Source organism: Centropristis striata, chromosome 4 (genome assembly GCF_030273125.1).
Source record: "Centropristis striata isolate RG_2023a ecotype Rhode Island chromosome 4, C.striata_1.0, whole genome shotgun sequence".
Taxonomy (NCBI): Eukaryota; Metazoa; Chordata; class Actinopteri; order Perciformes; family Serranidae; genus Centropristis; species Centropristis striata.
In genome coordinates, this window is record NC_081520.1 from 20,720,828 (window position 1) to 20,782,298 (window position 61,471).

General features: G+C 42.5%; 5 protein-coding genes across 5 annotated transcripts; all 5 read left to right on the forward strand.

Annotated features, from left to right (window-relative positions):
- The first annotated feature begins 29,490 nt into the window (after positions 1–29,490).
- Positions 29,491–33,578, forward strand: LOC131970655 (complement C1q and tumor necrosis factor-related protein 9A-like). Its single transcript, XM_059332090.1, has 4 exons — positions 29,491–29,864; positions 30,940–31,036; positions 31,679–31,733; positions 33,184–33,578. The coding sequence occupies exons 3-4, from the start codon at positions 31,691–31,693 to the stop codon at positions 33,576–33,578; spliced, it is 438 nt and encodes a 145-aa protein (XP_059188073.1). The 5' UTR covers positions 29,491–29,864; positions 30,940–31,036; positions 31,679–31,690.
- A 1,405-nt stretch (positions 33,579–34,983) lies between these two features.
- Positions 34,984–39,498, forward strand: polr2i (RNA polymerase II subunit I). The gene is made up of 6 exons (XM_059331304.1): positions 34,984–35,143; positions 35,269–35,323; positions 36,853–36,926; positions 37,604–37,678; positions 38,560–38,611; positions 39,189–39,498. The coding sequence occupies exons 1-6, from the start codon at positions 35,082–35,084 to the stop codon at positions 39,249–39,251; spliced, it is 381 nt and encodes a 126-aa protein (XP_059187287.1). The 5' UTR covers positions 34,984–35,081; the 3' UTR covers positions 39,252–39,498.
- Positions 39,499–40,643: 1,145 nt separating this feature from the next.
- pglyrp5 (peptidoglycan recognition protein 5) lies at positions 40,644–44,034 on the forward strand. Its single transcript, XM_059331305.1, has 3 exons — positions 40,644–41,107; positions 42,620–42,738; positions 43,785–44,034. Exons 1-3 carry the CDS (start codon positions 41,040–41,042, stop codon positions 43,949–43,951), a joined length of 354 nt encoding a protein of 117 aa, XP_059187288.1. The 5' UTR covers positions 40,644–41,039; the 3' UTR covers positions 43,952–44,034.
- Positions 44,035–48,873: 4,839 nt separating this feature from the next.
- Positions 48,874–50,168, forward strand: foxg1c (forkhead box G1c). Its single transcript, XM_059331958.1, has one exon. It carries the CDS (start codon positions 48,978–48,980, stop codon positions 50,166–50,168), a length of 1,191 nt encoding a protein of 396 aa, XP_059187941.1. The 5' UTR covers positions 48,874–48,977.
- Positions 50,169–55,847: 5,679 nt separating this feature from the next.
- On the forward strand, positions 55,848–60,029 carry snrpd2 (small nuclear ribonucleoprotein D2 polypeptide). Its single transcript, XM_059330451.1, has 3 exons — positions 55,848–55,985; positions 57,838–58,017; positions 59,658–60,029. Coding segments are annotated over exons 1-3 (357 nt in total). The 5' UTR covers positions 55,848–55,983; the 3' UTR covers positions 59,833–60,029.
- The last annotated feature ends 1,442 nt before the right edge of the window (positions 60,030–61,471 follow it).

Here is a 61,471-nt window from a genome sequence, read left to right on the forward strand (position 1 = left end):
GTCTCAGCGACAGAGTCACCGGTTCACATGGTCTCTCAGCGACACAGTCGCCGGTTCGCATGGTCTCGGTGGCAGTCGCCGGTTCACATGGTCTCAGTAGCAGTCGCCGGTTCGCATGGTCTCAGTGGCAGTCGCCGGTTCGCATGGTCTTAGCGGGAGAGTTACTGGTTTGCATGGTTTCAGAGGCAGAGTTACTGGTTCACATGGTCTCAGCGACAAAGTTACTGCTTCACATGGTCTCAGTGGCAGAGTTACTGGTTCACATGGTCTCAGCGACAGAGTCACCGGTTCACATGGTCTCTCAGCGACACAGTCGCCGGTTCGCATGGTCTCGGTGGCAGTCGCCGGTTCACATGGTCTCAGTAGCAGTCGCCGGTTCGCATGGTCTCAGTGGCAGTCGCTGGTTCGCATGGTCTTAGCGGGAGAGTTACTGGTTTGCATGGTCTCAGAGGCAGAGTTACTGGTTCACATGGTCTCAGCGACAGAGTTACTGGTTCACATGGTCTCAGCGACAGAGTCACCGGTTCACATGGTCTCTCAGCGACACAGTCGCCGGTTCGCATGGTCTCGGTGGCAGTCGCCGGTTCACATGGTCTCAGTAGCAGTCGCCGGTTCGCATGGTCTCAGTGGCAGTCGCTGGTTCGCATGGTCTTAGCGGGAGAGTTACTGGTTCACATGGTCTCAGCGACAGAGTTACTGGTTCACATGGTCTCAGCGACAGAGTTACTGGTTCACATGGTCTCAGCGACAGAGTCACCGGTTCACATGGTCTCTCAGCGACACAGTCGCCGGTTCGCATGGTCTCGGTGGCAGTCGCCGGTTCACATGGTCTCAGTGGCAGTCGCTGGTTCGCATGGTCTTAGCGGGAGAGTTACTGGTTTGCATGGTCTCAGAGGCAGAGTTACTGGTTCACATGGTCTCAGCGACAGAGTTACTGGTTCACATGGTCTCAGCGACAGAGTTACTGGTTCACATGGTCTCAGCGGCAGAGTTACTGGTTCACATGGTCTCAGCGACAGAGTCACCGGTTCACATGGTCTCTCAGCGACACAGTCGCCGGTTCGCATGGTCTCGGTGGCAGTCGCCGGTTCACATGGTCTCAGTAGCAGTCGCCGGTTCGCATGGTCTCAGTGGCAGTCGCCGGTTCGCATGGTCTTAGCGGGAGAGTTACTGGTTTGCATGGTTTCAGAGGCAGAGTTACTGGTTCACATGGTCTCAGCGACAAAGTTACTGCTTCACATGGTCTCAGTGGCAGAGTTACTGGTTCACATGGTCTCAGCGACAGAGTCACCGGTTCACATGGTCTCTCAGCGACACAGTCGCCGGTTCGCATGGTCTCGGTGGCAGTCGCCGGTTCACATGGTCTCAGTAGCAGTCGCCGGTTCGCATGGTCTCAGTGGCAGTCGCTGGTTCGCATGGTCTTAGCGGGAGAGTTACTGGTTTGCATGGTCTCAGAGGCAGAGTTACTGGTTCACATGGTCTCAGCGACAGAGTTACTGGTTCACATGGTCTCAGCGACAGAGTCACCGGTTCACATGGTCTCTCAGCGACACAGTCGCCGGTTCGCATGGTCTCGGTGGCAGTCGCCGGTTCACATGGTCTCAGTAGCAGTCGCCGGTTCGCATGGTCTCAGTGGCAGTCGCTGGTTCGCATGGTCTTAGCGGGAGAGTTACTGGTTTGCATGGTCTCAGAGGCAGAGTTACTGGTTCACATGGTCTCAGCGACAGAGTTACTGGTTCACATGGTCTCAGCGACAGAGTTACTGGTTCACATGGTCTCAGCGACAGAGTCACCGGTTCACATGGTCTCTCAGCGACACAGTCGCCGGTTCGCATGGTCTCGGTGGCAGTCGCCGGTTCACATGGTCTCAGTGGCAGTCGCTGGTTCGCATGGTCTTAGCGGGAGAGTTACTGGTTTGCATGGTCTCAGAGGCAGAGTTACTGGTTCACATGGTCTCAGCGACAGAGTTACTGGTTCACATGGTCTCAGCGACAGAGTTACTGGTTCACATGGTCTCAGCGACAGAGTTACTGGTTCACATGGTCTCAGCGACAGAGTTACTGGTTCACATGGTCTCAGCGACAGAGTCACCGGTTCACATGGTCTCTCAGCGACACAGTCGCCGGTTCGCATGGTCTCGGTGGCAGTCGCCGGTTCACATGGTCTCAGTAGCAGTCGCCGGTTCACATGGTCTCAGTAGCAGTCGCCGGTTCGCATGGTCTCAGTGGCAGTCGCCGGTTCGCATGGTCTTAGCGGGAGAGTTACTGGTTTGCATGGTTTCAGAGGCAGAGTTACTGGTTCACATGGTCTCAGCGACAAAGTTACTGCTTCACATGGTCTCAGCGGCAGAGTTACTGGTTCACATGGTCTCAGCGACAGAGTCACCGGTTCACATGGTCTCTCAGCGACACAGTCGCCGGTTCGCATGGTCTCGGTGGCAGTCGCCGGTTCACATGGTCTCAGTAGCAGTCGCCGGTTCGCGTGGTCTCAGTGGCAGTCGCTGGTTCGCATGGTCTTAGCGGGAGAGTTACTGGTTCGCATGGTCTCAGAGGCAGAGTTACTGGTTCACATGGTCTCAGCGACAGAGTTACTGGTTCACATGGTCTCAGCGACAGAGTTACTGGTTCACATGGTCTCAGCGACAGAGTCACCGGTTCACATGGTCTCTCAGCGACACAGTCGCCGGTTCGCATGGTCTCGGTGGCAGTCGCCGGTTCACATGGTCTCAGTAGCAGTCGCCGGTTCGCATGGTCTCAGTGGCAGTCGCCGGTTCGCATGGTCTTAGCGGGAGAGTTACTGGTTTGCATGGTCTCAGAGGCAGAGTTACTGATTCACATGGTCTCAGCGACAAAGTTACTGCTTCACATGGTCTCAGCGGCAGAGTCACCGGTTCACATGGTCTCTCAGCGACACAGTCGCCGGTTCGCATGGTCTCGGTGGCAGTCGCCGGTTCGCATGGTCTCAGTAGCAGTCGCCGGTTCGCATGGTCTCAGTGGCAGTCGCTGGTTCGCATGGTCTTAGCGGGAGAGTTACTGGTTTGCATGGTCTCAGAGGCAGAGTTACTGGTTCACATGGTCTCAGCGACAAAGTTACTGGTTCACATGGTCTCAGCGACAGAGTCACCGGTTCACATGGTCTCTCAGCGACACAGTCGCCGGTTCGCATGGTCTCGGTGGCAGTCGCCGGTTCACATGGTCTCAGTGGCAGTCGCCGGTTCGCATGGTCTTAGCGGGAGAGTTACTGGTTTGCATGGTTTCACAGGCAGAGTTACTGGTTCACATGGCCTCAGCGACAAAGTTACTGCTTCACATGGTCTCAGCGGCAGAGTTACTGGTTCACATGGTCTCAGCGACAGAGTCACCGGTTCACATGGTCTCTCAGCGACACAGTCGCCGGTTCGCATGGTCTCGGTGGCAGTCGCCGGTTCACATGGTCTCAGTAGCAGTCGCCGGTTCGCATGGTCTCAGTGGCAGTCGCCGGTTCGCATGGTCTTAGCGGGAGAGTTACTGGTTTGCATGGTTTCAGAGGCAGAGTTACTGGTTCACATGGTCTCAGCGACAAAGTTACTGCTTCACATGGTCTCAGCGGCAGAGTTACTGGTTCACATGGTCTCAGCGACAGAGTCACCGGTTCACATGGTCTCTCAGCGACACAGTCGCCGGTTCGCATGGTCTCGGTGGCAGTCGCCGGTTCACATGGTCTCAGTAGCAGTCGCCGGTTCGCATGGTCTCAGTGGCAGTCGCTGGTTCGCATGGTCTTAGCGGGAGAGTTACTGGTTTGCATGGTCTCAGAGGCAGAGTTACTGGTTCACATGGTCTCAGCGACAGAGTTACTGGTTCACATGGTCTCAGCGACAGAGTCACCGGTTCACATGGTCTCTCAGCGACACAGTCGCCGGTTCGCATGGTCTCGGTGGCAGTCGCCGGTTCACATGGTCTCAGTAGCAGTCGCCGGTTCGCATGGTCTCAGTGGCAGTCGCTGGTTCGCATGGTCTTAGCGGGAGAGTTACTGGTTTGCATGGTCTCAGAGGCAGAGTTACTGGTTCACATGGTCTCAGCGACAGAGTTACTGGTTCACATGGTCTCAGCGACAGAGTTACTGGTTCACATGGTCTCAGCGACAGAGTCACCGGTTCACATGGTCTCTCAGCGACACAGTCGCCGGTTCGCATGGTCTCGGTGGCAGTCGCCGGTTCACATGGTCTCAGTGGCAGTCGCTGGTTCGCATGGTCTTAGCGGGAGAGTTACTGGTTCGCATGGTCTCAGAGGCAGAGTTACTGGTTCACATGGTCTCAGCGACAGAGTTACTGGTTCACATGGTCTCAGCGACAGAGTTACTGGTTCACATGGTCTCAGCGACAGAGTTACTGGTTCACATGGTCTCAGCGACAGAGTTACTGGTTCACATGGTCTCAGCGACAGAGTCACCGGTTCACATGGTCTCTCAGCGACACAGTCGCCGGTTCGCATGGTCTCGGTGGCAGTCGCCGGTTCACATGGTCTCAGTAGCAGTCGCCGGTTCGCATGGTCTCAGTGGCAGTCGCCGGTTCGCATGGTCTTAGCGGGAGAGTTACTGGTTTGCATGGTCTGAGAGGCAGAGTTACTGATTCACATGGTCTCAGCGACAAAGTTACTGCTTCACGTGGTCTCAGCGGCAGAGTCACCGGTTCACATGGTCTCTCAGCGACACAGTCGCCGGTTCGCATGGTCTCGGTGGCAGTCACCGGTTCACATGGTCTCAGTAGCAGTCGCCGGTTCACATGGTCTCAGTAGCAGTCGCCGGTTCGCGTGGTCTCAGTGGCAGTCACCAGTTCGCATGGTCTTAGCGGGAGAGTTACTGGTTTGCATGGTCTCAGAGGCAGAGTTACTGGTTCACATGGCCTCAGCGACAAAGTTACTGCTTCACATGGTCTCAGCGGCAGAGTTACTGGTTCACATGGTCTCAGCGACAGAGTCACCGGTTCACATGGTCTCTCAGCGACACAGTCGCCGGTTCGCATGGTCTCGGTGGCAGTCGCCGGTTCACATGGTCTCAGTAGCAGTCGCCGGTTCGCATGGTCTCAGTGGCAGTCGCCGGTTCGCATGGTCTTAGCGGGAGAGTTACTGGTTTGCATGGTTTCAGAGGCAGAGTTACTGGTTCACATGGTCTCAGCGACAAAGTTACTGCTTCACATGGTCTCAGCGGCAGAGTTACTGGTTCACATGGTCTCAGCGACAGAGTCACCGGTTCACATGGTCTCTCAGCGACACAGTCGCCGGTTCGCATGGTCTCGGTGGCAGTCGCCGGTTCACATGGTCTCAGTAGCAGTCGCCGGTTCGCATGGTCTCAGTGGCAGTCGCTGGTTCGCATGGTCTTAGCGGGAGAGTTACTGGTTTGCATGGTCTCAGAGGCAGAGTTACTGGTTCACATGGTCTCAGCGACAAAGTTACTGGTTCACATGGTCTCAGCGACAGAGTCACCGGTTCACATGGTCTCTCAGCGACACAGTCGCCGGTTCGCATGGTCTCGGTGGCAGTCGCCGGTTCACATGGTCTCAGTGGCAGTCGCCGGTTCGCATGGTCTTAGCGGGAGAGTTACTGGTTTGCATGGTTTCACAGGCAGAGTTACTGGTTCACATGGCCTCAGCGACAAAGTTACTGCTTCACATTTTCTCAGCGGCAGAGTTACTGGTTCACATGGTCTCAGCGACAGAGTCACCGGTTCACATGGTCTCTCAGCGACACAGTCGCCGGTTCGCATGGTCTCGGTGGCAGTCGCCGGTTCACATGGTCTCAGTAGCAGTCGCCGGTTCGCATGGTCTCAGTGGCAGTCGCCGGTTCGCATGGTCTTAGCGGGAGAGTTACTGGTTTGCATGGTTTCAGAGGCAGAGTTACTGGTTCACATGGTCTCAGCGACAAAGTTACTGCTTCACATGGTCTCAGCGGCAGAGTTACTGGTTCACATGGTCTCAGCGACAGAGTCACCGGTTCACATGGTCTCTCAGCGACACAGTCGCCGGTTCGCATGGTCTCGGTGGCAGTCGCCGGTTCACATGGTCTCAGTAGCAGTCGCCGGTTCGCATGGTCTCAGTGGCAGTCGCTGGTTCGCATGGTCTTAGCGGGAGAGTTACTGGTTTGCATGGTCTCAGAGGCAGAGTTACTGGTTCACATGGTCTCAGCGACAGAGTTACTGGTTCACATGGTCTCTCAGCGACACAGTCGCCGGTTCGCATGGTCTCGGTGGCAGTCGCCGGTTCACATGGTCTCAGTAGCAGTCGCCGGTTCGCATGGTCTCAGTGGCAGTCGCTGGTTCGCATGGTCTTAGCGGGAGAGTTACTGGTTTGCATGGTCTCAGAGGCAGAGTTACTGGTTCACATGGTCTCAGCGACAGAGTTACTGGTTCACATGGTCTCAGCGACAGAGTTACTGGTTCACATGGTCTCAGCGACAGAGTCACCGGTTCACATGGTCTCTCAGCGACACAGTCGCCGGTTCGCATGGTCTCGGTGGCAGTCGCCGGTTCACATGGTCTCAGTGGCAGTCGCTGGTTCGCATGGTCTTAGCGGGAGAGTTACTGGTTCGCATGGTCTCAGAGGCAGAGTTACTGGTTCACATGGTCTCAGCGACAGAGTTACTGGTTCACATGGTCTCAGCGACAGAGTTACTGGTTCACATGGTCTCAGCGACAGAGTTACTGGTTCACATGGTCTCAGCGACAGAGTTACTGGTTCACATGGTCTCAGCGACAGAGTCACCGGTTCACATGGTCTCTCAGCGACACAGTCGCCGGTTCGCATGGTCTCGGTGGCAGTCGCCGGTTCACATGGTCTCAGTAGCAGTCGCCGGTTCGCATGGTCTCAGTGGCAGTCGCTGGTTCGCATGGTCTTAGCGGGAGAGTTACTGGTTTGCATGGTCTCAGAGGCAGAGTTACTGGTTCACATGGTCTCAGCGACAGAGTTACTGGTTCACATGGTCTCAGCGACAGAGTCACCGGTTCACATGGTCTCTCAGCGACACAGTCGCCGGTTCGCATGGTCTCGGTGGCAGTCGCCGGTTCACATGGTCTCAGTAGCAGTCGCCGGTTCGCATGGTCTCAGTGGCAGTCGCTGGTTCGCATGGTCTTAGCGGGAGAGTTACTGGTTTGCATGGTCTCAGAGGCAGAGTTACTGGTTCACATGGTCTCAGCGACAGAGTTACTGGTTCACATGGTCTCAGCGACAGAGTTACTGGTTCACATGGTCTCAGCGACAGAGTCACCGGTTCACATGGTCTCTCAGCGACACAGTCGCCGGTTCGCATGGTCTCGGTGGCAGTCGCCGGTTCACATGGTCTCAGTAGCAGTCGCCGGTTCACATGGTCTCAGTAGCAGTCGCCGGTTCGCGTGGTCTCAGTGGCAGTCACCAGTTCGCATGGTCTTAGCGGGAGAGTTACTGGTTTGCATGGTCTCAGAGGCAGAGTTACTGGTTCACATGGCCTCAGCGACAAAGTTACTGCTTCACATGGTCTCAGCGGCAGAGTTACTGGTTCACATGGTCTCAGCGACAGAGTCACCGGTTCACATGGTCTCTCAGCGACACAGTCGCCGGTTCGCATGGTCTCGGTGGCAGTCGCCGGTTCACATGGTCTCAGTAGCAGTCGCCGGTTCGCATGGTCTCAGTGGCAGTCGCCGGTTCGCATGGTCTTAGCGGGAGAGTTACTGGTTTGCATGGTTTCAGAGGCAGAGTTACTGGTTCACATGGTCTCAGCGACAAAGTTACTGCTTCACATGGTCTCAGCGGCAGAGTTACTGGTTCACATGGTCTCAGCGACAGAGTCACCGGTTCACATGGTCTCTCAGCGACACAGTCGCCGGTTCGCATGGTCTCGGTGGCAGTCGCCGGTTCACATGGTCTCAGTAGCAGTCGCCGGTTCGCATGGTCTCAGTGGCAGTCGCTGGTTCGCATGGTCTTAGCGGGAGAGTTACTGGTTTGCATGGTCTCAGAGGCAGAGTTACTGGTTCACATGGTCTCAGCGACAGAGTTACTGGTTCACATGGTCTCAGCGACAGAGTTACTGGTTCACATGGTCTCAGCGACAGAGTTACTGGTTCACATGGTCTCAGCGACAGAGTCACCGGTTCACATGGTCTCTCAGCGACACAGTCGCCGGTTCGCATGGTCTCGGTGGCAGTCGCCGGTTCACATGGTCTCAGTAGCAGTCGCCGGTTCGCATGGTCTCAGTGGCAGTCGCTGGTTCGCATGGTCTTAGCGGGAGAGTTACTGGTTTGCATGGTCTCAGAGGCAGAGTTACTGGTTCACATGGTCTCAGCGACAGAGTTACTGGTTCACATGGTCTCAGCGACAGAGTCACCGGTTCACATGGTCTCTCAGCGACACAGTCGCCGGTTCGCATGGTCTCGGTGGCAGTCGCCGGTTCACATGGTCTCAGTAGCAGTCGCCGGTTCGCATGGTCTCAGTGGCAGTCGCTGGTTCGCATGGTCTTAGCGGGAGAGTTACTGGTTTGCATGGTCTCAGAGGCAGAGTTACTGGTTCACATGGTCTCAGCGACAGAGTTACTGGTTCACATGGTCTCAGCGACAGAGTTACTGGTTCACATGGTCTCAGCGACAGAGTCACCGGTTCACATGGTCTCTCAGCGACACAGTCGCCGGTTCGCATGGTCTCGGTGGCAGTCGCCGGTTCACATGGTCTCAGTAGCAGTCGCCGGTTCACATGGTCTCAGTAGCAGTCGCCGGTTCGCGTGGTCTCAGTGGCAGTCACCAGTTCGCATGGTCTTAGCGGGAGAGTTACTGGTTTGCATGGTCTCAGAGGCAGAGTTACTGGTTCACATGGCCTCAGCGACAAAGTTACTGCTTCACATGGTCTCAGCGGCAGAGTTACTGGTTCACATGGTCTCAGCGACAGAGTCACCGGTTCACATGGTCTCTCAGCGACACAGTCGCCGGTTCGCATGGTCTCGGTGGCAGTCGCCGGTTCACATGGTCTCAGTAGCAGTCGCCGGTTCGCATGGTCTCAGTGGCAGTCGCCGGTTCGCATGGTCTTAGCGGGAGAGTTACTGGTTTGCATGGTTTCAGAGGCAGAGTTACTGGTTCACATGGTCTCAGCGACAAAGTTACTGCTTCACATGGTCTCAGCGGCAGAGTTACTGGTTCACATGGTCTCAGCGACAGAGTCACCGGTTCACATGGTCTCTCAGCGACACAGTCGCCGGTTCGCATGGTCTCGGTGGCAGTCGCCGGTTCACATGGTCTCAGTAGCAGTCGCCGGTTCGCATGGTCTCAGTGGCAGTCGCTGGTTCGCATGGTCTTAGCGGGAGAGTTACTGGTTTGCATGGTCTCAGAGGCAGAGTTACTGGTTCACATGGTCTCAGCGACAAAGTTACTGGTTCACATGGTCTCAGCGACAGAGTCACCGGTTCACATGGTCTCTCAGCGACACAGTCGCCGGTTCGCATGGTCTCGGTGGCAGTCGCCGGTTCACATGGTCTCAGTGGCAGTCGCCGGTTCGCATGGTCTTAGCGGGAGAGTTACTGGTTTGCATGGTTTCACAGGCAGAGTTACTGGTTCACATGGCCTCAGCGACAAAGTTACTGCTTCACATGGTCTCAGCGGCAGAGTTACTGGTTCACATGGTCTCAGCGACAGAGTCACCGGTTCACATGGTCTCTCAGCGACACAGTCGCCGGTTCGCATGGTCTCGGTGGCAGTCGCCGGTTCACATGGTCTCAGTAGCAGTCGCCGGTTCGCATGGTCTCAGTGGCAGTCGCCGGTTCGCATGGTCTTAGCGGGAGAGTTACTGGTTTGCATGGTTTCAGAGGCAGAGTTACTGGTTCACATGGTCTCAGCGACAAAGTTACTGCTTCACATGGTCTCAGCGGCAGAGTTACTGGTTCACATGGTCTCAGCGACAGAGTCACCGGTTCACATGGTCTCTCAGCGACACAGTCGCCGGTTCGCATGGTCTCGGTGGCAGTCGCCGGTTCACATGGTCTCAGTAGCAGTCGCCGGTTCGCATGGTCTCAGTGGCAGTCGCTGGTTCGCATGGTCTTAGCGGGAGAGTTACTGGTTTGCATGGTCTCAGAGGCAGAGTTACTGGTTCACATGGTCTCAGCGACAGAGTTACTGGTTCACATGGTCTCTCAGCGACACAGTCGCCGGTTCGCATGGTCTCGGTGGCAGTCGCCGGTTCACATGGTCTCAGTAGCAGTCGCCGGTTCGCATGGTCTCAGTGGCAGTCGCTGGTTCGCATGGTCTTAGCGGGAGAGTTACTGGTTTGCATGGTCTCAGAGGCAGAGTTACTGGTTCACATGGTCTCAGCGACAGAGTTACTGGTTCACATGGTCTCAGCGACAGAGTTACTGGTTCACATGGTCTCAGCGACAGAGTCACCGGTTCACATGGTCTCTCAGCGACACAGTCGCCGGTTCGCATGGTCTCGGTGGCAGTCGCCGGTTCACATGGTCTCAGTGGCAGTCGCTGGTTCGCATGGTCTTAGCGGGAGAGTTACTGGTTCGCATGGTCTCAGAGGCAGAGTTACTGGTTCACATGGTCTCAGCGACAGAGTTACTGGTTCACATGGTCTCAGCGACAGAGTTACTGGTTCACATGGTCTCAGCGACAGAGTTACTGGTTCACATGGTCTCAGCGACAGAGTTACTGGTTCACATGGTCTCAGCGACAGAGTCACCGGTTCACATGGTCTCTCAGCGACACAGTCGCCGGTTCGCATGGTCTCGGTGGCAGTCGCCGGTTCACATGGTCTCAGTAGCAGTCGCCGGTTCGCATGGTCTCAGTGGCAGTCGCTGGTTCGCATGGTCTTAGCGGGAGAGTTACTGGTTTGCATGGTCTCAGAGGCAGAGTTACTGGTTCACATGGTCTCAGCGACAGAGTTACTGGTTCACATGGTCTCAGCGACAGAGTCACCGGTTCACATGGTCTCTCAGCGACACAGTCGCCGGTTCGCATGGTCTCGGTGGCAGTCGCCGGTTCACATGGTCTCAGTAGCAGTCGCCGGTTCGCATGGTCTCAGTGGCAGTCGCTGGTTCGCATGGTCTTAGCGGGAGAGTTACTGGTTTGCATGGTCTCAGAGGCAGAGTTACTGGTTCACATGGTCTCAGCGACAGAGTTACTGGTTCACATGGTCTCAGCGACAGAGTTACTGGTTCACATGGTCTCAGCGACAGAGTCACCGGTTCACATGGTCTCTCAGCGACACAGTCGCCGGTTCGCATGGTCTCGGTGGCAGTCGCCGGTTCACATGGTCTCAGTGGCAGTCGCTGGTTCGCATGGTCTTAGCGGGAGAGTTACTGGTTTGCATGGTCTCAGAGGCAGAGTTACTGGTTCACATGGTCTCAGCGACAGAGTTACTGGTTCACATGGTCTCAGCGACAGAGTTACTGGTTCACATGGTCTCAGCGACAGAGTTACTGGTTCACATGGTCTCAGCGACAGAGTTACTGGTTCACATGGTCTCAGCGACAGAGTCACCGGTTCACATGGTCTCTCAGCGACACAGTCGCCGGTTCGCATGGTCTCGGTGGCAGTCGCCGGTTCACATGGTCTCAGTAGCAGTCGCCGGTTCACATGGTCTCAGTAGCAGTCGCCGGTTCGCATGGTCTCAGTGGCAGTCGCCGGTTCGCATGGTCTTAGCGGGAGAGTTACTGGTTTGCATGGTTTCAGAGGCAGAGTTACTGGTTCACATGGTCTCAGCGACAAAGTTACTGCTTCACATGGTCTCAGCGGCAGAGTTACTGGTTCACATGGTCTCAGCGACAGAGTCACCGGTTCACATGGTCTCTCAGCGACACAGTCGCCGGTTCGCATGGTCTCGGTGGCAGTCGCCGGTTCACATGGTCTCAGTAGCAGTCGCCGGTTCGCGTGGTCTCAGTGGCAGTCGCTGGTTCGCATGGTCTTAGCGGGAGAGTTACTGGTTCGCATGGTCTCAGAGGCAGAGTTACTGGTTCACATGGTCTCAGCGACAGAGTTACTGGTTCACATGGTCTCAGCGACAGAGTTACTGGTTCACATGGTCTCAGCGACAGAGTCACCGGTTCACATGGTCTCTCAGCGACACAGTCGCCCGTTCGCATGGTCTCGGTGGCAGTCGCCGGTTCACATGGTCTCAGTAGCAGTCGCCGGTTCGCATGGTCTCAGTGGCAGTCGCCGGTTCGCATGGTCTTAGCGGGAGAGTTACTGGTTTGCATGGTCTCAGAGGCAGAGTTACTGATTCACATGGTCTCAGCGACAAAGTTACTGCTTCACATGGTCTCAGCGGCAGAGTCACCGGTTCACATGGTCTCTCAGCGACACAGTCGCCGGTTCGCATGGTCTCGGTGGCAGTCGCCGGTTCGCATGGTCTCAGTAGCAGTCGCCGGTTCGCATGGTCTCAGTGGCAGTCGCTGGTTCGCATGGTCTTAGCGGGAGAGTTACTGGTTTGCATGGTCTCGGAGGCAGAGTTACTGGTTCACATGGTCTCAGCGACAAAGTTACTGGTTCACATGGTCTCAGCGACAGAGTCACCGGTTCACATGGTCTCTCAGCGACACAGTCGCCGGTTCGCATGGTCTCGGTGGCAGTCGCCGGTTCACATGGTCTCAGTGGCAGTCGCCGGTTCGCATGGTCTTAGCGGGAGAGTTACTGGTTTGCATGGTTTCACAGGCAGAGTTACTGGTTCACATGGCCTCAGCGACAAAGTTACTGCTTCACATGGTCTCAGCGGCAGAGTTACTGGTTCACATGGTCTCAGCGACAGAGTCACCGGTTCACATGGTCTCTCAGCGACACAGTCACCGGTTCACATGGTCTCTCAGCGACACAGTCGCCGGTTCGCATGGTCTTAGCGGGAGAGTTACTGGTTTGCATGGTCTCAGAGGCAGAGTTACTGATTCACATGGTCTCAGCGACAAAGTTACTGCTTCACATGGTCTCAGCGGCAGAGTCACCGGTTCACATGGTCTCTCAGCGACACAGTCGCCGGTTCGCATGGTCTCGGTGGCAGTCGCCGGTTCGCATGGTCTCAGTAGCAGTCGCCGGTTCGCATGGTCTCAGTGGCAGTCGCTGGTTCGCATGGTCTTAGCGGGAGAGTTACTGGTTTGCATGGTCTCGGAGGCAGAGTTACTGGTTCACATGGTCTCAGCGACAAAGTTACTGGTTCACATGGTCTCAGCGACAGAGTCACCGGTTCACATGGTCTCTCAGCGACACAGTCGCCGGTTCGCATGGTCTCGGTGGCAGTCGCCGGTTCACATGGTCTCAGTGGCAGTCGCCGGTTCGCATGGTCTTAGCGGGAGAGTTACTGGTTTGCATGGTTTCACAGGCAGAGTTACTGGTTCACATGGCCTCAGCGACAAAGTTACTGCTTCACATGGTCTCAGCGGCAGAGTTACTGGTTCACATGGTCTCAGCGACAGAGTCACCGGTTCACATGGTCTCTCAGCGACACAGTCGCCGGTTCGCATGGTCTCGGTGGCAGTCGCCGGTTCACATGGTCTCAGTAGCAGTCGCCGGTTCGCATGGTCTCAGTGGCAGTCGCCGGTTCGCATGGTCTTAGCGGGAGAGTTACTGGTTTGCATGGTTTCAGAGGCAGAGTTACTGGTTCACATGGTCTCAGCGACAAAGTTACTGCTTCACATGGTCTCAGCGGCAGAGTTACTGGTTCACATGGTCTCAGCGACAGAGTCACCGGTTCACATGGTCTCTCAGCGACACAGTCGCCGGTTCGCATGGTCTCGGTGGCAGTCGCCGGTTCACATGGTCTCAGTAGCAGTCACCGGTTCGCATGGTCTCAGTGGCAGTCGCTGGTTCGCATGGTCTTAGCGGGAGAGTTACTGGTTTGCATGGTCTCAGAGGCAGAGTTACTGGTTCACATGGTCTCAGCGACAGAGTTACTGGTTCACATGGTCTCAGCGACAGAGTCACCGGTTCACATGGTCTCTCAGCGACACAGTCGCCGGTTCGCATGGTCTCGGTGGCAGTCGCCGGTTCACATGGTCTCAGTAGCAGTCGCCGGTTCGCATGGTCTCAGTGGCAGTCGCTGGTTCGCATGGTCTTAGCGGGAGAGTTACTGGTTTGCATGGTCTCAGAGGCAGAGTTACTGGTTCACATGGTCTCAGCGACAGAGTTACTGGTTCACATGGTCTCAGCGACAGAGTTACTGGTTCACATGGTCTCAGCGACAGAGTCACCGGTTCACATGGTCTCTCAGCGACACAGTCGCCGGTTCGCATGGTCTCGGTGGCAGTCGCCGGTTCACATGGTCTCAGTGGCAGTCGCTGGTTCGCATGGTCTTAGCGGGAGAGTTACTGGTTCGCATGGTCTCAGAGGCAGAGTTACTGGTTCACATGGTCTCAGCGACAGAGTTACTGGTTCACATGGTCTCAGCGACAGAGTTACTGGTTCACATGGTCTCAGCGACAGAGTTACTGGTTCACATGGTCTCAGCGACAGAGTTACTGGTTCACATGGTCTCAGCGACAGAGTCACCGGTTCACATGGTCTCTCAGCGACACAGTCGCCGGTTCGCATGGTCTCGGTGGCAGTCGCCGGTTCACATGGTCTCAGTAGCAGTCGCCGGTTCGCATGGTCTCAGTGGCAGTCGCCGGTTCGCATGGTCTTAGCGGGAGAGTTACTGGTTTGCATGGTCTGAGAGGCAGAGTTACTGATTCACATGGTCTCAGCGACAAAGTTACTGCTTCACGTGGTCTCAGCGGCAGAGTCACCGGTTCACATGGTCTCTCAGCGACACAGTCGCCGGTTCGCATGGTCTCGGTGGCAGTCGCCGGTTCACATGGTCTCAGTAGCAGTCGCCGGTTCTCATGGTCTCAGTAGCAGTCGCCGGTTCGCGTGGTCTCAGTGGCAGTCACCAGTTCGCATGGTCTTAGCGGGAGAGTTACTGGTTTGCATGGTCTCAGAGGCAGAGTTACTGGTTCACATGGCCTCAGCGACAAAGTTACTGCTTCACATGGTCTCAGCGGCAGAGTTACTGGTTCACATGGTCTCAGCGACAGAGTCACCGGTTCACATGGTCTCTCAGCGACACAGTCGCCGGTTCGCATGGTCTCGGTGGCAGTCGCCGGTTCACATGGTCTCAGTAGCAGTCGCCGGTTCGCATGGTCTCAGTGGCAGTCGCCGGTTCGCATGGTCTTAGCGGGAGAGTTACTGGTTTGCATGGTTTCAGAGGCAGAGTTACTGGTTCACATGGTCTCAGCGACAAAGTTACTGCTTCACATGGTCTCAGCGGCAGAGTTACTGGTTCACATGGTCTCAGCGACAGAGTCACCGGTTCACATGGTCTCTCAGCGACACAGTCGCCGGTTCGCATGGTCTCGGTGGCAGTCGCCGGTTCACATGGTCTCAGTAGCAGTCGCCGGTTCGCATGGTCTCAGTGGCAGTCGCTGGTTCGCATGGTCTTAGCGGGAGAGTTACTGGTTTGCATGGTCTCAGAGGCAGAGTTACTGGTTCACATGGTCTCAGCGACAAAGTTACTGGTTCACATGGTCTCAGCGACAGAGTCACCGGTTCACATGGTCTCTCAGCGACACAGTCGCCGGTTCGCATGGTCTCGGTGGCAGTCGCCGGTTCACATGGTCTCAGTGGCAGTCGCCGGTTCGCATGGTCTTAGCGGGAGAGTTACTGGTTTGCATGGTTTCACAGGCAGAGTTACTGGTTCACATGGCCTCAGCGACAAAGTTACTGCTTCACATGGTCTCAGCGGCAGAGTTACTGGTTCACATGGTCTCAGCGACAGAGTCACCGGTTCACATGGTCTCTCAGCGACACAGTCGCCGGTTCGCATGGTCTCGGTGGCAGTCGCCGGTTCACATGGTCTCAGTAGCAGTCGCCGGTTCGCATGGTCTCAGTGGCAGTCGCCGGTTCGCATGGTCTTAGCGGGAGAGTTACTGGTTTGCATGGTTTCAGAGGCAGAGTTACTGGTTCACATGGTCTCAGCGACAAAGTTACTGCTTCACATGGTCTCAGCGGCAGAGTTACTGGTTCACATGGTCTCAGCGACAGAGTCACCGGTTCACATGGTCTCTCAGCGACACAGTCGCCGGTTCGCATGGTCTCGGTGGCAGTCGCCGGTTCACATGGTCTCAGTAGCAGTCGCCGGTTCGCATGGTCTCAGTGGCAGTCGCTGGTTCGCATGGTCTTAGCGGGAGAGTTACTGGTTTGCATGGTCTCAGAGGCAGAGTTACTGGTTCACATGGTCTCAGCGACAGAGTTACTGGTTCACATGGTCTCAGCGACAGAGTCACCGGTTCACATGGTCTCTCAGCGACACAGTCGCCGGTTCGCATGGTCTCGGTGGCAGTCGCCGGTTCACATGGTCTCAGTAGCAGTCGCCGGTTCGCATGGTCTCAGTGGCAGTCGCTGGTTCGCATGGTCTTAGCGGGAGAATTACTGGTTTGCATGGTCTCAGAGGCAGAGTTACTGGTTCACATGGTCTCAGCGACAGAGTTACTGGTTCACATGGTCTCAGCGACAGAGTTACTGGTTCACATGGTCTCAGCGACAGAGTCACCGGTTCACATGGTCTCTCAGCGACACAGTCGCCGGTTCGCATGGTCTCGGTGGCAGTCGCCGGTTCACATGGTCTCAGTGGCAGTCGCTGGTTCGCATGGTCTTAGCGGGAGAGTTACTGGTTCGCATGGTCTCAGAGGCAGAGTTACTGGTTCACATGGTCTCAGCGACAGAGTTACTGGTTCACATGGTCTCAGCGACAGAGTTACTGGTTCACATGGTCTCAGCGACAGAGTTACTGGTTCACATGGTCTCAGCGACAGAGTTACTGGTTCACATGGTCTCAGCGACAGAGTCACCGGTTCACATGGTCTCTCAGCGACACAGTCGCCGGTTCGCATGGTCTCGGTGGCAGTCGCCGGTTCACATGGTCTCAGTAGCAGTCGCCGGTTCGCATGGTCTCAGTGGCAGTCACCGGTTCGCATGGTCTTAGCGGGAGAGTTACTGGTTTGCATGGTCTGAGAGGCAGAGTTACTGATTCACATGGTCTCAGCGACAAAGTTACTGCTTCACGTGGTCTCAGCGGCAGAGTCACCGGTTCACATGGTCTCTCAGCGACACAGTCGCCGGTTCGCATGGTCTCGGTGGCAGTCGCCGGTTCACATGGTCTCAGTAGCAGTCGCCGGTTCACATGGTCTCAGTAGCAGTCGCCGGTTCGCGTGGTCTCAGTGGCAGTCACCAGTTCGCATGGTCTTAGCGGGAGAGTTACTGGTTCACATGGTCTCAGCGACAGATTTACTGGTTCACATGGTCTCAGCGACAAAGTTACTGCTTCACATGGTCTCAGCGGCAGAGTTACTGGTTCACATGGTCTCAGCGACAGAGTCACCGGTTCACATGGTCTCTCAGCGACACAGTCGCCGGTTCGCATGGTCTCAGTGGCAGTCGCCGGTTCGCATGGTCTTAGCGGGAGAGTTACTGGTTTGCATGGTCTCAGAGGCAGAGTTACTGGTTCACATGGTCTCAGCGACAAAGTTACTGGTTCACATGGTCTCAGCGACAGAGTCACCGGTTCACATGGTCTCTCAGCGACACAGTCGCCGGTTCGCATGGTCTCGGTGGCAGTCGCCGGTTCACATGGTCTCAGTGGCAGTCGCCGGTTCGCATGGTCTTAGCGGGAGAGTTACTGGTTTGCATGGTTTCACAGGCAGAGTTACTGGTTCACATGGTCTCAGCGACAAAGTTACTGCTTCACATGGTCTCAGCGGCAGAGTTACCGGTTCACATGGTCTCAGCGACAGAGTCACCGGTTCACATGGTCTCTCAGCGACACAGTCGCCGGTTCGCATGGTCTCGGTGGCAGTCACCGGTTCACATGGTCTCAGTAGCAGTCGCCGGTTCGCATGGTCTCAGTGGCAGTCGCTGGTTCGCATGGTCTTAGCGGGAGAGTTACTGGTTTGCATGGTCTCAGAGGCAGAGTTACTGGTTCACATGGTCTCAGCGACAGAGTTACTGGTTCACATGGTCTCAGCGACAGAGTTACTGGTTCACATGGTCTCAGCGACAGAGTTACTGGTTCACATGGTCTCAGCGACAGAGTTACTGGTTTGCATGGTCTCAGAGGCAGAGTTACTGGTTCACATGGTCTCAGTGACAGAGTCACCGGTTCACATGGTCTCAGCGACAGAGTCACCGGTTCACATGGTCTCTCAGCGACACAGTCGCCGGTTCGCATGGTCTCGGTGGCAGTCGCCGGTTCACATGGTCTCAGTAGCAGTCACCGGTTCGCATGGTCTCAGTGGCAGTCGCCGGTTCGCATGGTCTTAGCGGGAGAGTTACTGGTTTGCATGGTCTCAGAGGCAGAGTTACTGGTTCACATGGTCTCAGCGACAAAGTTACTGGTTCATATGGTCTCAGCGACAGAGTTACTGGTTCACATGGTCTCAGCGACAGAGTCACCGGTTCACATGGTCTCTCAGCGACACAGTCGCCGGTTCGAATGGTCTCGGTGGCAGTCGCCGGTTCACATGGTTTCAGTGGCAGTCGCCGGTTTGCATGGTCTTAGCGGGAGAGTTACTGGTTTGCATGGTTTCAGAGGCAGAGTTACTGGTTCACATGGTCTCAGCGACAAAGTTACTGCTTCACATGGTCTCAACGGCAGAGTTACTGGTTCACATGGCCTCAGCGGCAGAGTCACCGGTTCACATGGTCTCTCAGCGACACAGTCGCCGGTTCGCATGGTCTCGGTGGCAGTCGCCGGTTCGCATGGTCTCAGTAGCAGTCTCCGGTTCGCATGGTCTCAGTGGCAGTCTCTGGTTCGCATGGTCTTAGCGGGAGAGTTACTGGTTTGCATGGTCTCAGAGGCAGAGTTACTGGTTCACATGGTCTCAGCGACAAAGTTACTGCTTCACATGGTCTCAGCGGCAGAGTTACCGGTTCACATGGTCTCAGCGACAGAGTCACCGGTTCACATGGTCTCTCAGCGACACAGTCGCCGGTTCGCATGGTCTCGGTGGCAGTCGCCGGTTCACATGGTCTCAGTAGCAGTCGCCGGTTCGCGTGGTCTCAGTGGCAGTCACCGGTTCGCATGGTCTTAGCGGGAGAGTTACTGGTTTGCATGGTCTCAGAGGCAGAGTTACTGGTTCACATGGTCTCAGCGACAAAGTTACTGCTTCACATGGTCTCAGCGGCAGAGTTACTGGTTCACATGGTCTCAGCGACAGAGTCACCGGTTCACATGGTCTCTCAGCGACACAGTCGCCGGTTCGTATGGTCTCGGTGGCAGTCGCCGGTTCGCACGGTCTCTGTAGCAGTCGCAGATTCGCATGGTCTCAGTGGCAGTCACCGGTTAGCATGGTCTTAGCGGCAGAGTTACTGGTTTGCATGGTCTCAGCGACAGAGTTACTGGTTCACATGGTCTCAGCGACAGAGTTACTGGTTCACATGGTCTCAGCGACAGAGTTACTGGTTCACATGGTCTCAGCGACAGAGTTACTGGTTCACATGGTCTCAGCGACAGAGTCACCGGTTCACATGGTCTCTCAGCGACACAGTCGCCGGTTCGTATGGTCTCGGTGGCAGTCGCCGGTTCGCACGGTCTCTGTAGCAGTCGCAGATTCGCATGGTCTCAGTGGCAGTCACCGGTTAGCATGGTCTTAGCGGCAGAGTTACTGGTTCGCATGGTCTCAGTGGCAGTCACCGGTTAGCATGGTCTTAGCGGCAGAGTTACTGGTTCGCATGGTCTAAGAGGCAGAGTTACTGGTTCACATGGTCTCAGCGACAAAATTACTGGTTCACATGGTCTCAGCGGCAGAGTTACTGGTTCACATGGTCTCATCGACAGATTCACCGGTTCACATGGTCTCTCAGCGACAGAGTCGCCGGTTCGCATGGTCTCGGTGGCAGTCACCGGTTCGCATGTTCTCGGTGGCAGTCGCCGGTTCGCATGGTCTCAGTGGCAGTCGCAGGTTCGCATGGAGTTACTGGTTCACATGGTATCAGCGGCAGAGTTACTTGTTCACATGATCTCAGCGGCAGAGTTACTGGTTCACATGGTCTCAGCGACAGAGTCACCGGTTCACATGGTCTCTCAGCGACACAGTCGCCGGTTCGTATGGTCTCGGTGGCAGTCGCCGGTTCGCACGGTCTCTGTAGCAGTCGCAGATTCGCATGGTCTCAGTGGCAGTCACCGGTTAGCATGGTCTTAGCGGCAGAGTTACTGGTTCGCATGGTCTAAGAGGCAGAGTTACTGGTTCACATGGTCTCAGCAACAAAATTACTTGTTCACATGGGCCCAGCGGCAGAGTTACTGGTTCACATGGTCTCATCGACAGATTCACCAGTTCACATGGTCTCTCAGCGACAGAGTCGCCGGTTCGCATGGTCTCGGTGGCAGTCACCGGTTCGCATGTTCTTGGTGGCAGTCGCCGGTTCGCATGGTCTCAGTAGCAGTCGCAGGTTCGCATGGAGTTACTGGTTCACATGGTATCAGCGGCAGAGTTACTTGTTCACATGATCTCAGCTCTGTGCTGAATTGATGCACTGTGCTCCTTCGTCCGTCAAAAATAGAAGCTCTGCTCAAGTTTTTTTCCAGGGCTGATGGATGGCGGTGCGACGACGGACTCACTACGCAGCGGATCTGGAGTCGGTGGAACCTCACACAGTGATTATAATTAATGCGTATTGGCTCCGCCGACGGATCTGCAGCCATTATGCATGCAGTGGACTTTAGGGGTAACAGGATACATAATTTTGTTGGTGAGTGACTTGGACACCCTCTCTTCTGTAAAGTTCAACCGAATGGGTGTAATACTCCATTAATGCAACAGAGTTCACATTACCTTTGGAAGTCTATGGGAAAGAGCCCATGAAATCCAGGGTCTTTCTGAAGCTGCAATTTCCCTGCTTTTTTTAATTTGTATTATTAGCAGAGCTGAGCCCAATCAACAGCTATATACCAAAGCACTGTATTATAGGTCTTTTATTTTTCGAAGATATCCTGATATTGAATTCTCATTAAACATTCCCGGAAGGAGTTTTCAGAGACGTCCTGGTATGTAGACTTGCTAGAATGTTTCATCTGAAGAAGTTCCAAGATGGCACAGTGGATGGCAGCTTCAAAACATGGATCACCTCGTTCCACGGCGCTGGACTGCACTATGAGAGGGCACGAATATCAAGCCTTTGTGGGATCACTATGAACGCCCTAAGGCGAAAAGCTGGGACAGATCTTTCCGGCAATATATAACGGGACATTTGCAGGACGGCACTATGAAAGAGGCTTCTTTGCCTTCTGTGATATCTGACTTCCAGCACCGACAAAGTGACCGATATCTGTAAGTAAATACCCCAATCCTCATGTCTTTGCACTGGCTCCCTGTTAATTTTCGTATTGATCTTAAGATTTTGTCGTTTGTTTTTAAAGCTTTGAATGGACTGACCCCATAGTACATCAAGGACCTCATTCAAATCTATACTCCATCGCTCAAATTGAGGTCCGAGGGCCAGCTCCAGCCCGTGGTGCCTAGAGCGAGATTTAAAACCAGGGGGGACAGGGCTTTCTTTGTGGTGGGCCCCAGACTTTGGAATGCCCTCCCCCTCCATGTCCCAACAGCCCCCATGGTGGAGTGCTTTAAGTCTCGTCTTAAGACCCATTTTTATTCCCTGGCTTTTTAACTTTGCGTGAGTTTTGTGGTCCTCTGTTACTACTTCAAACTATGTCTTTTATTTATTTTACTATCTGTTTGATTTTATTGTTTTATTTATAGCATAATTTTAGAGTAATGCACTTATTATTTATTACTGATTGTTATATGGAAATGTTTGTTTTATTGTTGATTCTATGTACAGCGCTTTGGAGATGTTTTTGTTGTTTAAATGTGCTAAACAAATAAAGTGGATTGGATTGAAGTAAAATCATGTAGAGTGGTTGTCTTACTGCAGTAACCTCGTCATAGACACTGTGTAGCTTAAGGCTACAAGAAGTTATTTCTTCCTGCAGCCGGCGGATTATCTAAACCATGGGGGACAGAACCCAATGTATATCTTTAAGAGTTTTGAGTGATGCTGTTGTAGACATTTCATAGTGTCTCTGAGCTGATCTCTAAGGTACTCTGTATTTTGGACCAAAAACTCCTTTGTATTCCGGTATCCATGTTCCCGACTGTCATTAATGTCATGTCTGATTTCCATCAGAGGTTGATTTAACTATGGTATATGTTCCTTTTCAATTTTCATGTCCCACACCATTGGAAGTCAGTTCTGTCTCCACTGTGTTAAAGTGTTCATGTGTTTTAGTCTTTTTGGTAATTTTGTGTTTTTTTTAGTCATTTTGTGTGTTTTTTTGGGGTAATTTTGTGTCTTTTTTGGTAGTTTTGTGTATTTTTTAGGTAATTTTGTGTCTTTTCTGGTCATTTTGTGTCTATTTGTGGTCATTTTTTGTCATTTTGTAGTCAATTTCAGTCCCTTTTTGCTTAATTTTATGTAATTTTTTGGTCATTTTATGTCTTTTTTATGTCCTTTTTTTTATCATTTTGTGTCATTTTGAGGTCAATTTGATTCTTTTTTGGGTAATTTTGTGACAAATCCCAAAGTAGCAAGTTATTACTTTCCAAGGAGTCTCTGGCTTGAAGCTGACTGTTGCACACTCAGGAGGTCAGAATGGACCTTTAAACTTATAGCAAAGGACTTTGATTAAAACTAACAATAAAATATAAAAAAAATATATAAATGCACAGACAGAGAGATGTTTTAGTTGTTCTCTGCTTCATTATTTGTCCAAAATTTGTAGCATCAACTGAGTTTGTATGATCTGAACTGTGAGATTCTGTTCAGTGAGGGGGTCACAGACAACATGCATGTTAAATTTGGGGTCGCGACTCAAAAAGGTTGAGAACTACTGGTCCAGGGTATGGTAAATTACACAGCTATCTTTTTTTGCCGAGTATTTAAAGAAGAAAGTCAATGAATGCCAGATTCCTATTGGCTTAACAAGGAAGAGTTGACTGGGGTGTGGATTTTGAACATTAAAATATAGACTCAAATAAAGCAGACAATTTTTATGGCAGATTGCCACACACATGGGCTACTGCAAGCAAAAGTGGCCCAAATCAGTTTTTTTTTTTTTTTTGCTTATATGTATCTGTTTTTGTTTTGTTTTGTACAGTATGCAGCACAGATCACATGGAATCAAATTTTTTTTCAAATCAGAACCGGGTCTCTTTGTGATCCTAAATCGGATATATTTCTGATGTTTTCCAATGCGACCTCAGGCTGAACAGTCATGTAGCATTTCACAGTGGTCACAATTCAGGACTGTAAGTTCACAAGCAGTCTGATATGAACCACATTTATAAAGCAATGTGAACACGGCTGTGAACGGCTGGCAGCTCAATCTTTAACAGTACAAGTTAACACTGGCGTGAGACAACAGAAAGTCTAAAGGCCGGTGTTGTGTCCTTACTGGCATTTTCTGTTACGCATGAGATGTCCGTGGTACTGAAACCACTTGCTGTTAATGTGAGAATTCTGTCTGATGCAGGCCTATGTTATGCTGTGCGTTGACACCTTATCTACCGTTTAATACTATAAGAAATAAAGCATGAAAATCATAAAAATCTAAGTGCAATCAGCACTTGTAGGAAGGTGGGTGGCACGGCATTTCTGTGTCATGTGCTATAGTTGAGCCGAAAATATAATGACCACCCATGTCCGACTGGTCCCTCCAAATACAATTATACATTTATTTCCTTTGTTACATACATGTTTATATTTTTTTGTAACAAAATATGTTTTTATCATACTTGGCTGGGTGGGCCAGTGAGTAAAATGGGCGGGCCCTTTGCTGGCTACGTGTCTGGACTACAGATCTCCAGAAAATTATCTCATTATCTCGAGAAAACAAATGAAATTAACTTGTTATCATGAGAAAAAAATATATGAATGCATGGCCGTTCACCTAATAAGATAAGATATCTATCTACCCACCCTAGAAGAAGCAGCAAAAACTATGAAAGACAACCTGTTATTGTCTAGGGCAGGGATTCCCAAAGTGTGGTGCATGCACCCCTGGGGGTGCGCTAGCTGCCGCTAGGGGGTGCGCGAGATGAAAAATGTAATGGCGGTCTGATAATAACACAATTAAATTTTTCCCCCCCACACAATAACGAAGTGAAAATTAACATTTCCTTTGTAAAATGTAAAATCAAAAACTAATATAAATTAATAAATAAATGCAGGCTATTCTAAATGCACTTCATCTTCAAATGAAGTGTAGAAGAAGTTATCATCTTCCATTTTTCCAACCTGTGTTATGATTGATGATTATGATGATGATACGATTATGACGGGTTGTTCAGCTCCACGCTCATTTAAACTTGCTGCAATTTTTGTTCAACGCGGCTCAAAATATTATAACATTTTCCCCAACTTATGTGCTTTCTGCCTCTGATCCTGAGCCTGTCATCATCCTCTTTGCTCTTAAAAGTGTAAGCTTGCGCATAACTTTGTTGCATTATATTGAAACTGTGTTCAGGTTAATTCAAATGCGAGACCGCATTGTTGTGATAGTGATTATTTTATTATATGTGTTCTCATTTAAGCATGATTAAACATGCCGCCTTTAATATGGCTATGAAAAAGCTTATTGCATTTTGTTTTTTTTGAAGGTGTGGGGGATTGGGGGTGCGTCAACACGGTTGGGACATAGAAGGGGGTGCGCAGCTAAAAACGTTTGGGAACCGCTGAGTTAGAGTAAAGATGTCTGTGTTGGGGGGGGGGGGGGGGCTTTGGTAGTTAAGCAACCAGGTGGCCAGGTGGAGTCGACCAATCAGAGCAGAGCAATCAACTGAAATTAACTGACGGTGGAGACAGTTCCGCCACACTGAGCAGCCAGAGGTCGACAAACTGGAAATTCTGGCCTCGAACAGAAAGCATTTTTGGCAAATCATAATACCTATCATTGATCCGACTTCACTTTGAGCGTCTTGAGTTCTTCCTGAACATCTACATATGTTGTTTTTTTTTTTTATGAAAGATGAAAAAATAGCTTTGTTAGAGCGATCTAAAAAAAACTGTTAGATCTCCTTTTTCAGAAATCTTCCTGCGTTTTTAATATGGAAGCCAATGAGGCAGTTGGTGCGTGTTGGTGGCGCTTTTGTGTGTCCTACGCCCAAACTACAACTCTGACAGCTTTACCAGAGGATTGTGAGTGAGAGGACAAATTTTCCGACGTTTCTATGTATAAATTATTTCTGTAGAGTGAAATTTGCGGCCTGGAGCGCAGTTTTAAAATTTATTTTTTGACAAATCTTCCTCTCCCTCTACACTCTGCTTGATGACATCACCACTCTTGACTCTCCATAGGGCAGCTGTTCTCAACCTTGGGGTCCCGACCCCAATTGGGGTCGCGAGATGGTTTCTGGGGGTTGCCAAATCATTTTGGAAGTCAGCTGTCTCCACTGTGTTAAAGTGTTCATGTGTTAATGTGTTTTAGTCTTTTTGGTCAATTTGTGTCTTTTTTGGTAATTGTGTGTCTTTCTTTGGTGATTTTGTGTCTTTTTTGATCATTTGGTGGTCAATTTGTGTCTTTTTTTGGTCATTTTGTTTCCTTTTTTTGGTCATTTTGTGTCTTTTTTGGTCATTTTGTGTCTTTTTGGTCAATATGTGTCTTTTTTGGTCATTTTGTTTCCTTTTTTTGGTCAGTTTGTCTTTTTTTGGTCATTTTGTGTCTTGTTTAGTCATTTTGTTTCCTTTTTTGGTCATTTTGTGTCTTTTTTTGGTAATTGTGTGTCTTTTTTGGTAATTGTGTGTCTTTTTTGGTCATTTTGTGTCTTTTTGGTCATTTTGTGTCTTTAGTCATTTTGTGTCTTTTTGGTCAATATGTGTCTTTTTTGGTCATTTTGTGTCTTGTTTAGTCATTTTGTGTCTTTTTTTGGTTATTTTGTTTTCTTTTTTTGGTCATTTTGTGTCTTGTTTAGTCGTTTTGTTTCCTTTTTTTGGTCATTTTGTGTCTTTTGGTCATTTTGTTTCTTTTTTTGGTCATTTTGTGTCTTTTTGTCATTTTGTGTCTTTTTTTGGTCATTTTGTGTCTTTTGGTCATTTTGTTTCTTTTTTTTGGTCATTTTGTTTCTTTTTTTGGTCATTTTGTTTCCTTTTTTGGTCATTTTGTGTCTTTTTTGGTAATTTTGTTTCTCTTTTTGGTCATTTTGTTTCCTTTTTTAGTCATTTTGTTTATTTTTTTTGGTCATTTTGTGTCTTTTTGGTCATTTTGTGTCTTTTTGGTCAATATGTGTCTTTTTTGGTCATTTTGTGTCTTGTTTAGTCATTTTGTGTCTTTTTTGGTCATTTTGTTTCTTTTTTTGGTCATTTTGTGTCTTTTTTGGTCATTTTGTTTCTCTTTTTGGTCATTTTGTGTCTTTTTTGTCATTTTGTGTCTTTTTGGTCATTTTGTTTCCTTTTTTAGTCATTTTGTTTCTTTTTTTGGTCATTTGGTGTCTTTTTTTGGTCATTTTGTGTCTTTTTTTTTGGTCATTTTGTGTCTTTTTGGTCATTTTGTTTACTGTTTTTAGTCATTTTGTTTCTTTTTTTGGTCATTTTGTCTCTTTTTGGTCAATATGTGTCTTTTTTGGTCATTTTGCGTCTTGTTTAGTCATTTTGTGTCTTTTTGGTCAATTTGTGTCTTTTTTGGTCATTGTGTTTTCTTTTTTGGTCATTTTGTGTCTTTTTGGTCATTTTGTGTCTTTTTGGTCAATATGTGTCTTTTTTGGTCATTTTGTGTCTTGTTTTGTCATTTTGTGTCTTTTTTTGGTCAATTTGTGTCTTTTTTGGTCATTGTGTTTTCTTTTTTGGTCATTGTGTTTTCTTTTTTTGGTCATTTTGTGTCTTTTTGGTCAATATGTGTCTTTTTTGGTCATTTTGTGTCTTGTTTTGTCATTTTGTGTCTTTTTTTGGTCAATTTGTGTCTTTTTTGGTCATTGTGTTTTCTTTTTTGGTCATTTTGTGTCTTTTTGGTCATTTTGTGTCTTTTTGGTCAATATGTGTCTTTTTTGGTCATTTTGTGTCTTGTTTTGTCATTTTGTGTCTTTTTTTGGTCAATTTGTGTCTTTTTTGGTCATTGTGTTTTCTTTTTTGGTCATTGTGTTTTCTTTTTTTGGTCATTTTGTGTCTTTTTGGTCAATATGTGTCTTTTTTGGTCATTTTGTGTCTTGTTTTGTCATTTTGTGTCTTTTTTTGGTCAATTTGTGTCTTTGTTGGTCATTTTGTTTTCTTTTTTTGGTCATTTTGTGTATTTTTTGGTCATTTTGTTTTCTTTTTTTGGTCATTTTGTGTCTTTTTGTGGTAATTTTGTTTCTTTTTTGGGTCATTTTGGGTCTTTTTTTCATCATTTTGTGTCTTTTTTTGGTCAATTTGTGTCTTTGGTCATTTTGTTTTCTTTTTTTGGTCATTTTGTGTCTTTTTTGGTCATTTTGTGTCTTTTTGGTCATTTTGTGTCTTTTTGGTCAATATGTGTCTTTTTTGGTCATTTTGTGTCTTGTTTTGTCATTTTGTGTCTTTTTTTGGTCAATTTGTGTCTTTGTTGGTCATTTTGTTTTCTTTTTTTGGTCATTTTGTGTCTTTTTTTGTCATTTTGTGTCTTTTTGGTCATTTTGTTTCTTTTTTTGTCATTTTGTGTCTTTTTGGTCATTTTGTTTCTTTTTTTGGTCATTTTGTCTCTTTGGTCAATATGTGTCTTTTTTGGTCATTTTGTGTCTTGTTTAGTCATTTTGTGTCTTTTTGGTCAATTTGTGTCTTTTTTGGTCATTGTGTTTTCTTTTTTGGTCATTGTGTTTTCTTTTTTTGGTCATTTTGTGTCTTTTTTTGGTCATTTTGTGTCTTTTTGGTCAATATGTGTCTTTTTGGTCAATTTGTTTCTCTTTTTGGTCATTTTGTGTCTTTTTTTTGTCATTTTGTGTCTTTTTTTGGTCATTTTGTGTCTTTTTGGTCATTTTGTTTCCTTTTTTGGTCATTTTGTGTCTTTTTTTGTCATTTTGTTTCTCTTTTTGGTCATTTTGTGTCTTTTTTTGTCATTTTGTGTCTTTTTTTGTCATTTTGTTTCTCTTTTTGGTCATTTTGTGTCTTTTTTTGGTCATTTTGTGTCTTTTTGGTCATTTTGTTTCCTTTTTTGGTCATTTTGTTTCTTTTTTTTGGTCATTTTGTGTCTTTTTTTGGTCATTTTGTGTCTTTTTGGTCAATATGTGTCTTTTTTGGTCATTTTGTGTCTTTTTGGTCATTTTGTTTCCTTTTTTAGTCATTTGGTTTTTTTTCTTGGTCATTTTGTCTCTTTTTGGTCAATATGTGTCTTTTGGTCATTTTGTGTCTTTTTTGTCATTTTGTGTCTTTTTGGTCATTTTGTTTCCTTTTTTAGTCATTTTGTTTCTTTTTTTGGTCATTTGGTGTCTTTTTTTTGGTCATTTTGTGTCTTTTTTTGTCATTTTGTGTCTTTTTGGTCATTTTGTTTCTTTTTTTGGTCATTTTGTCTCTTTTTGGTCAATATGTGTCTTTTTTGGTCATTTTGTGTCTTGTTTAGTCATTTTGTGTCTTTTTGGTCAATTTGTGTCTTTTTTGGTCATTTTGTGTCTTTTTTGGTCATTTTGTGTCTTTTTGGTCAATTTGTGTCTTTTTTGGTCATTTTGTTTTCTTTTTTTGGTCATTTTGTATCTTTTTTGGTCATTTTGTGTCTTTTTTGGGTGATCTGAACTGTGCGTGTGAGATTGTGTTCAGTGAGCGGGGGTCGCTGACAACATGCATGTTAAATTGGGGGTCGCGACTCAAAAAGGCTGAGAATAGCTGCCATAGGGTTACATTGGGGGAATTTTTTGACGTGTTTTTGCCCAATAATTTGCAAACCGTTTGTCAAAACCCTTAGAAAAGCCATAGCACACTTGTCATGGGTGAGCCGGTCGTTTTGATACCTTTTTTGTGTATGTGCGGCCAAAACTCTGGGAGGAGTAGTCGACCGACAAATGACACGGAAGAAACGGAAGAATAACAAGAAAATTTCTAAAGAAATTTTGATTGTGTGCTTGCCTCTGGACCGTGACTCTCGTGGCTTATCAAAAGGGGCAGGGATTAAACAGGGACTTTCTGCTGAGTACACTGACACCTCATACAAGTCTCTAGGACAAACGGTTAACTAGTTATTAGGGGGCGTGGCTAATAAAAAGGGGCGGGGTTATCAATCACCAGTTAAACAGGGACTCTATGCCGAGTAATCTGACACTTTATACAAGTTTCTAGGACAAACGGTTCATTAGTTATGAAAGGGGGCATGGCTAATCAAAAAGGGCGAGAATTTATGAAACATTGTTATGTAGAACTGGTAAATGATGAACCATCATCATGCATGACAAGTTTGAGGCAGATTGGACAATGTATGGTCAAGTTATAAGGTAATAACGCCATGTCTGTGACAGTTAGAGTTAACTGACAGTTATCAGTTAGAATGTCTGTGTTGGAGGAGGAAGGGGGGAGGGGGGAGGCTTTGGTAGCTAAGCAACCAGGTGGCCAGGTGGATTCGACCAATCAGAGCAGAGCAATCAACTGAAATTAACTGAAGGTGGAGACAGTTCTGCCACACTGAGCAGCCAGAGTTCGACAAACTGAAAATTCTGGCCTCGAACAGAAAGCATTTTTGGCAAAACCATAATACCTATCATTGATCCGACTTCACTTTGAGCGTCCTGAGTTCTTCCTCAACGTCTGCATTTTTTTTTTTTAAGAACAGTGAAAAAATAGCTTTGTTAGAGCGATTTAAAAAAACTCTTACATCTCATTTTTTCCGAAATCTTCATGCGTTTTTAATATGGGAGCCAATGAGGCTGTTGTTGGGTGTTGGTGCCGCATCTCTGCGTCTTACGCCCAAACTATAACTCTGACAGCTTTACCAGAGGATTGTGAGTGAGAGGACAAATTTTCCTATGTTTCTATGTAAAAATTATTTCTGTAGAGGGAAATTTGCGGCCTGGAGCACAGTTTTCAAATGTATTTTTTGACAAATCTTTCTCTCCCTCTACACTCTACGTGATGACATCACCACTCTAGACTCTCCATAGGGTTACATTGAGGGAATTTTTTGACGTGTTTTACCCAATAATCTGAAAACCGTTTGTCGAAACTTAGAAAAGTCATAGCACACTTGTCATGGCCGAGCCGGTCGATTTGATACCTTTTTTTTGTATGTGTGGCCAAAACTCTGGGAGGAGTAGTCAACCGAAAAATGACACGGAAGAAACGGAAGAATAAAAAAAAGAATAGTCCCGGTGAATAGTAGTTAGTGTGCTTTTGCAAGCAATCACACAAAATAATAATAATAATAATAATAATAATGATAATGATAATAATAATAATAATAGTAATAATAATAATAATGATAATGATAATAATATACAGTTATGCTGAGTTGTTGCTGTTGGCTTGATACCTTGATATGTTTGTTTTGATGCTAATACTTTGTACTTTTAAGTAACATTTTTAATTCTTGACGAAGTCGAGGATTTATTCACTGTGGTATTAGTATGTTTATTTGGCTTTAAATTAGTTTAAACTGAATTATGAGTTACTTTTCTTGTTTTCTCTGTAGCAGCATCTATGATGAGAACAATGTATAATTCTTCATCCAAATGCAAAAACAGTCACCACAAAAACTGAAGTTCAAAACAAAATATTTACATAATTCAGTGTGTAGTGTTTCACTGTGTTAAATAACTTCCTGTGTTTTTATTACAGCTGCTGGATAAAGTTACTCAGTCTCCAGTCCAACTGCATCTCTGGTTTTATGTCAACAGCAACAAGCAATAATCCTTAATTTAAAAAACAAACATTTATACAAAGTGTTCTGTCAGTTTTAATCTTGTGAATCTCCTGGTCATTCCAATGTTCTGAAATGCTCTGAAATGCTCTGAAATGTTCTGAAATGCTCTGAAATGTTCTGAAATGTTCTGAAATACTCTGAAATGTTCTGAGCTGCAGAACAAACAGGTTGCACCAGGAAACCAGAAGAACGACTTCAGCCTGCGTCTCTACTTGTGTTTAACATTTACAGCATTCTCCTGCAGGACAGAGACAGGTAAGAAGCTCTTTGCTCCCATGTTAGAGGTTTTTGTATTAATGCAACATGTTGCATCTGAAAGTACCTGCAAACAATTCTTGTTAGTGTGTTAGTATCTGTTTGTTGTGCATTGATTAGAGAAACCCAGTGAAAGTCATTTTACCATATAAATGAGTGATTTATGTGACTTCTTGTGTATAACAACAACATTTACTTTTATATTACAAGTCGGAAAAACAAACAGCTTGTGAAGAGTTAAATCACTAACCCTTCATACTGAGTTTCTGCACCATACCAGAGCTTTAAAGCTCTTTAACCTTTAGGACATTCAGACTGATTCCACAACAGCGGAACATTGTTGTCCATCCACTTTACAGCTCGGCGTTGTGGAACAAAGTGGGAGGAGATGGTAGTAACAGAGAGTAACAGTAGAGTACTGTAGTACTGGAGTACAGTAGTACTACTAGTACTGTAGTACTGGAGTACTACTAGTACTGCTTCCATCAGTCTCATGTTAAAGCTCTGGAGGTTACAGGACGTTCAGACTGGAGGCTAAACGCCACAGAGAGTAAATATCACAGCTGGTCTGAAAGCAGCTACTGATATCATGTTGTAACCTTCAACATACTGCACTTATTTATTTAATTCCTTTTTTTACAGACAGTTGAAGTCATGGCTTATGAACCAGGCCGAGGAGACAGCGTTCCTCCATCAGGTAGAAAACTACAAACACCACACTAATCATTTTATACACTATGACTCACTGTGTACAATCATAAACACGTTTCTAGGGGTTGGTCGCATGTTGTGACTGTATAAATGAGGCTGTGAGGGACAAACCACTCCTTGCTCTAATAAGCTGTACGAAGCTTAATGAACCATTTTCTTTATTTTCTGAGTCCACTAGATGGCGCTCTTTGTTCAACAAAGGGCTGAAAACACTCAGTTACCATTACTAGAGCCTTTTAAAGCCAGGACCTCCATCTACTCTGCAAAAAAAGAAAAGTTGGCTGAACTCAAAACTTCAAAGCAACAAACTTCGATAACATTTTAAGTTGGACAATTAAACTAAATATTTTAAGTTTTGCTTTTGAGTTTGCTCAACTCTGAATTCTGCCACAATCAGACTTCTAGAGCAACTAGGAAAGTTTCCACATGTCACAACAAAGAAATCAGAGTCAGCAGAACTATTGCTCCTTGTTTTAAAGATATAGGTAACAACAACTCACCAACTTGTTTTTCAGCAGACAACTGGCTTGTTTTGTTGTGCTAACTCACATTATTGCCCTAAATATCAGTCATTTTACCAACTTAAATCACGGTTTGAAGCCAAAAAATACAAGTTGGCTTTTTCTCAGTGGGGCGAAGAAATAAAACACACGGTTCACAAAGCTTCATTTCAACTAATAATCATGATTATGAATGTCATAAGTGATAAATGATTCATGTATTTGTTTATTTAATCTATCTTTTTGTAAATATGTATTATGTAAATATGTATGTTTATTAGTGGAGAAGGGTTAAATAAGCATTTTATGCTTCATCCTTTTCAGACATGTTGTGTTCACATTATAGTTTTTGTTTTGACTATTGCTGTTGTTGTTTTGATTATTCTCATTGGATTTGTTTGTTTTTCAGTTTACTTTGTTGTGTTACTCGCACATGTTCCAAATAAAAAAGCTAAACTGAACTAAAACTAAACTAAAACTAGATTATACCCACTCTAGGTGTTGTAGCTTTCAGAGCCAAGCTGAGAGAGGACAGCTTCCCAAAACACTCACCAACTTATAACACCAGACAAATCATTTCATACACTCTCTATGGATGCACATTTCTTGTGTTCTGTTGCTTGTTATGACCCACACAGACCACTCCTTGCTCTAATAATGATGATGTCACCCTCTCTAGGTGTTGTGGCCTTCACAGCCAATAATAATAATCTCTAATAATGATGATGTCACCCTCTCTAGGTGTTGTGGCCTTCACAGCCAATAATAATAATAATCTCTATTAATGATGATGTCACCCTCTCTAGGTGTTGTGGCCTTCACAGCCAATAATAATAATAATCTCTAATAATGATGATGTCACCCTCTCTAGGTGTTGTGGCCTTCACAGCCAATAATAATAATAATCTCTAATAATGATGATGTCACCCTCTCTAGGTGTTGTGGCCTTCACAGCCAAGCTGAGGGAGGAGGACAGCTACCCGTGCCACTCTGGCGTGCTGAAGTTCTGCTGTGTGCTGGTGAACGAGGGCAGAGGCTACAGTCCTGTCTCGGGGGTCTTCAGCTGCCCCGTGGACGGGTTCTACCTCTTCACGGTGCACGTGTCTACGTATGGGTTGGGCCAGTGTGCGATCGTGAAGAACGGGCAGCCGGTGGTGTCTCTGTACCACACCACGCTGCCGGAGAAGAGCAGCCAGATGGCCAGTACGAGCTGCGTGGTGCGTCTGGCTGGAGGAGACGAGGTCTGGGTGGATCTCTGGGGGCCCGGCAGGAACGATATCTTCGCCACCAAAGACAACGACACAGTTTTTACTGGAGTTCGTTTGGGTTGATGGCATTTAATGAAAACATTAATAAAGTTCTGCTCTGGGCCTTTCAGCCTCTTCAGGGTTTCTGTTGGTGACTGACATTTGTTCCTTTATGTATTTTAACTTCTGCTTTCGCATCAATAATGTCAATGTTTTAGTGAAATTAACTTTGGTTTTTAATTTACAAAATACCAATAATGATAGGACACCATATGCACTGCAAATTATTTGTTTCTTACCAAGATAAAAAAAAAATTAGATTTAGAAGTGTTAGATCATTTATCTTGAGTTAATTTATTATTTTAAGTGTTCAACATGCTTATTTCTAGATTTAATAATCATAATTTAAGAAATCTTGTCAAGGTAAATTATCTGTCCATCCAGCAAGATCATTTCCCTCAGATTTACTGTTTTATCTGGTTTTTAGACACCTTTTTATCAGTGTGGCAAATAGAATTAGGCCTCATACAGACCAGGTACAGCTTAAATACACAAGTTACACTGGCAAGCTAGCTAAACAAAACTTATAATTGTGATATTTCTTCAAAATCACTTTTTAAAATGTCTTGTTTGAAACGTCACCTAAAATAGACGATTTTTAAATAACTTGATCCTGTTACAAACATTAAATTCTGCACCGCAGTGACGATGTGAAGTCTACACAGAGCAGAGAGGAAAGGACAGGAGAGGCTGTTTACACAGCAGAGAGGAGAGAACAGGAGAGGCTGTTTACACAGCAGAGAGGAGAGGACAGGAGAGGCTGTTTACACAGAGCAGAGAGGAGAGGACAGGAGAAGTGGCAACTAGAGATTGTAAAAAAAGAATGGAAATAGCTCAGTTTGTATAGTGTAGTCGAATAACTAGCTCTCTTGAGTGAGAAAATGAATCAAAGATCAGGTGGAAGTTCCTTTTAGTTTTCTTTATTATCAGACATCAGAATACACTGACTGGGTAAAACATATGTGACATATATAACATATGAGGAGAAAACTTGTCCATTTTTAAGGGCTGCTGAAAAAAGGGATCCCTCCAATAAAAGCCCTGAGTTCTCTCTCTTTTTCTGTCTGTGTTGGCGTTTAAATAATTCTGTAAACCAGGATTGTATCATCCCACCTCCAACATATAGAGCACGTTTTCCATTAATGCGCACGCTGCTTGGTCTACTTTTACCTTAAAAGGAATTCAACTTATACTGTTTATATTCTGCCGCCAAAAGCCTCTAATACCTGACTAATCCCAGATCCTCCAGCACGTTATTTCTGGTTTAAACTCCTTCCACTCTGCTCAGAACTACCAAACATTCAAAGACTTTGAGGTTTTAACCCTTTCATGCCTGTTTGATTGTACGGTGTGTTTCCGTCCTCCGGCCGCTGGAGGCGCTGTCTCGCCAAACAGCCGTTAACAGTGCACGCATGCGCAGATGGTCTGTTTTCAAACGACAGGAAGTGGTGGCGGCGGTAGAAGAAATCATATTTATTTATTATTTGTTGTTATTATCAGTTCTGTCTTGAACCCAGAGATCTCCAGATGGATCTAGAAACTGGAAATTATGAACCCGGATTTGTTGGGATCCGGTTCTGTCAGGAATGGTGAGTTAATGTTATAATAAAGGTTGTTTACAGCAGTTTCTGAGGCTAACTGGGGAGCTAACGATGCTAACCGCATGTGTTCAGAGATCATTAAAAGCAGTAAAGAGGATTTATTTGTGTTCCAGTAACAACATGTTGTACCCTAAAGAAGACAAGGAGAACCGGATCCTGCTCTACGCGGTGAGTTATCATGATTTATAGTTTATTTAGATGTTTAGGAGGAAAACAGGACAAAGTGTTTTAATGATTCACAAACCAAAAGATTAAACAAATAAAAAATGAATATCATGACACATTAGTGTTCCTTGGTTGATGTGTTTCACATGTCATGTCTGTGTTCTTGGCTGGCTGATATGGAACAAAAGTCATATTCTTTTTATTTTTTTATTTAACCAGGAAATATCCCTATATTGAGATTAAGAAGCTCTTTTTCTTTAAGGGAGCTCTGGCCAAGAGGCAGCAAACACTAAATACATATTTACATCCGACACAGACATTAAACACGTTATGAGAAACAATTGGCCTCAATAACTCTGTCTTCTGGATTTAAAAGTGCTCAAAGAAATGAAGTCAGTTAGTTTCCAGTCTTTCTGGAGCAGATTCCAGCAGAAGGTGCAGAGTAAACAAACGACCTTTTATGAACCACCTCTATACAATACATATATATATATATTATATATACATACATACACACACACACATACACACACACATCTACAGATATTTTTATCTCAAAGTGAGAGCAAATGTTCAGTCAAAGTCAAATCTGACACAAGTAGTTACACCGTTCAGCTGAGATTCTATCAAAGTTTAACATTAACTGCTAATATTAATGATCATGTTATGCTTCTATTAAAAAAAATGTATTTATCCTTTATTTTACCAGGAAGTCCCTTGAGATAGGAATCTCTTTTTGGAGGGAGACAGATTACAGATTAAAATGACAAAACATGGGAACATTATTTATTAGTAAAAACAGCAGAAAATAAACACATTATACGTAGAGGAAGGAACTAAATCCATCTCAGGTAAAACAAGAGCACTTTTCACTAACATGGACCATTTGAATTGCTTTAAATGTTCCCAGATATACTAGGTTAGTAAAATATAACCCAGTTTGTAGATTATTCTAAGATCACGGGACAAAGAAGGAGAACTCAGTAGAACTCTGGAACACGGTAGATGATCCGTTTAGAGGAAGGAGCTGTTGATCTGTCAGGAGGTAACATCAGTAAGAAAGGAGCAGGTCCAGCATGGCCTGTAGATGAAGATGTGCTGATGGAGTTTTCTGTGTAGTATTAGTGAGGGCCAGTTGACTGAGCTGTACAGCACACAGTGGTGAGTCTGAGGAGCAGAGTTAATGATGAAACCTAGAGAACTGTGGTAAACAGTGTCTAATAGATACTAGATGTAGCATGGAGAAGATCCCTATAATCCAGGACACTTCAGAAGGGAGACTGACCTGTACAAGGTTTTTCCTGGCTAACATAGTGAAACAAGCCTCATTACGATAATAAAATCCTAACTTTGGTTTCAGCTTTTTAACAAGGTTCTCTATATGGATGCTTCCAATTAATGAAATGGTGCGAAACCAAAGTCCAACTTCTCATCTTATTCTTCACCTCCAGCTGTGATGCAGTGAGCTAAAGTGTCTGTTGAATGGCTGTAATAATTAATTATAATCATAATTTAATTTAATCTCCCCACAGTGCAGAAACTGTGACTACCAACAAGAAGCCGACAACAGCTGCATCTACGTCAACAAGATCACCCACGAAGTGGAGTAAGTAAAACAGAAAAGAAGACATTTTAACTTCTCACCTGCTGTACTGATGTCCAGCTGAACACGTCACCCTGTGACATCATCAACAGGTTGTTACCGGGGCAACGCGGGACGTTTCTGTCCATCTCAGGATTAGAAGTTTTCACTGTGGTGTGAACCACACTGTAAAAAACAACTGTTGTTTTTATGGTAAAAACCAGCAGAACTTTACCGTAATAAATACGGTGAAACTTTTTCTAATATTACGGTAAAAGATATTAACACTGTTGATTTTACGTTAGAGATTATCATTTTATTCCATATTTTACCATATAAATAAAGTTTTTCCATCAAAAGAAACGCTGTTCTGTCATATGATTGACAAGAAAATACTTTATAAATGCTGCATAAATTAAAGATTTACCATTAAATATTATAGTATATTTCTGTTAGAGATATGGTGTTTAGTACATTTAACAGTGAGAAAAAGTATTTTTACAAAAAATAAATGCAAAAATTACAGTGATGCTTGTATATATATTACAGTATATTGCCAGAGTATTTTACAGTAGAGTAATGTAAGTTTATTTTTTTAAATGTAAAAAAACCTGTTTTGTCTGATATAAACATTTACAGTGTTTCATTGTTACTGAAACTGAATTAACTCATTTATCATTTTACTTCTTTTACTTGTGCAGCGAGTTGACACAAATCATCGCTGACGTGTCTCAGGACCCGACACTACCGAGGACAGAGGACCACCCCTGTCCCAAGTGAGTTATTACAATAAGTCAGACCTTACTCATCACTCTCTAATTGTTCATAAACAACTTTTCATCTTCTTATTTTGGTGCAATAAGTGATTTTTGACCACAATAGGGTAGAAATGTGACATTTCATATTCACAGCAGCAGTCTTTTATCTGAGTACATATATATATATATATATATACTGATAAATATATTAGACTCGTAGCAGAAACAGAGTAAATGTGTTGGTCAACGTATCATCATTATTCAGATATTCCATTTATTTAACACAAAACAAGACAATATTTAGTTTAAATAGGTTTTATAGACTTAAAAAGGGAAAAACCACAGAATATTTTCTTTTTTTCATCTTGACACGTTTTCCTGTTTGAAAGCCTATTACTATTTATTTATTTATTCATATAGCGCTTTTCATTCATATAATATAGAATACTTCACCACTTTGTCGTCTTTAACTGAGCTCACATACGGTTTTAACCTGTTTGGGGTTTTTATTCTGCAGGATCAACCAGCAGACGTTACAGCACGCTGCCGCATTTAGTCATTTAATCATTTAGTCATTTAATCATTTAATTATTTAATCATTTAGTCATTTAGTCATTTAACCATTTAGTCATTTAGTCATTTAATCATTTAGTCATTTAGGACTTTAACTGATTTAAATGAGATGTTGTAACAGTGGGCAGCTCTGTTTGTAATAGTTTCTAACATGTTTCTTGTGTTTGTTATCATTTCTAGCATGTTGCTTGTGTTTGTAATAGTTTCTAACATGTTTCTTGTGTTTGTAATAGTTTCTAACATGTTTCTTGTGTTTGTAATAGTTTCTAACATGTTTCTTGTGTTTGTAATAGTTTCTAAAATGTGTCTAACGTTGTCTCTTCCAGATGCGGCCACAAGGAGGCAGTGTTCTTCCAGTCTCACAGTATGAAGGCTGAGGTAATGATCACTGTTAACCCTCTAGAGTCCATGAAACCAGCTGAACATTAACTTCTTCATGACCTGAAGACATAAAAATGAAGAACATTGAGTCTCTCCATCAGCTTCCCTCTAAAGTTCTGGCTTTAAACTCCATACCAGATTTTTTTGATGATATTCAGTAAGTAAAACTGGAGATAATGTCAAATATATTAAGTATAAAATATAGAACTAGATATTATCCTCATTATACCTATATATGCAACCTGAGTTCATATTTGCAATATTTAAAATTCTGTGTTTTTTTAAACATCATTTTCAAGATCAGATTTTATGTTTCCTTATATTTTTTTGGGTTCAAAATTTTGATCAGATAAGTCAAAGTTAAACATTAGTTATCAGGACATAAAGGAGAGGTAATGCTGACAAAACTGACACCAACATGACATGGTGAAGATTTTTAACTGATTTTTAACAGACATAATAGCTCAAGATTTCAGAGGGTTAATGAAACATAATGCATGTAGTCTTATATATATATATAATATTGTTTTGTCAAGGAATGTGTTAGAGTTTTTGATGTTGTTTGTGCCGACAGGACGCCATGAGGCTGTACTACGTCTGCACGGCGCCTCACTGTGGACACAGATGGACAGAGTGAAGCTGCAGAGAGAAAAGAAGAGATCTCACCGTTTTATTTTCAGTTCTGCTCTTCACAAAAAGCTGCAACTCAGAGTCTTTTTTTCTCTTTACTCTGCAGTTTATTGGTTTGTGACTCTGGAATTCTCTGTTTGGTGACTTGCAGTTTGTCAGACAGCATCTTGTGAATACAATGTATTAATAGTTTTTATAGCAGTTGTCATTTTCAAACATGTTTTGTTAGATTAAAGAAACTAATTTGTTTCAGATGTGTGTGAGTATTTAATGAAGACATGTTCTAACTTGTAGGAACTGTCAGCAGCTGCTGGCAGAAATTTCTTGTTTCCTCCTGCTGTGAAATCAGACAAACTACATGATCTTACAAAACAGGCAGCACTGGTTTCCTCTAAAAACTCCCAGAACTCCTCGTTCATTGTGAAGCAGCCGCGCCACGTTTTTCTGTCACATTGTGGAATGTTGACGACGCCGATTCAACTTCCTCCTTCGACAAACACGTATATTCCCCCAGAGCTGTTGGGTAACCGGAGACTATTACTCATCATAAATAACTGGTATGTTCCTGCATGAACATGGAACAAAAAGAAGAGGGAAGGTGTACTTCCCGTGACCACGCCTCCTCCTGAGACGAGCTCCTGATAAAACCGCTGCACCTCCTGCTGCAGCCTTCAGACCTGACGCTTCTGACCAGGTACGACCACTAACATCTCACCTGAAGCTTCTACAGAGAGGAGCTATGGCCCAGACAGGTACGACCACCAACAGCTGCTCATATTATTATATTAATATTAACCAGGGCCGGCTCTAGTCCAGCTGGTGCTCTAGACCAGATCCATTGGTGTTGAACAGCTCCGCTTGCTGTTTCATGGAGGGGAACTCCAGTTTGTGTTTGCCCATGGTGCCAACCAGGCTATATAATACAACTGTCTGTCTATAGAATTATTAACTTACAAGAAGCCCAGCTGGAGACGCTAACAAAGTTAGAGACGAGACAATGAAAGTGCAAACCGCGCAAAAAACTGTGTTAAGCTAGCGTTGCTTTATTTCAACTTAGCTAGCAAGCTAATACAAATGAAACGTCTTCACACAAAACAGCATTTAAAAAGAGATTGGGACTTCTAAAGTGGGGCGATCTGACCGTCTAAAGGGGGGCAAGGCAATGACCACACGTCACGTGACTCCGCACCACAAGTGAGAAAATGTCATTGTTTATCTGTTTCTTTATTTGGTTAATATTTATTATTTTCAAGACAGAACACGAAGGGACAATGGGCATCGGAAATGATTATTGTTTGTTTTGTGGTTTTTTTTCTCCCTCGAGGGTGACTGGCTGCCCCTCCAGCAGATGGCGCTCTAGAGCCGGCCCTGATATTAACTATTTAGTATATAGCGAAGAATGAATGAAGCACAGTTAAGAAGTGTAAACGCTCACTCTTTTTTTGTTTTGTAAAGTGAAGCATATCGCTCACTTGTTATTTGTTTTTTGTTTTTAATTTTTACAATGTTTGTTTTGTTATATATTGTTATTTTTATATATTTGATACTGTTGGAGCCCAGGAAGCTAATGGGGATCTTAATAATAAACTATAAACTATCTCTGCTAATTACACTTTAAATGAAGCCAGTTTCTTTGTTTTGAATATGCTCTTTGAACTGGTTTCCAGTGAACATTGTTCCGAGGCAGCAGTGGGGAGCAGCTGCTCCAAAGAACAGGGAGACGTTGAAAAGTCCCGCCAAGAGAGTTGTCATCCACCACACGGCCCTCCCACGCTGCAAAGACCAGAAGGAGTGTATGAGGCGCCTGGTCAGCATCCAGAGAGGACACATGATGGACCGAGGCTTCGATGATATTGGATATAAGTCAGTATCTCTGAGAACTCTTATTCTCACCACCAGTCTCGTGATTATCTGCTTTATCAGGCTTTAAATGTCCCAGTTTGAGTCCACAGTGAAGTCTTTAGATGTTTTGTGTTGAAGATATTCAGTTTAATGCATTGAAATAAAAAAAAGTAAAATATAATATTTTTATAGCACTTTCTAAGAAGTGAACATTTTTTGCACCAAGGATAAAAGGTGGGGTATTTTTTTTAAACTCACACTGCTCAAAAATTAATAATGCATTTAAATCAATGTTGTTGATAATTATTGAGGTATCCAAGGGTCTAATAATCCCAGAATTCCAGTTTGCACTTAGTATATGGAAAATATTTCATATTTTTTGTTTTTTATCATTTAAAACATGTGGATTTACATTTCTAAAAGGGCATTAAAGGGTTAATGTTATTTAAGAAATACATGTAAATTTTATAGTTATGGTCAAGACTGAAGCTGGTCAAAAGATTTAATGCATTGAAAGTGAAAAAAAATATTCATATATATTTTTATACCCCTTTTTAAGAGGTGAACATTTTTTGCACCACATTTGTGAAGTGGAGCACAAGGGTTAATGTGACAAAGAAAAGAAGGAAATCTCCGTTGAGAGACAGAAATATTGACTATTTTAACAATTACTTAACCCTATAAAGCCAAGTGGATCATATTTGAGACGCTTGGCTTTCGTTTTTGAGACCTCGACATCATCAGTGTGATTTATTTTTCCTGAAAAACCTGATGATGTTTACATGTGTTGAAGATAAACAAACTGAGCAACAAACTGCACAAATATACCAGATGAAGCTAAAATGATCTGCAGGTTCCACTTGTGGATCCGTCACCGCTGCAGGAAAACTTCATGTCACATGTTTGATGTTATTATATGGAAAAAATATATATTTTGCTATTGATATTTTGGAAAATGTTAAAAGGAAATTTAAAGTCTTAATCGGTTAAAAATGTTAGGTTTTATATGTTTTTGTTAGTTAAAGGAAAAAGTGTTTTAATTATTTGTCAGCAGATTCAATAAACACTCCAGTTTTTAAAAAAAATAAAATTTTCTAGCAATTATTTCATGGTTCAGGCTTTATAGAGTTAATTAGCTAAATCATTTATGATTATGTTTCTGAAAATCAACTAATCTAACAGTCCATGTTTCATAGTGTTGTCACATAATGGGGATATATTGGAGGACATCTAAGTGTATTTATTCTGCTGGTTTCTGCTAATTTTCACTGTTATTGTGTTGTTGTTGTTGTTGTTGTTTTGATGCTGTATAATTGTATTTAACTGTTTATGATAACTGTGTTTAAATGTTGTTACTAGTCTCTTTTCATGCTTGTTCCTTGGCCAGGTCTCTGGTAAAGAGATGTTTTAACCTTTTATCAGGTGAAATAAAGGAGATATTAATCATAATTATCATAACAATGATCCCTTTGGGGACAATAAAGAACCGAACTAATTATATTATTATATCCTGATTCTTTGTGTCTGCTCCAGTTTTGTGGTGGGAGCCGACGGTTCGGTGTGGGAGGGCCGAGGCTGGGCCGTGGTCGGGGCCCACGCCAGAGGAAACAACCACGACTCGCTAGGCATCGCTTTCATGGGCGATTTCACTAGTAAGTACGTTTATTGTGCAACAATCAGAGCAGATCATAAATACATACATAACAATAACTTTAGGACGGTTTGATGAAGTCAGTGATGCAACATTCTGAATGTGTCTTCCTGTGTTTAATACACAAGGTTCCCATGGAAACACCACAATAAATTAAAAAGTTTGAAAATGCTTCAAATGTAGGTTCTATAGGAAGCAAAGTCTGTTTACAGACAGGTGAAACATTTATTTTATTTATTTGGTCCTTAGGATGTTGTCACAAAACATAATTTTGGTTATGTATATCACAGTATAATTAAAAGTTTTGAAGTGAATAATCAGTATATTGTTTCTACTGTACAGTTTATAAATAAATAACCAGAGCGGGAAAAGCTTCAGAACACATGTTGAAAATGCTTGAAAAGTGCTTAAATGTGTCTTTGGAAAAGGCATAGAGGAACCCAGCTGGATATTATAATAATAATAATAATAATAATAACTAGCAGTGAACGGGCCCTCACACCCAACGTTCGCTCGTTAAAGTATGACACGTAGAAATGTTGAAGAATGGCCATACAAATCAAAATGGCCGACTTCCTGTTGACTTTAGGATTTGGGTCCTGTTGACTTTTTGTTTGTCTGGAAGAGTTCTATAAGCCGACTGAATTTTATACATTTTCATCGATCTTGGAGCTCAGGGAGTAACGTAGGGGGTGCTACAGAGCCAAGTTGCCTCGCTCGTTCCTGAAACCAGATCAGATCACAACTGTGACAAATTTAATTTGTTTTTTAGTCTCACAAGCACCTCATTGTTTCCTCCAAAGTGATAAAATAAGAAAAAGAAGTAAGAAAATAATCCTTGTGGATACAAAAGGTCCCTCACTGACTTACTCACTGCTCGGGCCCTAATAATAATAATAGTAATAACAATAATAATACTAATAATAATAATAATAATATGTAATAATGATGATGATGATAATAATGATAATGATAATAATAATAATAATAATAATAACAATAATGATACTACTAATAATAATAATGCTGATGCTCTTCTGATTCCAGGTGAGTCTCCCAGCTCAGCGTCCGTGTCGTCAGTCAAACTGCTGCTTCAGTCTGGAGTCTCTGAAGGATTCTTACACAAAGACTTCACTCTGTTAGGACACAGAGACCTGGGACAGACTCAATGTCCTGGAGACAAACTCTACGCTGAAATACACAAACTCAGATAATAATAATAATGATAATAAAAATAACTACAAAATTTCCCCTGGGGAAATTCTGAAAAACGGGGGATACTGCCGGTGTGTGTACACTATGATGATATTCTTCAGACATTTCAAACTATGCCCTTTAACCTCAAAGTGTGTGTGTGTGTGTTTGAAGCATATGTATGCATGTGTGAGGAGTGTGCGCACTTTAGTGCGTGTGTGTGTATCTGTAACTGTAATCACATCAATCAGATCAAAGCAATCAACAGAATTAACTGGCACCTGTTCCGGCTTAGTGACAGCAGAGGTGGACAGACTGAAATTTCTGGCCTCGACCAGAAAGCATTTTTGGCAAAACCATAATACCTATCATTGATCCGACTTCACTTTGAGCATCCTGAGCTCTTCCTGAACGTCTACATATGTTTGTTTTTTTTTAAGAAAAATGAAAAAATAGCTTTGTTAGAGCGATCTACGAAAACTGTTAAATGTCCCTTTTTTTCTGAAATCTTCCTGCGTTTTTAATATGGGAGCCAATGAGGCTGTTGGTGGTGTTGGTGGCTCATCTGTGCGTCCTACGCCCAAACTATAACTCTGACAGCTTTACCAGAGGATTGTGAGTGAGAAGACAAATTTTCCTACGTTTCTATGTATAAATTATCTCTGTAGAGTGAAATTTGCGGCCTGGAGCGCAGTTTTCAAATTTATTTTTTGACAATTTCTTCTCTCCCTCTACACTCTGGCGATGATGTCACACACTGTGACACGAACATTCTGTGCAATACACACCCATTATAATCTCAGAATTTCTCCAAAAATGATCATGGTCATTGAACAGGGATTGATAAAAAACTATATGACCTATCGAAATGTGGATTAATACACCGATACACAAGACACAAGTCTTGTGTATCGGTGAGAAAGAAGATTGATAATAGACTTTTTTTACCGAAAAGGCTGAAGCAGCTTATTCAAGTTAGTTTAAAAATTAAAAATGTACAATATATTATTTATTAATAAAAGAAATAAGCACAAAAGAGAGAAAAAGAGAAGCTGCTTGATTTTCCCTTCTTCCTCCTTTCTTCCATCTTCCTTAAAAAAGAAGAAGAGAAAAAAAAGATATTACTCTAACTTATATCAATTAATCATCCTGTTTTTAAGTACTTTTTTAAATAAATTAATGTTACTGCATGTTTTTAAGTCATTCTCCAATTTGTTCCATAAATTAACAGCTGTTACCGTGGTGCATCGTTGCTTCTGGTTTTTAACTTTATAACTTTATATATATATATATATATATATATATATATATATATATATATATATATATTATATAATATAAGGGTTTAGCTGTCCTCATGGGACAAATGCTTGAAAGTAAATGCACTTTAGTTCACATCTAGTTGTCGTAACTCCTTCTAATTGATTTCATTACATTCTTTGAATTTGTTGTTGTGCTTTTAGTTGCATAAGTGTCATTTTACCTCCTTATAAGGTGTCAATACATTTAACTTTTTACTAATTTGCTCGGTTTTGTTATTGGTGGATGGTGATGTAAGTTAAAGTGTGTTTGGGTCTAAATGTTCTGCCTGTCTTCAGGAAATAAAAACCAGTTTTAAGCAACATTATGATCATTTGATCAATTCTTTAAAACATTTTGCTTGTGCAAGAAAATTGTCTAGTTTCTTCAGTTTCACCATTTGGGTCAGAGGAAACATTCAGACAGAGATTAAATATGTCTATATATCTATACGTGCAACATCTTTGTGTGCAACACAAGACATGAAATCAGATATTTAAGGGAGAAAAGAAAGAAGAGGATTAGAAGTGTTGAGACAACAATGAGCTTTCTGTGTGAAACAAGTGTTGACTAGAGCAGCTGAGGATTAAAGATCAGATCAGAGAACATCTAGAACACGTTCTATGTGAGTTCCTCTCGTCATTCTGCTGTCTGACACACACAACATTACTCTTCTTTCATTATATCGTCTGATAGAAGTCAAGTAACAAACCACACACTGTAAAAAATAACTGTTGTTTTTAGGATAAAAACCAGCAGCTGGTCGCCAGAACTTTACCGTCATAAATAAGGTGCAACTTATTCTAAAATGATATTAACACTGTTGATTTCACGTTTAAGATTGACATTTTATTCCATATTTTACCTTATAAATAAAAAGTTTTTCCACCAAAAGAAACGCTGTTCTGCCATATAATTGACAAGAAAATACTTTATAAATGCTGCATAAATGAAAGATTTTACCATTAAATATTACAGTATATTTCTGTTAGAGATATGGTGTTTAGTACATTTAACAGTTAGAAAAAGTGTTTTTACAAAAGATAAATGCTAAAATGATGCTTATATATATATTACAGTATAATTTTGTTACAAACACAGTGCCAGAGTATTTTACAGTGGAGTAATGTATTTAAAATTAAAATAAATATGTAAAAAAAATCCTGTTTTGTCTGATAAATATATATATATGTATATATACATATATATGTATATGTATATATACATATATATGTATATGTAAAGGTTTATTCCTTTATTAATTGTATTTTTCTATTACATGAAATACTTTTTACTTTGATCAGTGAGAACCACAACACATCTATATTATATTTAAATAAAATATGTTAAGGTAAATATTTTTTCTTGTCAAATGAATGAAGTCAGTTGTGCAGTATCTTGTTAATTAGAGTATGAGAGTGAATGTCAGTGATTCCTGTTTGTTTGTGTGTTTTGTTTGTTAATGAGGAGAAGACTGTGTCAGCATGTTGTTGGCTGCTTCACTTTACATAAAACTACTTTCAGCCAAATGAGCCGCTGAGCTGACCTCTGTTCAACCCTCTTTAGGCAAACAGGAGCATTTACATGGTAACCTGCTGGATGATGACTCTTAGCATGATCTAGACCAGGGATGGGCAAGAGGAGGCCCGGGGGCCTCAGACGGCCCTCAGCCTCACTGGAGGAGGCCCTCAGTACAACTACATGCATTTAAGCTTCTTAAAGGTTCAGTGTAGAAATGCACTAAATTACTTCTTTAATTAATGTTGGTCTGCTGTTCTTACACTGATAAAAAATAAATCACAGTCAGTGGTTATTTTTATTTTCTTCAAACCTTTTGTGTTCCTATTTATACTGTAAAACATGCATTAGAGCATGAAATAGCCTGTTAAGTTACTGCACTGTAAACATATTTAAAATGTCAGTTTCTATATGTGGCCCTGTGCTAGTGGCCATGATAAACTGTGGCCCCTGCAGTATTTAAGTTGCCCATCCCTGATCTATCTGCATGTAAAGCTGGACTCAGTGTGCTATGAACTGTTGGAGTATTTTTAGTTTTTGTTTCCTGAAGCTGCAGCATGCTGTCCTAACATGCCTCATTCATATCTGACGGGATGACTCACTGACGTCTTTCTTTCACAGACACGCTGGTGAAGTCAGGGCGGGGCCCTTTACTCTAAACAAGCAGCAGAAGAGCCATCTGATGGCACTATGGTGAACAAAATAAAAAATAACTCAACTTTGACTTGACTATGGTGGATAAAACAAGATGCAGGGAGCCTAAAGATTGAGAGCCAGGCTGCCTAAAATTCCTGCTGTCTCTTTTAATGTTTCCCGTCCTGACTCCACCACTGCAGACATTTTAATCATAAATATACTTTATATATTCCTTTTGAGATGGAAAAGCCCTATTAAATATCAGTAGAAACACTGTTAATAACGGCATTTATTTGAAGTTACGGTGAAAAACTGATAAACCATGACAGTAAAAATGGGTTTATTCAGTTTCAGTAACAATGAAACACTGTAAATGTTTATATCAGACAAAACAGGGTTGTTGTTTTTTTTACGTTTTTTTTTTTTTTTAATCAATTACTCCACCGTATTTGTAACAAAAATATACTGTAATATATATACAAGCATCACTGTAATTTTAGCATTTATCTTTTGTAAAAATACTTTTTCTAACAGTTAAATATACCAAACACCATATCTCTAACAGAAATATACTGTAATATTTTATGGTAAAATCTTTAATTTATGCAGCATTTATAAAGTATTTTCTTGTCAATTATATGGCAGAACAGCGTTTCTTTTGATGGAAAAACTTTTTATTTTTTGACGGTAAAATATGAAATAAAATGTCAAACCACAGCTGGTTTTTACCATAAAAACAACAGCAGTTTCTTATTTTTACAGTGTGTTTTGTTTCTGTATAAAGGAGCCTGCTGGATAAATCTAAAGCTCATTGACCGGATGTGATGTTGGCTCCGGACCTGTCACCTGCCTGATGGGAAGTAATGCATTTTTATTAAGTGATTTTAAAATAATATCTGCTTGGAGGTGCATTTCCTTTTTTTTTTTTTTACTTTAAAACTCGCAATAACAGGTTTAGAAATAAGTTGAATCACTTTTCTCTGTTTTCAAAAATGTCTCCAACGTGTTTCTGTCTGTTTCTTTCACTCTGTTTTTAGTCTTATGACAGACAAGATCACTCAGGTTACACCTACCTCTCACTTTTTAAAGGCATGTTGCCAAATCATGGTGTCAACCAAAGTGCGCAGAGAGAAGCGCAGAGCGCCCCGAGGAGCCGGAGGACTGGGAGACTGGGGAGGGTTGAGTTTCATGAGTCACGGAAGTGTTATAATTGAAGGAGAGTTCAGCGATCAGTCAGACAGATTGACAGCGTTTCATGCGGCTTCAGGCGTCTCTTGGCTCAATATGATTCACTTTGACATTAATGGCTGCCAATAACACGTCGAGTTACAGGGTTTTTATTCTTTCGGCTTTGATTTTATGGAGATATTATCTTTATTGAACCATTCTAAAATGAGGAGGAACATGCACGAATTACGCCTCCAAGATGTTTCACTTCTAGATCACAAAGTAATCCATTACTTTTATAGGCAGTGAGTCCTCGTGCGCATGTGTCCAGCGCGTCTCTTCTCTCTGAATCAGCGCATCTTTGGTTCAGTTTGGCGCGCTGCTCCCATCAGCGGAACCTCTGAGGGGTTGACTGGTGACTCTGTGATGGAGGACTTGAAGACCTCGGAGCGGCGTTTCCACAAGTCGTCATTCAGCATCAGCAGCCTGTTGCTGAGAGGAGACGGAGTGATGGAGGACCAGGAGCCTCCTGCTGCCTCCCACAAACTCCGGGACAAGTCGAGTCAGGAGGAAAAGTTTGACAGTGAAAAAGACTTTGAGAAGCCCAAAGTGTGCGTTAAAGCAGAGAGAAAATCTGTTTCTACAGCTGGAAAAGGAAACAAAGGAGAGTCAAAGAAAAGCGGAGCAGCAGGAGAAAGCGTCCAGGAGGAGAAACCTCCGTTCAGTTATAACGCGCTGATCATGATGGCGATCCGCCAGAGTCCGGAGCGGAGACTCACTCTCAACGGCATCTACGAGTTCATCATGGACAACTTCCCGTACTACCGCCAGAACCGGCAGGGCTGGCAGAACTCCATCAGGCACAACTTGAGTCTCAACAAGTGCTTCGTTAAGGTGCCGCGCCACTACGACGACCCGGGAAAAGGCAACTACTGGATGCTGGACCCCTGCAGCGAGGACGTCTTCATAGGAGGGACCTCCGGGAAGCTGCGGCGCAGAGCGGCCGGCGGCTCCAGGACCAAGCTGGCGCTGAAACGAGGAGCAGGAGGTCTGATGTCCGGCACGGCGACCAGCGTGACGCTGGCGGCAGCGGGCTCCTTCTACTGGCCGGTGCCGCCCTTCCTGCCTCTCCAGACGCCAGTGCGCACACACCTTGGCGCAGGGACTTACCTGAGCGCTCAGTCCCGCTTCCCGAACCACGCCGCCTCGCTGGTGTCTCAGCGGGCCCGGCTGGCTGCAGCCAGCGCTGCGGACGCGGAGCGCTTCGTGCAGCACCAGGAAATGTCTTACATCGGACTCAGCTGCGCGCAGTCGCGGCGCCACCAGATTGGCGCCGCCTGCGCCGCTTTCTCCGCGTCCATCCCCGGCTGCCCCCTGCCGCTGTCGGACCCCTACTCCTTTAACATGATCTCCGGACAGGCCAGCTACTTCTACTCCCAGCAGATCCCCTGCGCTGCGGCCGCCTTCAGTCCGTGCCAAGAGGAGTGCGCCGCGGCCAAGACTCAGTCTCCGGGAGCGTTTGTGTCCCGGAGCTGCCACTCAGAGCTCGGCGGGTTCTGCCATGACTTTCATAATTACACTCCGAGCCCCCCCTCGTCCTGGAATATAGAGAAATAGACTAACACGTCATAGTATGCACTATTTAAAACATTACTGTAATATTGAGTTAACAGAGTTGGAACATAAAAGGCCGGAGCATCTTATTTAAATTTTTAAAAAATAATAATAAAAAAAGGACCTGCAGATGTCAATTTATCCAATTTATGAAAACATTAGTTAATGAGAGATAACATCATATTTTGCATTACAGTGAAATATCTCCAAATGTAATGTTTTGCACTGTAGTCCATCAAAACGCGTGTTTTGTAATTATTTTGTAATTTGTGTAAAAAAAACAACAACAAATATAATATAAACAGCAGGACTAAATGTGTACAAATATATATTTGCGCATTTGTTTCCAAACAACCAGGAATAATATCAAAATGATTATTTTAACAAATGTCATTAACAGCCACTTGGTCTGAATGTGTCAACTGAAACTATATTCCTGTTTTAGAAACAATCTCCACTTTGTCAACTTCTCTCTTGAATTATTTCCATGTTTATGCATTTGCCACTATAATAATTAAAGTGATGCATGTCGCTGTTTGAGGCCTGATGGCGTCATCTGAAATATCTGCAAAATACCAAAGAATATCATTTTAAAAATGAATTTGAATAAAAATGTAAAATATAATAAATCTGTATTTCGTTATTCATTTACCTACAAGACTTTTAAAACCATTGAAATATTGTGGAAGTTCTGATATGAGCGAGTAGCCTATTAGATCATTATTATTTTTTTATTCTTTAAAATGGCGTATTAAATGATTTTTAGTCCAAGGAGGTGAAATCGTTTAAAAATTCAGAACATGATACAGAGTAAAAAATACAGTATTAAATTTGGTGCATTTATTATCACCAATTTCGTTAAAGTAAAAAATACATGATATTAATATTTTGAATTAGCCTACGTGTAATTAAACGATAAATAATGCATTTTTAATTGTGTTTTCTTTTCACCTCATTAAAACCTGTTGTTGTTGTTGTTGATTGTTCTATTAAATGTTTCCTCTGGAGGTTTGAACCAAAACAACAAGAACAAAAGATCGACTCATTTAATTATTTAAATTCAAATTATTATTAATTTTTTTAAATTGCAGAGAGGAGGCCTCCTTATACACATGTGATCCAAACTATTTTCTCTGTTTTATTCTCTGTATTTATTGTTTCAGATGAAGAGTTCAGATGTGCAGCTGAAGCTTTGTTCAAATAGATAGATAGATAGATAGATAGATAGATAGATAGATAGATAGATAGATAGATAGATAGATAGATAGATAGATAGATAGATAGATAGATAGATAGATAGATAGATAAAAACAGGAATCATCATGTTGAAACAGACTGTGATGTAACTTGTGATATTTCTTATTGATTATCATGTTTCACTCTGTTCTGACATCACTTCCTGTTCAACTCTCCCTCAGACAAACATTCAGAAATATAAAATAAATCCATGTAGAGAGATGAAGCTCATCAGCTTTCTGAGAGACAAAGCCTCTTTATCTCAGAGACACACTGTAAAAAATGTCTGTAGATTTTAGGGTGAAAAACTGCTAAACCATGACAGTAAAAGACGTAAAATGATAAATGAGTTAATTCAGTTTCAGTAACAATGAAACACTGTAAATGTTTATATCAGACAAAACAGGATTTTTTTTTTACAGTTTTATTTATTTTTTTTAAATACATTACTCCACTGTAAAATGCTCTGGCAATATACTGCAATATATATACAAGCCGTCACTAATTTTTGCATTTATTTTTTGTGAAAAATACTTTTTCTCACTGTTAAATGTACTAAACACCATATCTCTAACAGAAATATACTGTAATATTTAACGGTAAAATCTTTAATTTATGCAGCATTTATAAAGTATTTTCTTGTTAATTTTATGGCAGAACAGCGTTTCTTCTGATGGAAAAACTTTTTATTTATACAGTAAAATATAGAATAAAATGTCAATCTTAAACAGGAAATCAACAGTGTTAATATAATTTTACCGTAATAATAGAAAAAGTTGCACCGTATTTATTACGGTAAAGTTCAGCTGCTGGTTTTTACCATAAAAACAACAGGGTTTTTTTTTTACAGTGCAGTCTGTCACCTCTCAGCCACATCCAGCCGCCTGGTGGATCAGGTAACTTCACTGTTGGCAAACTCTCCTGAGATAGATGTGAAGATAATAATATTTTCATTAGTTGCATGAGTAATTGTGTCAGAGCTGTGAACCAACAGGTTTCTGTTGAGTTTTATCCCCCGAGGCAGCAGTAAGAAGATACTGTTAACTGTAATAAATAACTGACAGCTCCACTGAGAACCACGGAGCTGTAAATCACCCTGATAATGAAGATAAATGAACACATTATTAACTTAACACACTGGAGTCTCCAGAAGACTAGAAAACAAAGCAGCGTGGAGCCCTACTGTACATTTACCTCTAAAGTTCTGGCTGTAAACTCCATGAGGCCAGTTTCAGTTTGATGATGATATACCAAGTAAAACTGGAGACAAGCTCAAATATATTTAGTATAAAATGATAGAACTGGATGGAACCCTCTTATATGTTAGATTTGACACCTTTGTTCACATTTGAAACATTTAAAATTCTTTATTGAGCATGATAGTGTTTTGGAAGTTAAAAAAGATTCAAAATCACTTTTTATGTTGGACTAAAGGACTAAAAAAGACACAAAATGATAATAATAATAATAATAATGATGCATTATATTTAAAGAACCTTTCAAAACACCCAAGGACGCTGTACAACAAAAGATACAATTAAAAACAAAAACAAACAGTGGCGAGACAGAGAGAGAGAGAGAGAGAGAGTGATGGTGAAGCTCGTCTCAGTCTGGAACAGGGGCAGAGGTCAGAGGTCAGAGGTCAGGAGGTCCAGAGGAGGAGCAGAGCGGTTGAAGGCTCTACTGGTGACGAGGAGGAGGAGGAGGAGCAGGAGGAGGAGGGAGCTGGAGAGAGGAGGAGGAGGAGGAGGAGGATGAGGAGGAGAATGGAGATGTGGAGGAGGAGGAGGGAGCTGGAGGGAGGAGGAGGAGGAGGAGGAGATGTGGAGGAGGTCTGAGGTGTACGGTGGAGCCAGGTTGTGAAGCGCTTTGATAGTGATGAGGAGTATTTTGAAGTTGATCCGGTGTTTTATTGACAAAATGATCAAAAAAACACACAGAGGATGACACAAAATGACCAAAAAAAAAGACACGAAATGACCAAAAAAAAGACACGAAATGACCAAAAAAGACACAAAATGACCAAAATTGTTTGGCTAAACTCACAAGAGCCAAATCAAATGGAGTCCCACTAGAATAAAAACCAGAGTTGATGACAGGATCACACACAATCACAAGATCACATTTATGTTGGTTTTTCTTCGTTTCTTTTTGGTTCTAAATGTTGATCCAGTAAGTCAGAATAAAAAATCAATTATTATCAGGTCATATAGGTGAAAAATATACCAACATGGTATTTAAACATGTTTTAAGTGGTGAATACAGGCAGGATGGAAAGATTCAGACATGGAGGAAACAGACTGAGACTCCATAGAAATAACACACTGGGACAGTTTGCTGCTGATGTCTGGAAGTTGTGGAAGTAACATAGAAATAATAAGATGTTTTTGTGTTCATTTCAATGTTGCCACCAGAGTTTAAAGACATTGTTTGTATAAAACAAGCCTGTAAAGTCAACCAGTTAATTATTTAAGGAACTGTACAATAATTATTAGCATGATGAGAAACAAAATGGGGGAATTGTTCATATTTTTTTACGAGAGCAGGAGAAGGTTTTTAATTTTTTGAATCACACACTTATGTTTGATTTAATTACTCTCATGTAAGATCAACTGCAAAAGAACAAAACAATAAAAGTAAAAAATGTCACATATAGAGGTGATTTTCCTGAGCGCCATGACACTTGTTAATGTGTGTAAATTTAATTTAATGTTTCTAGTGAATCATGTTTAGGACCAATAAGTCGGTTTATGAAACAGAATATGTGTTGATGTCTCTGACCCAGGAGTCACATTTATACCAAATAAAAACGTTATTTGTTTACGTTTTAATTTTAATTTAACATTGGTATAAACATTGGTATAAATGTATATTCTTCGATTGTAAAATGTGCAGCTTATATACGGCATTGAAACATTTTTTTCTTTTACTTTTTGGTGAACCTAAATGTTCATCATAGCTGATGAAAAAACCTTTAAATTCTTCATCTAGTTTTAAGTTTCTCTAGCTTTAGATTCCAAACCTCCTCGGATATTTATCAAGTATCAAACCTCTCATTGTGACTGAATCATCCTGATAAATGCTCATGATGTTAGTAAAGCTGCTGGTTTAGACTCATTAAACCTGAAATGTTATAAGAATAATGAAATAATTATTATAATAATAATGAAAAAAATAATATAAGGTTTGTGGCTCCACATTTATTCCCTTTTTTCTGCAAACAGGCTCTTTGGCCCATAAAGGTTGCTGACCCCTGACCTTTCATTACATAAAGACTAATACATTTTAAATCAAACATTGTAATTAACCCTTTAGAGATATTTATCAATCTCTTTATAACACCTTATCTATTGCATTTTAATCACCTTTTCATGACTTTATGAACTTTAATGATTATGAATTTTATGTCTGAAACATAAACACAACAAGCACAAAAACAAAGCTGTCGCTGAGACAGTCACAATAATGATGAGTGTTTGAATATTACCTGTCCACAGAATGCAGCAGCAGATATCACCATTATTATTCACTGATAACAGTGAATAATCATAATAATAATAATAATCATAAGCATCACGGACAAAAGCAGAATAGTAAAAAGTATCACCCGAATTATAATAAATCCAGCATCACATGTAGGCATCATGTTTGCATTTCTGAAATATAAAAAATCTAATACTTTCTGTACAGTCCCTAAACAGACCAATGCTTTGGGCCATAACCATATAATAAAAGTATTTAAAATGTAATCTTACTTATAATTCAGTATTTTCTGATGAAATGGTTGTTTGTTCATCTCTGCTTTATTTGCCAACTCAAAATGTTTCCAGGTGACGACAGGATAAAACCACTCTGAGCTCATTTTACAGGCCACACACACACACACACACAGACACAGACACACACACACACACACACACAGACACACACACACTCTGAGCAGCACACAGCAGCCATTATCCTCCAGGTGAGTCCTCCAGGTAGCTGCTCCTCTGGATCAGGTGGAGGGTCGACCCCCCCCCCTCCAGGCGTCCGGCTGTCTCCTGTTAGAAACACAATCTGTCTCACACACACACACACACTCACACCACTCTCTCCCTGGTTGTTGTCGTGTTAAAGAGGAAACAGAGACTGATCTGTTCTATTCGTCTCTTTAACTCAACGACTCTTTGTGGTTCATAAACTGTCAGTTATGAATAAACCACATCCTGAAATCATCTCCTCCTCTCCTCTCCTCCTCCTCTCTTCCTCCTCCTCCTCCTCTCCTCTCCTCCTCCTCCTCCATAATAGAAGGGGTGAAATCTATTTCATCGCCACAACTGGACTAACTCAAAGAATATAACAGAAGGAAAGCATAAAAGAAATGCAACGAAAAGGAGGCCAACTGCCAATAAATACCAAAGAAGAAGAAGGAGGTAACCAGGGTAACCCGGAAGCTATCAGCGACCGTTGAAGCGGCGGTCTGGATGACCCGGATGTAGCTAGTCGTTAGCCCGGTGGATCGTTTCAGAGACGGAGAGAAGGAACCAGCAGGAACCAGAAGAGAACCCGCAGAGAACCAGCCTTAGAATAAACCAGCAGCATGTAAGAGTCTCAGTCACCTACAGGCTCCAGGAGACGGTTATTATTAATATTATTATTATCGGTCTCAGAACTGGACTGTGAATCTTAGCAGTTATTATCTCACAGTTAGCATCATAGGCTGTATGAGCATGCTAACACGGCTAGCATGCTAATACAGTCTATGATGCTATCACAGCTACCATGCTAACAGGGCTAGCATGCTAACAGTGAGTCTAGCGGTTAGCTTCAGAGCTCTTTGTGTGTCTCTTTACTGCTATAAACTTTCCTCTCCAGCTAGATTATAACTACATCAATGTTATAATGTTAAACAATTAAATGTCTGTTTGTTTCTGTTTCTACTGCAGAGGTTTAAAATGAAAACTACAGCTCAGAAGTCACACAGTAGCCTCGTTCGTTAGCCACATGCTAACACAGAGTGGCTAATGCGACAGTGTTACAGCAGCATGTGGTCATTTTTATTTTAATATCCCAAAGTTCACTTGTTATCACTTTTGGAAAGTAACTAAGTACATTGACTGTACTGTACTGTATATACCTATAATATAATTTAGTGTACTTTACTGAAGTATTTCCGTTATATGTAACTTTATACTTCTACTCCGCTACATTTAGAGGTAAATATTGAACTTTTTACTACACTACATTTATTTGACAGCTTTAGTTACTTTACAGGTCGGCATTTAACACAATAAATATATTAATTTATAGTGTGTGTATGTTTATAAATGGAAACATATAAAAGTATATTAAGTAGATACAATAAGTCGTACCTTGACAATAGTAAAATGTTGCTAACTTAATCAATATATATCAAAAGTACATTTTGATGCTGATACTTTTGTACTTGCACTTCAGTAAGTTTTGAATGCAGGACTTTTACTGTAGTGGAGTCATTTCACAGTGTGTATTAGTACTTTTACTACAGTAAAGCACCTGAATACTTTACTAGTAATTTACGATGTTACAGATTGTAATACATTATTATATTTAAAAAAGTGAAGTGAAACGTCTTCCAATTCATGCTACAGCTATATCCGTATTAAAATAAACCGTCAAGTCTGTTTACAACAGTAATCAATGTATTAAAATATTTTTAAAATATCATTCACATCCTGAAATAAAGGGTTAACTTTATGAAATGTTTTCAGGCAGAAGACTGTAAAACCCAATGTTTCTTCTTTGTTGTTATTATAAAAAAAGAACCCCCCAGAGGGTTAATCTGGCACTACATAAAAAATACTAATGCAATCAAATCAATTTTGTTGCTCATCTTTGACATATCCAAGACTCTAATCATCACCAAAACCCTCATCTCCATAGTATTTATTTTATGGAAAATAATTCATTTTTTGTGTTTTTTTGGAAGAAATTATGGAGAGAAAAAAATCAAATATATAAACTGCCATATAAAGGGTTAAAATTCTGAAAATGATTTGTTTGTTTAAGAGATTTATGGAAAAAATCTGAAAAGAATATTGATGTATGTTGATTTAATATCAGTTTTAGTGTGTGTGGCCTTTTTTGACCTCAAGGGTCACCAGAGGGAGTAAATGCACTAATGGGGGATTAAAGACATGTAAGGGTTAATGACAATGGATTTCAAAAAATTCACTAAAAAAATTTCCTGCAAAAATGCATGCCTCAAGCTGTAACACAGCCAAAATGATCAACAAATGAAAAAAAAGAGGAGGGCATAAAGGGTTAAAGCCTACTGTGGTTTCAATATAAAGTCTATTCAGTGTAATATCAGACTAAAAATGACAATAATCCTACCATACTAATGCCACTTGTATCATACTGATGGTTCTTTATTACAAAGATTTTAATCAGTGTTTTTCCGGTGGTGTTTCAGGAGTCTGTTAACGAAGCCCAAGTCAGAGATGACCCCCGAGGAGCTCCAGAAACGGGAGGAGGAGGAGTTCAACACGGGTCCTCTGTCGGTTCTCACCCAGTCTGTGAAGAACAACACTCAGGTCCTCATCAACTGTCGCAACAACAAGAAGCTGCTGGGACGCGTCAAGGCCTTCGACAGGTACGGAGTCAGGTGTGGTGGTCATGTGACAGGAAGTGACTGGACACAGAAATGTGAAAAAATAGCTCATTTCAAAAATCATATTTTTTGTTCTGAGGCTAAGTTTAACAACTCTAATCCGTTAATGTCCTGTATTACATTTAACTTGTTCTCACCAGACGTCCTGAACAAATTAAAGTCACTATTTTGACAAATGTTATGGAGATGCAAACAAAAAGCCATATGTTTTTATTTATTATTGATTTATTCTTATTTTGTTACTTAAAAACAAATCTGAAAAATAATGTTTTGTTAAACAGCACTCTTAATGTAACAATTTTGATAAATGTTGTGGAGACGCAAAGAAAAAGACACATTTGTGTTTCTGTAAGCAGAAAATGTGTCTAGTTTATTTATTTAAAAATAAGAAATATCATTAATATTATATATCATAAATGTGTTCTATGTGTCCACTTGTTCTGTGGTAGAACCCTATAATGTTCCTCTGAGGATTACTGGGTTCTTATGGGTTAAATCAAATTTACAGTTTATCACCATGTTATTGTTTCTTTCCACTAATATCCGTAGAAATAAACGTTTATGGTCATTTTGATGTTGTTACAATACTTTCCACCACTATGATATTATAACTATTATGGTGGAGAGAAGAAAACCTTTTTAATGTCCTGTTCATCTTAAACATGAGCTCATACTGCATACATTCAGATTGTTTCATGTTTTTCCTGCAGCAGCTCGATCCTCCAAACATCCTGCGTGAGATTCACACTGACACACTGTTAGTCGTCTCAGAAACAACTAGAAATGCAATTTACACATTACATTAAAAATTGTATCTTTTAAAATTGGATAATTATTGTAACACTTCATATGGTATAAAAGATTAAAAGAAAGTAAAAAATCGAACGTCCTTGTTAAGAAATGAATTATCTTGACATTAATATCACTTAATGCATGCTCCACTTACTGTGTGGCAAGTTTCATTCACAAAAACGTTACTAAAGAGAGAAAAGAAAAGGAAGTTAAACACGAGATGTCTTTCTAAAGCAAATCGGTACATACAATACAATAAATGTTATTATCCACCATACTAATATGAGATGATGTCAGTCAGATATTAACCCAACTTTATTTGTGAAGCACTTTAAAACATCCACAGCCGCAACAAAGTGCCGTACATAAACAAAAGAACTAATAAATAATATAGACACTGTTTATTTCAGTGTCATATTTCCTCCTCCTCTCCTCTCTCCTCTCCTCCTCCTCTCTCCTCCTCCTCCTCTCCTCCTGCACCAGAGGATGAAACTGAACATAAAGCTGCTGTCAGAATACGACGACTTTCCTAACTCACTTTCTGTGCCAAGAGGAAAACCCTAATCTGAAAATAAACCCTCCATGATTTTTTAAAATTTATTTTTATTTATGATGATGATAATCTCTTCACAAGAACAGAATATTACTTTTATCAAGTTATATATTTTTGTTTATTTCAGTGTCATATTTGCATGCTAAAAGTATTCATATTAAGGTATAATTAAATCAAACTAGTGTTTTTCCTTTGTATAGAAAAGTAGGTTATAAATATTTTCTTGTTAGTGATGCTATGTTTTATTATTATTATTATTATTATTATTATTATTCAGGCACTGCAACATGGTCCTGGAGAACGTGAAGGAGATGTGGACGGAGGTTCCTAAGAGCGGGAAAGGGAAGAAGAAGTCCAAACCGGTGAACAAGGACCGCTACATCTCTAAAATGTTCCTGAGAGGAGATTCTGTCATCATCGTGCTGAGGAATCCTCTCATCACTGGGAAATGAACTCTCTAAAGCTGGATCACTCACACAAACGTTTCTTTTCTTCTTTTCTTTATCTCTCTTTGGTTCAATGGTCTGAGGGCAATAACTGCCATTTATAGAAACATTTTAGTTTTGTTTTTTGTTGTTGGATCACTGTGGCTGAATCCAACAGAAGTCCTCTGTATTTTTCATTTTAATAATAAAACTGATGAATAGTTTCAGTCGTTGTGAAGGTTGTTTTTATTTATTTTTTAATTAAGCTTTCAAGATTTTTCCCCACTTTGAAAAAAAATAATTTAAGGCTCCCGCTGGTTTTGAATCTCCAGGATTTATATTGATAAATCAACTTTATTTAAAAAGATATGTTGTATATTTGAAAATTATATTATACCAGTTATGGTGTTTATTCTAATATATAAATTATATTATACCAGTCATGGTGTTTATTTATTCTAATAGATAAATTATACCAGTTATGGTCTTTATTCTAATATATAAATTATATTATACCAGTTATGGTATTTATTTATTCTAATATATAAATTATATTATACCAGTTATGGTATTTATTTATTCTAATATATTAATTATATTATACCAGTTATGGTCTTTATTCTAATATATAAATTATATTATACCAGTTATGGTGTTTATTTATTCTAATATATGAATTATATTATACCAGTTATGGTGTTTATTCGAATATATAAATTACATTACACCAGTTATGGTCTTTATTCTAATATATAAATTATATTATACCAGTTATGGTATTTATTTATTCTAATATATAAATTATATTACACCAGTTATGGTCTTTATTCTAATATATAAATTATATTATACCAGTTATGGTATTTATTTATTCTAATATATAAATTATATTATACCAGTTATGGTATTTATTTATTCTAATATATGAATTATATTATACCAGTTATGCTCTTTATTCTAATATATAAATTATATTATACCAGTTATGGTGTTTATTTATTCTAATAAATAAATTATATTATACCAGTTATGGTGTTTATTCTAATATATAAATTATATTATACCAGTCATGGTGTTTATCTATAATATATAAATTATATTATACCAGTTATGGTATTTATTTATTCTAATATATGAATTATATTATACCAGTTATGGTCTTTATTCTAATATATAAATTATATTATACCAGTTATTGTGTTTATTTATTCTAATATATAAATTATATTATACCAGTTATGGTCTTTATTCTAATATATAAATTATATTATACCAGTTATGGTGTTTATTTATTCTAATATATAAATTATATTATACCAGTTATGGTATTTATTTATTCTAATATATAAATTATATTATACCAGTTATGGTATTTATTTATTCTAATATATGAATTATATGATACCAGTTATGGTCTTTATTCTAATATATAAATGATATACCAGTTATGGTGTTTATTTATTCTAATATATAAATTATATTATACTAGTTATGGTGTTTATTCTAATATATAAATTATATTATACCAGTTATTGTGTTTATTTATTTTAATATATAAATTATATTATACCAGTTATGGTGTTTATTCTAATATATAAATTATATTATACCAGTTATTGTGTTTATTTATTCTAATATATAAATTATATTATACCAGTTATGGTGT

What these genes read in the sequence shown, in the direction of transcription:
- LOC131970655 (XM_059332090.1), top strand. Translation starts at nt 31,691, where the DNA reads ATGGCTTATGAACCAGGCCGAGGAGACAGCGTTCCTCCATCAG. An exon ending in AGACAGCGTTCCTCCATCAG is followed by an intron (nt 31,734 to 33,183) that starts GTAGAAAACTAC and finishes CACCCTCTCTAG; the next exon opens with GTGTTGTGGCCTTCACAGCC.
- pglyrp5 (XM_059331305.1), top strand. Translation starts at nt 41,040, where the DNA reads ATGAGGCGCCTGGTCAGCATCCAGAGAGGACACATGATGGACCGAGGC. An exon ending in TTCGATGATATTGGATATAA is followed by an intron (nt 41,108 to 42,619) that starts GTCAGTATCTCT and finishes TGTCTGCTCCAG; the next exon opens with TTTTGTGGTGGGAGCCGACG. An exon ending in TTTCATGGGCGATTTCACTA is followed by an intron (nt 42,739 to 43,784) that starts GTAAGTACGTTT and finishes TTCTGATTCCAG; the next exon opens with GTGAGTCTCCCAGCTCAGCG.
- foxg1c (XM_059331958.1), top strand. Translation starts at nt 48,978, where the DNA reads ATGGAGGACTTGAAGACCTCGGAGCGGCGTTTCCACAAGTCGTCATTC.
- snrpd2 (XM_059330451.1), top strand. An exon ending in CGCGTCAAGGCCTTCGACAG is followed by an intron (nt 58,018 to 59,657) that starts GTACGGAGTCAG and finishes ATTATTATTCAG; the next exon opens with GCACTGCAACATGGTCCTGG.
- polr2i (XM_059331304.1), top strand. Translation starts at nt 35,082, where the DNA reads ATGGATCTAGAAACTGGAAATTATGAACCCGGATTTGTTGGGATCCGG. An exon ending in ATCCGGTTCTGTCAGGAATG is followed by an intron (nt 35,144 to 35,268) that starts GTGAGTTAATGT and finishes TTTGTGTTCCAG; the next exon opens with TAACAACATGTTGTACCCTA. An exon ending in CTCACAGTATGAAGGCTGAG is followed by an intron (nt 38,612 to 39,188) that starts GTAATGATCACT and finishes TTGTGCCGACAG; the next exon opens with GACGCCATGAGGCTGTACTA.